This window comes from Equus quagga, chromosome 10 (assembly GCF_021613505.1).
Source record: "Equus quagga isolate Etosha38 chromosome 10, UCLA_HA_Equagga_1.0, whole genome shotgun sequence".
NCBI classification, from domain to species: domain Eukaryota; kingdom Metazoa; phylum Chordata; class Mammalia; order Perissodactyla; family Equidae; genus Equus; species Equus quagga.
The window spans coordinates 81244669-81316757 of NC_060276.1; the positions used below are offsets into that span (position 1 = coordinate 81244669).

The 72089-nt window shown below is 39.2% G+C and overlaps 1 protein-coding gene across 6 annotated transcripts; it reads right to left on the reverse strand.

Annotated features, from left to right (window-relative positions):
• Window positions 1-291: 291 nt before the first annotated feature.
• On the reverse strand, window positions 292-58481 carry LOC124245612 (melanoma-associated antigen D1). Of its 6 annotated transcripts, none has more exons than XM_046673097.1 (14): window positions 58397-58481; window positions 40989-41070; window positions 6297-6370; window positions 4858-5580; window positions 3555-4223; window positions 3369-3432; window positions 3064-3143; window positions 2801-2892; window positions 2494-2573; window positions 2350-2392; window positions 2032-2094; window positions 1341-1455; window positions 711-1096; window positions 292-502 (listed from the first exon to the last, which is right to left on the reverse strand). In XM_046673097.1, the coding sequence occupies exons 3-13, from the start codon at window positions 6339-6341 to the stop codon at window positions 719-721; spliced, it is 2352 nt and encodes a 783-aa protein (XP_046529053.1). In that variant the 5' UTR covers window positions 6342-6370; window positions 40989-41070; window positions 58397-58481; the 3' UTR covers window positions 292-502; window positions 711-718. The 6 variants fall into 6 exon arrangements, with proteins under 6 accessions (XP_046529053.1, XP_046529054.1, XP_046529055.1 ...); XM_046673098.1 differs by lacking the exon at window positions 58397-58481 and adding an exon at window positions 51910-51927; XM_046673099.1 differs by lacking the exon at window positions 40989-41070 and having other exon boundaries at window positions 58397-58477.
• Between the last annotated feature and the right edge of the window lie 13608 nt (window positions 58482-72089).

Here is a 72089-nt window from a genome sequence, read left to right on the forward strand (position 1 = left end):
CTACAGCCTCTGTCATTACTTCTTCTCTTTCAATGTCACTTCAGGACACCTAGCAGCATATCTATCACATGAGTCACTTAAGTGATATTTATTAAATAACAAGTTTTGGACCTCATTAACACTCGTGCTAATCAGTCCCTCCTTTGTTTCCCAATTCCTTAGCTGGATCTACCCACATTTCCACCTGTTGAAAGCTGATCTGCCCCTCAGGCTAAAATCGAGACCCTGTCTCTCCCATATAAAACATGTTGATCTCTCCCTAAATCTAGAAAAAACTGGGAGCACATCGAATTCACTTTGCAGTTTCAACGTTTATTTCTGATACCAAAACTCGACAGCACACAAGGGGGAAAAAAAGCAACAGACAAGGAACAGCAAATAAATTTATCTTGCATGCCACTTTCAGTCAACAGGATGTGGCTCTCTAGATAACTGTGTTTAGAAGGAATCTGAGACTTCAGCCTCACTCAGGGGAAAGACTATTGCAACTGATTAGCAATATCTGTGAACATAAGAAAGAAAAAAATGTAAACATCAATGATATATATCAAATAGTAAGGAACAACAATACCAAATAGCGCTTCTCTATTCTTCCCTCATCTCCCCACCGTGGGTTTCCTAGAACTCCCAACTCGTGCACATAATTACATTCCCATGGGCTCTATACCTCCCAGTGACCCTAACTGCCAAATCCAAAGTGACATACCTACCCAACATCTCACTCAACCCAGAAGAAACCAATGGCACCAAAGTTGGCAGCAAAGTTGGCACTGGCTGTGCCACCAGGTCCAATAATGGGGCCAGTGAAGGTCTGAGGAAATCTGGAGCGGGCATTCTGGTGGTATCTGGCCCAGAAGGTAAATGGGATTCTGGACCAGGGATCTCCAAAATCTCCTTCCTCATCCCAGGTCAGCAGCTCAAACTCAATGTCATCCCAGCTCCAGGGCCCAGATACGGCCTCATCTCCAATCCCCATGCGGGTCCTCGCCTCAGCCCGGGCCTCGGCCTCAGCTGCAGCAGCATCCAGAGCATCCAAGGCCTCATCTGCAGCTTCCATGAACTGTGCAGTCCAGTCGCGAGGGTCTCTCTTCTGAACCTGAGATAAGGAATAGAAAATAAAAGAAACCTCATAATAGTATTGGTTAATATTTATGAAGCACCTGCTGTATATTTAATGCCCCACTTTGTCCTATTGTTTACATAATAACAACAACAAATACCAACAGTACGGTGGCACCTATCATGTGCGATACCTAAGATCTCATTCCTGCTCTGGACTTTTCCCAGCCAGTCATACCTCATCCCTTGACCCGTCAAGTCTAGAGCAGTTCTTTTATTACCTCTGCAATGAATCTCAGCACTTTCATCTTGCTAGTCTCATGGTAGGAACGGAGGCCCCAGAGGAACTCATACTCAGGAGGGTTGCTGTTGGGCACTCGTCTGTAGTCCAGGTATCTCAGAAAGAACAAAAATGTCTTTATTTCTACCCAGAATGCAGAATAATCCTAGATTTTTACACCCCAGATTTCAGGTAGCAACTCCTCCCAGACTGATTCCTAAACATAGATTATTTACTCTCTAATAATCAGGTCTTCAAATTCCTATGTGAGTGCTTCTAGACTAAGCAGTCACCTACAGCTGCAGGGTGGCTTGTGTAGGGTTATAGAAAGGACAACGCTTAATCTCACCCCCCCGTCATAGCTCTAGCTCCAGGTTCTTGTAACCTTGTCACTGAGCCACAGATAGGCCCACTGCAATGATTACACTGCAGTGCCAAAGTCACAGCCAGGTCCAACCTTGGAAATGTCTACTGTTGGGATAGCAGACAGGCTTCACCTGCAAGATAACTAGACTGCAGAAAAATCCAACCACAAGGAGTATGCTCAATTAATACTCCTGAGTACATATGTATTTCTGAATATATATGCATAGATATAGTCAGTGTAAGAAATGAGCATGGGAAGGGCTTTCTGAGGCTAACCAGCACACAGAACTCATGAGGACCACACAAAGCCCCTAGACATCACTTACTTTTGCTTTACAAACTCATAAGTGAGAAGTTTCCTCAGATCTCCAAGGAGGGGGTGTCTCACCCTGAAAGTAAAGAAAGGAACCCATAATCAGAGGCTATGACATTCCCCAAAGAAAAGAGCTTTCCAGGACAGAGGTCAGAGACAAGAGAACAGGCAGAGTTCAGGACTATTTCCCCATCAACCCAGGTCATATCCTTGGGCTCTGTACCTCCCCAAACTAATCCCCCTAGACCACCAGGTTGATGCAGTCCTGGGACCATCTTCTGTTGCCAAAAGATGATATAAACAGTCAAGAGATGAGAGAGCCCAATCATACCCAGGACGCAGTCCCATCTTGCGTAGTGCCTCCCAGAGGACAGCTGCGAGGGGAGGCAAGGGGAGACAAGGGACGGAAAATGAGCATGGAAATCAGCCTGTAGGTCCGGCTGTAGGTCCCCTAGCTGTAGGTCCGGCCACTCACCTTCACTAGCACGGTTGCCATTCATGAAGATGACACCCAAAATCACTAAGAGGAGACCCAGCTTGGGTGTGTCTTTGGTCCTAAAGGAGCACAAAAAGAATATATTTTCAGCAGCCATTTGCATGAGACACCCCAGGCAGCTTACCTATCCAGCTTTCTCAGTATTCCTCAGCTATGGGATAATTCTAACCCAGCTCTGCATATGACCTGCTATGTGACCCTGAATCTTGGACTCTGACCTACTTGAAACTCCCAGAAAAAAAGCACCACTCAGAAAAGCATGTTCCACCTCCTTTTCCCATCTTACGTTCCCAGTATGCCAGCCAGGGACTCGGGGGTACTGATGAGAATGTACAGGTGTTCTTCCTTGTCAATTTCCTTCAGTTGAATCCCAAATTTCTACAGGAAAAAGAATACAGACTATGAAATTACAAAATCTCGCACGACCTACCCATACTCAGTTGCTCACCTCCCTGTGAGAGTTGCCCCTAAACGCCCAGTAGGAATGCCATGAAACTTTGAAATCAAGACTTTCCCCATCATTCCTGTCCCTCAGGCATGCCTTCTCACCTTCTCCAGGACAAAGCATGCACGTTCAATGATTTCTGGATAAACATCAGTGTATTCACGTATGATATCCCTCAACATTTCTGTAGGAGAAAGGGAGCACCTGAGCTGAGCAGGGGCCACAGAGCCCCAACTCCTTTGCCAGCCCTGCTGAGGGGTGCACAGTCAGGGTCCTCAAGGGTGGAAAAGGAAGAATCAGTCACAGAAGGAGAGGATTGAAGGGGAGGGGACATATAAGCAGAGGGATGTCCACAGAGCATGGGGTGAGGGGAAGGGCAGAAAACCGGGAGAGGGCACTAGACGCCTACCTGAGCGCTTGATGGGCACCTTTGTGTAATCTTTAAGCATCAGGTACTTGACCAACTTATTCGCCTGGGAGGGGAAAATAAAATTATTAAAGTTGCAAGTTATTTACAGAAAACTTGGTTCAATTACAGTTGGAAGGATGACAAAAAGAGCAAGAGGACAAGTGACTGGAGAGTTACAGTTCTTACTCTTTCCTGAAGAAGGGCCACATCCCGGGTCTGTGAGGCACCCAGGTTATGTGAGGCACGCGAGTTGGGAGAGGGGCGCAGGTTTGGTGAGGGTCGCAGGTTCTGCCAGTCAGGTGGAACGGGCCAATCAGTGGGGATCCAGTCAGGTGGGAGCGGCCAGTCAGTGGGAAGTGGCCAATCGGGTGGCAGCGGCCAGTCAGGTGGTAGCGGCCACTCAGGAGGGCCTTGCCAATCTGGAGGACCCTGCCATCCAGGTGAGGTCTGCCATCCAGGTGGGGTCTGCCATCCAGGTGGATTCTGCCAGGCCAGTGGGTTCGGCCAGACAACTGGACCAGGCCAGACAATGGGGTTCGGCCAGATCACTGGGTTCTGCCAGATCACTGGATTTGGCCAGATGACTGGGTTCTGCCAAGCAACTGGGTTTTGCCAGGCTGGTGGGGTCTGCCTAGCTGGGGGGCTTTGATGTGCTGGTGGGGTCTGCCTGGTTGGCTGGTTTTGCCAGCCTGATGGGTTCTGCCAGGCCAATGGGGTCTGCCAGAGCACATTGGGGGGTGCGCCAGGTGGGTTCTGAGTGGTAACTGGAACCGGTGCAGACCTCCAGGTCCCCGCAGCCAGTGAGGCCCGCCTCTGATCCCCACTGCTGTTGTCGTCCACATTCAAGTTATTAATCTGCATCATCAGAGAGAAGGAAGTTCCAGGGTCACCAGTTGTTTCTGTGTCCTCACCCTATCTACTCCAGGAAGGCCCCCTAAAACCCTCACCTGTAGTGACAGCCTGACCCACTAGCCAATGGTCACCCTGAGTCCTGGGCTTGTCTTTCACTGTCTTCCAGGCAGGAGTTTCATCTCTGAATCAGGCCAGGAGCAACCCAAGGGTGGGGCCTGAAGCTTCTCCTCTTCCTATGTCCACCACTGGCTCTGCTTGTACCACCCTGGACAAATCACTCAAGTCACTTCACTTCTCTGGGACTCAGCTTCCTTCTCTATAAACTGGATTACTTTCAGGATTTAATGAGATAACCTCTGTGAATGTGCCTAGCCTAAGACCTAACGTATGGTGGCTACTATCAAAATGTAAAGTGAATCACATACAGATTGTATACATTATGTGTCCATGTCTCATCTCCCCATTGGTCTGTGGATACTCAGAGGGCAGGAATGATCATATTCACCTTATTATCCCCCACAACCTAGCTGAATACAGGCGGTTTTACATATATAATTTGTTTTGTTTTGTTTAGAACAAATGAACAACCTCAGAGAAGAGAGAGCCCAAAGCAAAGTGGAGCTAGCAGGGATCTCACCTTGCGGGTCCTCTTGCCCCGAATTATAGTCCTTGACTCCAGATTCTGAGCCTGGGAACCATCTGCTGATGTCTGTGCAGCTGCACCATCAGATTCAGAGATACCTGGGTTGGCCTCTATGTCAGCCTGCAAAATGGCCACCTTGGCCTGGTTAACATTCTGGGTCTGGGTATCAGCTGTTGGGGCCTTAATGGTGTCATTCCAAGCCTTGAAAGCTGTCTTAGGCTGAGTGTTGGCCATCTCACTGGCATTGAGAGACTGAGAGAAATTGTAGGTGGCATTTGCTCCCCCCTTAATAGTGGCATTCCGGGCCTTAAAGGCCATCTCGGACTTGTTGGCAGTTAACTCACTGGTGGTTGCTGCCTGGGAAAAATCATAGGCAGCATTTGGGCCCTTAAGGGTGGTATTCTGGGACTTAAAGGCTGCCTTAGGTGGCGTGTTGGGCATCTCCTTGGCATGAAGAGACTGAGAGAAATCATAGGCACCATTTGAGCCTTTTGTGGTGGCATTCTGGGCCTTAAAAGCTGTGTTAGGCCTAGTGGCAGCTGCTAAAACCTGAATATCAACCATCTCACTAGCGGTTGGGGGCTGTGAACTCTGAGGACTAGAATTCTGCCCACTGGCGGCTGCTGTGGCCTGGCTGGTAGGGGGAGCCTCCGAGATCTGGATGGCTTCCATCAGGGTCTGCATAAGCAAGGTGCTGTCTTCTACGGAGGCTTCAGCCTGCAAATACAGGAGGAAAAATTAAATCTCTGCTCCTCTGAAGCGGGAGCGGGAGAGTAGGGGGAGCAACACAGGGGAGGCACAGGCGGGCAATTGTTGCAAAATGAGAAGGGCTGAAGCAGAGATCTAGACGGGCGAAGGGAGGGAGGTGGAGTGGTAACAAAATGTGTGGTAGTGGTGGAGTGGGGCAGGGGCTAAACGAGGGGTGGGGCGGAATGAAGAGTGGGGGTAAAGTGGAATGAAGAGGTGGGGGTGCTGACCCAGGGGTGACGTTAGAGTAGAGCGGTGCGGCGCGCGGTAGGAACTCAGCACGCGAGACGCAGCGAGGGTGCCGCCTCCAGGAGTTGAAGAGAATAAGTGGGCGGGGGGGGGGGGGGGGGGACAACAGGGGGGGGGGGGTGGAGGGGGGGGGGGGGGGGAGGGGGCGGCAGAATGCTCTACAAGCATCAGGACTATGGAAAAAAACGGTTCCTTACCCAACCCGCATTCTCTGGGCAGACTGCCCTAACTACTAACAGGGTCTCCCCTTTCTCTGAGCAGGGACTGATGGCTGAAAAGGGACGCCCCTCCCCCCTTCAATAAACCATGGGAATCTGAAAGACGACGGAGTCTAGGCATGAAGAGGGCAAAATCAGGTCCAGGCGTATGGCGGGCAAAGGGGTCCGGGGGGGACCTGTCGGCTAGGGAAATGCTGGGGTGGGGAGTGGAGATCTCACCTGAAAGCCGAGGAGGCCCGCACCACAGTCCATTTTCTGAGCCATGGCTCCTGTCCCTCTGGCAAGAGCAGAGCCTGGGGGGTGTGGGGGAGGAGCTGAGCGTTATACTTCAGAGGGCAAATATGAAGGACCGAATGGGGGGTGGTGGTGTTTAGGGTTTGATTGTGGGGGCAGATGAGGTGCTGAATGTGAAGGGAATGGGCCGGATCGGAGTGGGAAAAGTGAATGAGTGTCCGGATGGCGGTTCTGAATCGCGAGAAGCTGCTGACAGGGAGAACCTTCAAATCGTGGTTCCGAAAGCCGATAAGAGTTCTGAATCCAGGGGGACTGGGTTGGGATTCGCATTTGGGAAATTGAATGGAGGTTTCGAATCAAGAGGAATCGTATAACAGTACAGATCGAGGTCGAGAAATCTGTGGAGATTTTGAACGATGGGAGGGGTTCAGAGAGAGAACAGGGGTTCTGAATAAGGGAGGATCGGGTGAGGGGTGTGAATCGAGGTTTGGGGAGTGGAAGGGGGATCAGAATCCAGGGTAAAGGGATCGGGATGAAAAATGGGGGGCCCGCACCAGGGGGCAAATGCCCTGTCTGGGGGCTAATTCTCACCTTGCCTCAGGCCCCAACCCCAACCCCCTCGTTGCCTCCCTTCTTCACGACTCAGAAGATCAGGATTGCAGTGCTCGGCTCTCAGCAGCCGCACCCTCTCCTTGTCCAGGAGAAAATGCCAGCGCGGCAGCTAGGACGACCCCGCCTCTTCACCTAATATACCACCCACCGCTTCAGATGGTTTTGCGCATGCGCAAGAACTGGCCGACCAAATAAGAGTCCCGTCCGCGTCCCCAACAAAAGCTTCGTCCTGTAGACTGCGGCGCGCATGTGCAGTGGGAGGCAGTCCCGCCCCTTTGCCAACACACCACCCGACCACCAACCAAGTCGACAGTATACAATGGTCCCTCCCCTTGTTCTGTATCCCCTCCCCCAACAGATGCGCTGTACCTCTAAATCCCACCCCTTGCCCCACACACCGGCCCCGTACCTTTTGCGCAGTGCGTCTCTGTTCAATCCCTCCCCTCTCGCGGCCCCTCCTCTCAGGTCGGCATGCATCTCCGCCCCCTTGCCTAGCAGCACTTAGCTCGCTATTAAGGAGGTCTCTGTGTGGGGTCTCTAATTGCAACAAGTGTTAGGCTCCTCCTAAGCTCATCTACTTTTGGACCAAGGAAAAGGTATGGCCAGAGAGGATATACTATTGAAGGTAGAAAGAGTCCGTGCCTGCCACGTGAATACACGATCCCCCTCCACAGCTCCCACTCATCAACATTAGGTTTTTTCCTGCCCTTTGTGCAGCTGCAGCCATGGACTATTTTGTATGTGGAGGTGAGGGGGAGGGGAGGGGAGGGGAGGGGAGGGAAGGGTACGGTACAGCTTGTACATCACAGCAGGATCTGTTCCTCTCACAGCAGCCCCGGGCGGTGGATGTCAGCATCTCCATTTTACAGATCAAGATGCCGAGGCAATGCACACTGCGTGAACTAGACACAGCCAAAGAGCCAGTAAACAGAAAATGCAAAATGTGAGCCTGGGTATTCCTGACTCCAAAACCCATGTTGCATTAGTGCTGGCCTAGGGACTGGTGGTCCTCCACCCCCTTCAGTTTGAACAACAGTTCCACCCCACCTCTCCTGCCCTGTCAATATCTGTCCCAAATGAGCAAGGTTTGTGTTCTCTGAGACCTAAGCTCATGCTCTGCATCAGGGAGGACACAGGTAGAGGGCCCCTGGCCCCACTCCCTGCCTACTCTACACCGGTCCATCCACATGTGGGAATTGCTCCTTGAGGTCCACTCCCTGCTCCAGCTGTCAGATCTCTTTGCCATGAGTGGCACAAATACGCTGACCATGAGGCCTTCCTGGTGGCCGCTGGAGCAGCCATGACAATCAGGCACTTGTGTGTCTGAACCATGGCAAGCCCTGATTCAGAGTAAATGTTTGCCCGGGTTTCCTTCCAGGGCTGGGCCTCAATTCCTGGGAGGGAGTGCCGGGCCAGTCTGTCACTAGCTGTGTGAACCCCCTCAAGTCACACCACTTCTCTGAGCCCAGCTTCTCAATATGCAACATGGGAAGCACAAGTAGCACTTACTGGGGTCCTACCCAAGGACACACATGCTGCTGTAATTCCAGAGACTCAAAAGGGTACGAAACGAAATACAGATGTGAAATGACTCAAACTGAACTGATACTTTCCAAAAACCCAAGGCAGATCTTCGTGCATTTCACATTTGCTCTGGCATCAGCTCCTGCCAGGAGTCTGCGTATGAAAGGAAGCTAATGCTAGGACAGACCGCAGCATTTGGTCCCCAAAGGCCAACATCAATTCTGCCTGGCTGGATGACTTTCCTCATCTGTTGCATAGCAACCTCCCCTGTCAGCTGCCTGTTTTTCCTCAGCACTTCCTCTGTAAAGTGTCTGCAGTGGTACGTGATCAGACTCAGAAAAGGAGGTCTGAAACACCATTTTATATGCTATCTGCTTCCATATCTTACCTCCAGTCTTGACTTGGCCTATGAATTCTAGATCCATAATCCAACTGCATACCTCACTTTGGCAACTCGATATGTCTCGGTATTTTCAAAATTAACAGGTCCCAAACTGATTCTTTTGTGTATATCCCCTTGCTCACCAACACTGTGTTTCTCTTTTAGTCATGCCCTTCTCTTTCCATTAGAATAAAAATGGATTTTTGTTTTATTCATTGCTACAACCCCAGCACCTAGAATGATGCCTGGCATATTTTATATGCTCAAAAAATATTTGTTTAATGAATTAATGAATCCCATCATCCCACCCTGTTGCTCAAGCAAGAAACCTGAAAGGTATTCTTTTTTCTTTCCTGTGATGAATTCACTTACTTTTCCTCATTATACAAATAATGCATATTCATCATTAAAAATTCAAACATTACCTACATATTTTAATGTGTGTGTGTGTGTGGGATTCACCCTGAGCTAACATCTCTTCCTCTTTTTGCTTGAGGAAGACTGTTGCTGAGCTAACATCTGTGCCAATCTTCCTCCATTTTATGTGGAATGCTGCCACAGCACAGCCTGGCAAGCGGTGCTAGGTCTGCGCCTGGGATCCGAACCTGCGAACCCCAAGCCACCAAAACAGAGCATGCAAACTTAACCACTATGCCACTGGGCCTGCCGCATTACCTAAATATTTTAGAAATTAAATAAACATCATTCTAAATCTTACCACCTTGAGATAACTGCTATTAAGATTTTGATACTACCTTTTCATATCACATTTTGTACATATATATTCTTATATAAATGGGATATTATATATGCCATAAATATTTTAAATTGCATTCTTTTGCTTACTGCCTCCCACTCCTTTCTTTCACTTGAACCGTCTTCCCGACATGCATTTTTAACAACCATTTTTATACCCTTCCATGTTCAAAAAGTCATGTGTTTTCTATTGTATTACAACATTAACATCATATTATACACACTTGAATGCGTCTGATTTCTTAGCTAATGCTATCTATCTCTGATTCATTCTTTTACACTACTGTATAGTATTCCATGGTAGAGATGTATCATAATGTATTCAACCACTTCCCCACTGATGGTCATTCACTTTTGGGTTTTTTGCATATCCATGGAATACATATTTATATGTTAATGGATCTATTAGATCTCTTTTGTAAAGTACTTGTGCAAGTCTTTTACGTATTTTTCTTGTGTTGTCTGTCTGTCTTATTGAATTTTAGGACTTCTTTATACAGTCCTACAGATGCTTCTTGAAAATTCTTAGGGATAGATGTATTTCAATTTTTTTTCAAGTTTTAGTAAGGTAATACAGTGTGTATATTCTATATTACGCAATAGTTCCAACTGCAAAAGCCCCAAAGGCCAGATTTTCACTTTTTCACATTCCTTTAGCAATTAGGAGAAGATTTACCCGTGTGGCAGGGTCCTGAAGACTACCCTTCAGTTCAATGATTCGCTAGCAGGATTCACAGAACTCAGAAAAGGTGTTATGCTCATGGCTATGGTTTATTACAGTGAAAGGATACTGACTTAAATCAGCAAAGCTAAAAGGCGCACAGGACGGAGTCCAGGAGAGACCAGGCCTGAGCTTTCAGTTGTCCTCTCTCAGTGGAGCTGTACAGCCAGTGCTTAATTTTCCCAGCAAGATGTGTGACAACCAGGGAAGCTTGCCCGAGCCTTGGTTCCCCAGGATTTTACTGGGGGTCAGGTCAGGTAGACATGGAACATCTGCATGGCTGACCTTAGTTACTCGGTCTCCAGCCTGTGCAGAGGTCAAACTAATACTACAAGACCCTAGGCCCCCACTAGATATCACACTATTAACATAAAGTGGTGTAACACAAAGCCCCAGGTGAACAAAGACAGAATATTCTAAGGTCTGGGAGGTTATCTCCCAAGAGCTTGTCAAGAACTGGACCTTTCTTTGGGATGCATAGGTTTTTGGAACGCACAGGGTTGAACATCCCAGACCTGCCAAGTCAACTCTTTTACTGCACAAACAGTCACAACTCCAACTTAACACTTGGTCTGAAAGGAGTGATTCAAATATGCAATAATGGAACTCAATGCCATATCTGTGGTAGTGAGAGGAGCAGCCACAAGAAAATCCAGTTTCTAGGACCAGCATTATTGGTAGCAGGGCCAAGGGCAGCAGCCAGTATCCAGTGTTCAGTGGTGGCAGTAATGGTATCTAACCAGCTAATAATGGCATAATTCTTGAAATACAGCTGGGCCTGCTCCTCTTAGCAAATTATTTTATAAATTCTACTACTTAAAAAAATTTGAAACCTTTTTATTTTGAAATAATTATAGATACACAGGAAATTACAAAGATAGTACAGAGAAGTCCTATGTTACCCCTTTAGCTGCTTCCCTCAATAAGTACATCTATATAACTATAATGTAATATAAAAACCAAGAAATTGACATTGGGATGACAAAGGTGTATAGTTCTATGGCACTTTATCACATGTGGAAGTTTCTATAGTAATCACCAGAGCAACCAAAATACAGAACTACTCCACCATCACAAAGATTTCCCTGTACTACCCTTTTATAGTCACACTCATCTCCTTTCCCTCCACTGTCCCTAACCCTTGGCAGCCATTAATGTGTTCTCCATCTCTATAATTTCAACATTTCAAGAAGGTTATAAAATTGGAACCATACAATATGTAACATTTTGAGTGACTTTTTTTTTTTAACTCAGCATAATGCTTGTGAGATACACCCAAGTCATTGTGTGTAGCAATGGTTTGTTCCTTTTTTATTGCTAAGTATTATTCTGTGGTATAGATGTGCCACAGTTGGTTTAACCATTCACCCACTGAAGGACATCTGGATGGTTTCCAGTTTGGGGTTATTAGGAATAAAGCAACTATAAACATTTGTGTAAATTTCTGCCTGTGAACCTAAGTTCTCATTTCTCTGGGATAAATGCACAAGAGTGCAATTGCTGGGTTGTATAAGAGCATGCTAGTTTTATAAAAAACTGCCAAATTTTCCCAGAGTGGCTGTATCGTTTCTCCCACTTTGAAGCTTTTTTTTTTCATCTTAACAGAGTCACAATGCAAAATTTTGAGGAAGTTCAATTTATTGACTTGTTTCCTTTTACAGATTGTGTTTTTTGTGCCATTTCTAAGAACTCTTCAACAAGCCCTAGGACCTGAGGATTTTATTCTATGTTATATTCTAAAAGTTTTAAAGTTTTAACTTTTATATGGAAGTCTATCATCTATTTCAATTTAAATTTTGAATGAGATGTGAGGTTTAGGTCGAGGTGCATTTGGGAGGACGAGAGGCAGAGCTATGGATATCCATCAGATCATTCCAGCACAAATTGTTTAAAAGACAATCCTTCTATTTAATTATTTTTGCACCTTTATCAAAAATCAGTTGGTCGTACCTGTGTGAGGCTATTTCTAAGTTCTCTATTCTATTACATTGATCTATGTGTCTGTTCATCCACCAATACCACAGTCTTGATTACTGTAGCTATACAATAGTCTTCAAACTGGGTAGAATTTTATTCTTTTTCACAATTATTTTAACTACTATTCTAGTTCTTTTGTTTTTCCATATATTTTGGAATAATCTATATCTAGAAAACATCTTGCTCTGATTTGTGTGTGTGTGTGTGAGGAAGATTGGCCCTGAGCTAACATCTGTTGCCAATCTTCCTTTTTTTTTTTTTCCCTCCCCAAAGCCCCAGTACATAGTTGTATATCCTAGTTGTAGGTCATTCTAGTTCTACTATGTGGGATGCCACCACAGCATGGCTTGATGAGCAGTGTGTAGGTCCACGCCCAGGTTCTGAATCAGTGAACCCTAGGCCACCGAAGCGGAGTACACAAACTTAACCACTAGGCCACCGGGATGGCCCCTTGCTGTGATTTTGACAGCGAATGCATTCAACCTGTATGTCAATTTGGGGAGAATTAATATCTTTTTTATGTTGATTCTTCTAATCCATGAATATAATATGTCTCTCTTTTTATTTTGATCATCTTTGATTTCTTCATCAGAGATTTGTGTATTCTGCTGTTGTTGGGTAGAGTGTTCTATAAATATCAATTAGATGCTGTCAGTTGATGATGTCGAATTCTTCTATATCCTTGCTGGTTTTCTCTCTAGTTGTTCTATCCATTGTTGAGGAATGGGTGTTGAAGTCTCCAACTATAAATGTAAATTTGTCTATATGTACTGTCATTTCTATCAGTTTTTCTTTCAGATATTTTGCATTCTCTGCTGTTTGCTGTATACACATTTAGGATTGCTGTGTCTTCTTGGTAAATCAATCCTTTGTCTCCCTCTGTCCATGGTAAATGTCTTTGCTCTGAAGTCTATATTGTTGTTAATAACACCCACTCTTGCTTTCTTTTGATTACTATTTGCATGGTATATATTTTAACATTCTTTTACTTTCAACCTACTTTTATTATTATATATGAACTGAGTTTCTTGTACACAGTATATAATTGGGTAAGGTTTGTTTATTCACTCTGTCAATCTCTGCCTTTTAATTGATGTATTTAGACCATTTACATAGAATTTAATTGTTGATATATTAGGGCTTGGGCCTGCCTTTTTATTTTTTGTTTTATGTTTTTCTTTCTTTTTCATTTCTCTGTTTTCTTTTTCTTGCTTTCCTGTGAGTTAAACCTGTTTATAGAATTCTGCTATGATCTGAATGTTTGTGTCCCTCCAAAATGTATATGTTGAAATCCTAACCCACAAAGACAACAGTATTTAGGAGGCAGGCCTTTGAGAGGTGCTTAGGTTATGAGGGTAGAGCCCTTATGAATGGGATTAGTGCCTTAAAAGCTCTAGAGAGATCTCTAGCCCCTTCTACCACATGAAGACACAGTGAATCAGGAAGAGAGCTCTCTGAATCAGGAAGAAGCCTCTTACCAAATGCAACCATGTTGGTGCCTTGATCTTGGACTTCTCAGACTCCAGAACCATGAGAAATAAATTTCTGTTGTTTATAAGCTACCCAGTCTGTGGTATTTTGTTATAGCAGCCCAAATCGACTAAGACAAATTCTATTTTGATTTATCTATAATGTTTTTGAGTGTAGACCTTTGAATAGCCTTTTGTAGTGGGTGCTATAGGTATCACATTATATATATGTAATGTATCACAGTTAACATTTTACCAGTTTAGTGAAGTATAGAAACCTTACCTCTGTTTACATGCTTTTACCATCACTTATAATTTATATATTAAATTTACATATATAATTGTCTTAAATATTTCCTCTACATACATTGAGAACTACAGACAGTGTTATAATTCTTGCTTCAATCATCAAACATAATTTAGAGAACTCAAAAGGAAAAGGAAAGTCTGTTACATTTACCCATATTTTACTCTTTTTGTTGTTCTTACTGATAGTCTAAGATTCTTTGATTTCTCACTTCCTTTCTTTCTCGAGAACTTTCTTTAGCTATACTTTTAGGATAGGTAGGCTGGTGACAAGTTCTCCTAGTTTTCCTTCTTCGGAAAATGTCTTGATTTCCTCTCCATTACTGAAGAATGTTTTCATTGGTTATATAATTCCAAGTTGGCTGGTCTTTTCTTGCAGCATGTGAAAAATGTCATGGCTTCATGGTTTCTAATGACAAATCTGCTGTCACCAATTTGGTGTTCTCCTATAGGTAAAGTGTCATTTCTCTCTCTGGTGGCTTTCAAGGTTTTTAATTCTGTCTTTAGCTTTCAAAATTTTGAAAATGAAGTGTCTTGGTGTGAATTTGACAGTATTCTGTTCGGAGTTTGCTCAGCTTCTTGAAATCTATGGGATTATGCTTTTCTCCAAATTTGGTAAATTTTCAGCCACTTTTTTAGCCTTTCTTCTTTCTCTTTTCTTCTGTGACTATGATGACACCTATGTTAAATCTTTTGTACTGGTCCAACAAGTGCCTGAGGCTCTCTTATTTTTTGTCTTCTCCAGTCTATGTTTTCTATGTTGGTCAGATTGGATCATTTCTATTGTTCCATCTTCAAGTTTACTGCTTCATTTTTCTGTCATCTTATTCTGCTGTTGAACTCATCCATTGAAGGTTTTTTTTAAGTTCAGTTATTAGATTTTTCAGTTCTTAAATTTCTTTTTGATTTTTCTTTATATCTTATATTTCTTTAGAGATTTTCTATTTCTTTGTTGAGACTTTCTATTTTTCCATTTGTTCTAAGAATGCTCACAACTGCTCACCGAAACATTTTTATGATGGCTGTTTAAAAAATCCTTGTTAGATGATTCTAATATCTGTGTCATCTTGGTGTTGGTGTGCGCTAACTGTCTTTTCTCATTCAAGTGGTGATTATCATAGTTCTTGATATGACAAGTGACTTTCAATTGAATCCTGGATATTTTGAATATTATGTTATGAGGATCTGAAGCTTACTTAAATTTTCTATTTTATCACATGTGGGTAGAAGTCCGCATTCCCACTCAGTCTCCATTGACAACTGGGAGAGAGGAGCTCCTTGTTACGGAGGGCTAAGTGAGAGTTCCAGCTCCGTATTAAGCTTTTACTGATACCACCCTAACTGGGAGTGACCTGGGTGCTTAATTATATGAGGAATGTGTATCACCATTAGTGCTGAGTGGTGATAAAAATCTTGACTCTCCACTAAGCCTTCTTTTGACAGGACCCCAATGGTTAGGAGGAGGAGCATCTCATTATCATACATTAGGGATGGAGATCCAGGCTCCCCATATGGTCTCTGACATTGTGGGGATTGGGTTGTTGCCACATTCCATTCACCCTTCTCTGACACTCTGTCAGGAGACTGGAAACCTCATTACAGCCTGGAAAGGCTGGAACTGCAGGGTCTCTAGCTGATTTTTCCGGGTATGGGTGGGGCCACAGTCTGTCCTCTGGGATTTAGCTAGAATAGAGAAGTTATTGTCTAATAATTTTTTTTGTATTGCTATGCTGTCTTTGGTTTTTGGACATAGAGCAGACTTATGTTGGGGATTTTATTTTGGTCTGTGCCTTTTGGCGTTTTCAGTTTGCCAGCTCCTCTAGCATATGGTCTGGGATATCCGTGGCAAAAACAAAACCTAGAGAACTCACCACCATGTTGTTGCTTGGGCTCCAAGTTCCCTATAGAATATGTCATCTTATCTCCAACTTTCAGGGTCTTCTCATGTCTAGTTTATATATAATGCCCAGGATGAATATGGAAAAGTACATCTATACCATTTACCCTTCCTGCTGGAAGCAGAAGTAAAAATTACAACTATTTGGATTGCTAATGTACAATCAGACTATAAGAAAAAGAAATAATTTAATCACTTGTTTTATAAGACATATAGCACTTATGTTGTCTTATATGATTTCCTGAAACATCAAGAACAATATTGGGTAATAATCTCAATAAGTAACATCTCTTTCATTTTCCTGAAATGACCTTACCATTTTACCATTTAGAATGCTGCTATTTTATAAGTAGGTTTTGAAAATCATATTTAGTTTATTTCTCTTTCTATTTTACCTAGAGTTATTCATAATGTCTCTCTCTCCCTTATTCTCAAATCTAATTCATCACATATTCCTGTTGATTCTACCATTTTAAGTACACTTGATTTCATTCTATTCTCTCACTTTTCAACACCTTGTTAGAAGGGAGCATGAAAAGAGGGAGAAATGGGGAGAGAAAAATCAACAAGAGAAGGGTTGAAGTAGAAGAGAAGGAGGAAGTAAAGAAGAAAGAAGAAAATAGGGATAAGAGAAAGGATGAAGAAAATAGGGATAAGAGAAAGGATGAAGAAAATAGCAGTTGCAAGTAAAGGGAATTATTACGATAAGGAGAAATAAGAGAGTGGAGAAAGAATAGATACTAATTTGATACAGAAAAAGCCGGAGAAAAGTGAATAAGGAAGAAGAATGCAGAAGGGAGAAGAGATGTAGGATAGAAGAGTGTGAGAGAGAAGTGGAAAGAGAGAGAGAGTTTAAGGAGTGATGAAGAAAAAGAGGAAGGAGGGAAGAGTGGAAATAACAGGGAGAAAAGAGAAGTGTTTGAAGTAAGAAGGACAGGAACAGGAAGGAATGATGTGGACTCACACCTTACTAATAGGAGATTTCATTCTGCAGAGAGGAGAATGTTGAATGTTAGAAGTTCCTGCTTTTTTCTCCTCAAATATCCAGCTCCCTTTACATTTGGTATCCATCAAAATGCCAGAGGTCATTTCTCACATGATGTTGCTCTTGCCCCTTTGGTTTTCAACTAGTAAGAGTCGTATGCCCCACGTTTTGCACAGATAAACTTTGGGGGGATACTCAGCACTTATCACATACTTTTTGCTGGTAGTTGTTCCTTAGGTATGGATATTATCTGACAAATTTAGGTATGCAGGAAATGTAAGTTTTCTTTTTTCTGCAATTCAACTTACATTCTAGGTCGAGTTCCCAATCTATTGAGTGGTTGAAACTCAGTCTCTAGCAGTATGGAGTTCCCCTCATCCTTTTGTTTAGAATTGTGTCTAAGTTATGAGACACATAACTTTGTATCAAAACATCAGGATGGGTAATGTCTGTTGAGTATCATATATCCATGCTGACATTCATGTCATATCTGGTTCACTAATGTCTCTCCAAGCAGGTAGCTGTTGAGCTGAGCCTCATTCTATCCCAAAGCCCCGTTGGGGTCTGACTCTCTCTGAGGGTGTCATACATCATTCACATACATGGGAAATATTCTGCTGCTCCTATCATACGCTGGGGCCTGGTCATCTCTGTGAGGCTGTCTTTGCCGATCATATTTTTCTTATCCTCCCATGATACCCCGAGCTGAGGGAAACTATGTGAAGAGGCGTAAGACTCAGAATGCCTGCAGACACCACATAGCCATTTCTATTTTGTTGTCTTGTCTGCTCCTGGCCTTACCCAGGAAGTGAGGTACATGCCACATTGCTAGAGGATCTTATAAACCTATCTGGGGTTTCTTCCCATCCTTGGAATATAGGGCTTAGGTTTCTCTTTTTGTTAGGAACCCACAATATCTACTGACTCCTTGCTTCCCTTCTGCTTTTCTTCTCAACAGAATCAATGTGTAGCTGGAGGCAAAGCCTTCAAAAAGAAGCACTAACAACAACAAAAAGCTGGACAAACTAAAAATGAATGACTTTTCTTGGACCCAACAGAGAAATGAGATTTCAGAGCAAATTATCATCCTGAAATCTTGAGGGACAGGCAAATCCAGAGTCACAGATGAGATCTGCTTTCCTGAATCACAAGCCACTAGAGCCATAAACTTGTAGAAACACCTAAAAAATAATTTTGACAAATTGCTGGAGGCTGAGTGTGGACTAGAGTGAGAGTGAGAAACTCCCAGGAATGGTAGTCTTGTGGGGAGGCACACTTTTGTGGGCTTTACTTCCAGGAATCTCACCAGGTTCTCACAGTGAAGATCCAAGAAAGACATCCTTGTGGCCCTCGCAGGAAGGGAAGCGTCCTTGTGAACATCCTCGTGAAATATACCCAGAGCATTCTCCATAAGAAAGACTCACTTTCCAGGAGGAAAGACTACCAGAGCCTTGGACCAGAACCATGGAGGAAGGACATTGTCACTCCAGCTCCTTCTAGCATTCTTTTTTCATCTAAGGTGGGGGCAGGTAGAGGGTGACTATGCGAGAAGAAATACCTGTAAAAGTCACAGGCCAGAGTCACAGGCTCACTAAAACACTGAGATTTAACTGAAGTATTACAAAACACTCCCTTTCCCCCATATCACACCACTACATCAACAGGAGGCTCGAGGATAGTAACAGTGGTTTATAACTGAATGAACTGCAAGACAAAGACTCTCTAAGGAAGAGTGCTTAAAGAAGTTCAAAGTCAAGAGAGGAAACAAAATCAAGGACATTAGAGGAATATAAAGCCTCTGGCACCTATTGCCGAAGGAAACTTTAAACAAAGCCCAACTCCTAGCAAGATTAACATAAGTTTTCATACTAGAGACCTATCTATCTCAGTTCCTATTACCCAATACAACGCGTCCAGCTTTCAACAAAAAATTACGAGGCACATCAAAAGGTAAGCAGAAAAAGTCTGAAGAGACAAAGTAAGCATCAGACTCACATATGACAGAGCTGTTGAAATTATCAGACAGGGAACTTAACATACTATAATTAATATGTTAAAGGCTCTCATTAAAAAAGCAAACATGCAAGAACAGATGGGTAATGTAAGCAGAGAGATGGGAATTCTAAGAAAGAATCAAAAGAAAATGCTAGAAATAAAAACAAGTCATAACAGAAATACAGAAGGCCTTTGATGGACTCATTAGTAGACTGGACATGGCAGAAGAAAGAATCTGTGAGCTTGAAGACAGGTCGAAAGATACTGCCCAAACTGAAGTATAAACAGGAAAAGGAATAAAACCACCAGAACATTCAAGAACTGTGGGACAATTTCAAAAGATGCAACATACGCTTAACTGGAACACCAGAAAGAGAAGAAAGAGAGAACGGAATAGAGGCAACATTGCAAATAATAATGGCTCAGATTTTTCCAAAATTAATGAAGACAACAAATCACAGATCCAGGAAGCTCAGAGAATACCAAACAGGCAAATACTAAAAAATTTACAATGAAGGACATCATATTGAAACTGCATAAAACCAAAGACAAACAGAAAATCTAGAAAGGAGCCAAAGGAAAAAAATATCTCACTTATAGTAGAATAAGGATAAGAATTACAGAAGATTTCTCTTCAGAAACCTTGCAAACAAGAACAGTGGAGCAAAATATTTAAAACGTTAAAAGAAAAAACCCACTAACCTAGATTTCTGTATCTAGAAAAGTAGCCTTTAAAAGTGAAGAAGAAATACAGACTTTCTCAGACAAAGAAACACCGAAGGAATTCATCGCCAGTAATCCGCCCTACAAGAAGTGTTAAAAGATTCTCTTCAGGTAGAAGAAAAATGATATGGGGAATAAACTTATAAAGACAGGAAGAGCATTAGAGAAAGAATAAATGAAGCTTTCTTTCAAAGGGGAAATCAAGACTGTAATTGTAGGTATTTTGAGATGCATTAATCAAAGGAAATTTATGTATACGTTTTTCCCTTGTTAACTGACTACATGCAATTCACAAGAAATATCTCAGACATAAACATATGGCAAGAATAAAAATGAAAAGATGGAACAAGTTATGGCACACAATAAACAAAAGAAGATGTATTAATATCAGACCTAGTACTTTAAGGCAAAACATTATTTTAGACAAAAATTTCAGTGCATAAATGTAAATAAGACAACATAGAAATCATAATTTTGTGTAGATGTGCAAGAAGAAATAATAAAATCAAAATCACAGCATGAGATTATACTACTACTTTCTAAGTGAATGAAGAACATTCAAATGAAACAATAGGTCCTTCTTGAAACTCCTACATGGATAATATACATTGAGACTCAGAGATAAAACATTATGGTGCTTCAAAATGAGCACCACAGAATTCTTAAATCCCTCTTCCATGTTTTTTGGACCGAAGCTAACTTGATTTTATCTTTTATTTACATATGTCTAAGAATTTTAAAAGAAATTTTAAAGTATGCCTAATAGGTGCTACATATTGTGATAAGTGCTGGGGAAATAACGATGAGCAAAAACACAACGTATTACCTGCTTTCAAAGACTAATGGATCTCAGTCTACTGTAAACAAAACTGAATCCAGTCAGACTTGCACAATTTTAAGAAATTTTACTGAGTTTTTGATGCCAATTTGCATCATGAGACCATCAAACTGACGTCTCAAGACTACATCAAATGATTTTGGCATAAACTTAAATAGATTACACCTTCCTTCATACTGTACAATCCCCTTCCAGTTAATTCCTCACTCCCATCACCATAGCACCTAACATTCCATCAATAAGTAGAAGGTTATCAGAAGAGACAAGAGGAGGAAGCCTGCAAGTAGCACTGCCAAGCACAGTTTGAGGATGTTTGTTTGCTATCTCATCAGATGCTCTTACGATATGGGTTCTTGGTGTCTTGTGACATAGAAGCCCTCTGTCATTTGCACTGGGAAATCCAGAGGTACATCCAAGTGTTCTCAGAAACCTGGGATATGCTTTAGCTCCATATGTGTCCTCGGTGTTCAGCATCAATATAAAACTTATAAACCACCTAATTTGACAACCATGAAGCATTAACAACTATAACATATATGGAGCTGGACTTAGACAAGTGATCACATGCTTCAGCTTATGGCATTTCCTGTTTTCATTTTATGAAACGGTCTATACTGGGAAATGGTCTATACCAACTTCAGCATCACACACATACCCACAGGCACCATGGTAATTAATACACTCCATCTGAGACTATTTTTAGCACATAATGTTACATCACAATTATTTTGACATAACATTTTCCATGACATTAAGAAGCCTTTGCAAATTTCTTTATAACTATGTAATATTCCATGATATAAATTTACCTACTCGACTAATGAACAAAAGTGTTGTTTCCATTTATTTTTGTTCATTAGATTATCATTGTGGTGATTTTTTTCCCCACATTATCTCCAATTAATTCCTTACGGTACATTATTAGAAATGGAATTACTAGGTCAAAGGGGTATGAACATTATTCAATAATACAAAAATGCTTTCCAGAAAGATTTTTATCAGTGTTAGTAATGTAGAAGAGTTCTCATGTACCCTTGATAATATTGAGCATTTGCTTTAAAAATATCTTCCCCAGGGGCTGGCCCCGTGGCCGAGTGGTTGAGTTCGCGCGCTCCGCTGCAGGCGGCCCAGTGTTTCGTCAGTTCGAATCCTGGGCGCGGACATGGCACTGCTCATCAGACCACGCTGAGGCAGCATCCCACATGCCACAACTAGAAGAACCCACAACGAAGAATACACAACTATGTACAGGGGGGCTTTGGGGAGAAAAAGGAAAAAATAAAATCTTTAAAAAAAAATATCTTTCCCAATTTGATAGACAAAATGATATTTAATTGATTTAAGTTGTATTTCTTTTATGATTAATGAAGGGTAACACACTTTCTGTGTTTATTAGTCATCTGTACTTCTTCTGTGAGAGTTCTTTAAATATTAAGGATATTAACCTCATGTCTATCTAACATTGTTGCAAATGTATTTTTTAGTTTGAGCTTGCCTCTTAGCTTTGTTTACGAATTCTTTTAAAGACTGGCACCTGAGCTAACATCTGTTGTCAATCTCCTTTTATTTATTTATTTATTGTTTGCTGCTTCTTCTCCCCAAAGCCCCCCAGTACATAGTTGTATACTCTAGTTGTAGGTCCTTCTGGCTGTGCTATGTGGGATGCTGCCTCAGCATGGCTGGAGGAGCAGTGCCATGTCCGTGCCCAGGATCCGAATCAGTGAAACCCAGGGCCGCCGAAGCAGAGCGCGTGAACTTAACCACTCGGCCATGGGGCCGGACCCTATGAATTCTTGATCTAGGAAAAAATGTAAACCATTACTTTGTTTTCCATTGTCATTTCCTCCATTTTTATTTTTAATACCAGGGATGTCCTTCCCTATCCAAAAGTCAAATAAACTCAGAATTTCAGTTAAAACCACATAGCTGAAAAAAAACGGATGCCAAATAGCCCCATATTCTAAAGAGAACCACCAAGGAGTTCTGAACACAATCCTATAGAGTTTATGCAGGGACAGCAGACTAGTCATGCTAGTTTTTTATTTACTTTACTTATTTTATTCCATCTCAGCCCAAATGTACTTAGAGACTAGAGAGAATCAGAGAAGAATTTACAGTGTTATGAGTCCTTGGCTTGGGAAAGAGTGTTTTCCCCTCCTTTGAGGAAGAGGGACATGCGACGCCCTTGCCAAAGCCGTGTGAGGAAGGAGCCAAAGAATCACTTACAGAGACTGGGGAAGTCTGCATGGGATAAGAACAGAAGGAAGTATTTGATCACATTTTGGATATTCAACATTTTCTCTCCAAATTGAAATTTCTGATGATTACTCAAGTTTGACTTGCTCCTCAAGGCTTTTCTACATTGACTGCATTCCTTCCTATGGCTTCTCTTCACTATGTATTCAACTACACTGAATAACATTCGAACTCCAGTTGAAGGATCACCCATGATCACTACATTCATAGGGTTTATCTCTGCTGATGAATTTTCTGATGTTAACAAGATTTGAAGCCTGGCTAAAAGTTCTTCAATGCTCTTTACGTATATTGTAATCATGAGCTTCTTTGTGACTTATGATCTCTGAAATTGGGCTGAAGCTGTGATCACATGACCTACACCATGGGCTGCCTATCCCATGTATGGGTTCATCCTCATGTAGGACAGTGTCTGAGATTAAAGCACAGTTACTCTAATACTTGCTATAGTCTTGGAAGCTCCCTGCCTGGAAGCCACTCCTGAGAGAATCTATCCCAAACCTTAAACATTTATCCTTTGAAGGGAGGTTAATGTGCTCCTTTAACTTGTCTTTTATACTCAGAAGTTTCTTAAATTCGGAGTCATCAAGAATTACCCTTGAGGCCAGCCCTGCGGCTGAGTGGTTAAATTCGCATGCTCTGCTTAGGTGGCCCAGTGTTCAGATCCTGGGCGTGGACCTACACACTTCCCAACCCGCCATGCTGTAGTGGCATCTCACACAGAAGAACTAGAAGGAGTTACAACTAGGATATACAACTATGTACTGGAGCTTTGGGGAGGAAAAAAAGAGGAAGATTGGCAACAGATGTTAGCTCAGGGCCAATCTTCCTCACAAAAAAAAAGAAAAAAGGAGTTACCCTTGGAATATGTGGCCACATTCTATGTGATTCAAATTATTCCTCAAATCCATAATTCTGAATACATTTCTTGTTCTTGTTTAAGCTCTTTCTCTTCACTTCATAACAAAAATTTAAAAAATACATCTGTCACTTACACCTGATACTTGGCAGTAGTAAGGGAACCAACCAACTCAAAGGAGAAGAGAGACGGAGAGAAAAGGAAAGGAAAAGAAAGAATTATCTAAAAAGTCTCCACCATACAGCTTCCTAAGAGGCAAGCCAGGGACTGGATTTACTCTACAACCTGACAATAACACTAAAAAGGGGGGACAAAAATATGAAATAATTGTTTTCAAGATAACTGGACATCAGACAATAAAAAACAGTGATCCCTGAGAGATAGGGGAAAAATTAGGTGAGCCTTTACAACTTGGAAGAGTTTCCAGTTCATGGTGCAACGAGGGAGAATGCGGCCAGAACCCAGAGGATTTTCTTAGTTACGGTGACAGAGAAGAGATCAGAAAGACCAAGGTGGCTAGAGTTCAGAGAACAGAATACCAAAAAGGAGACAACTGCACTTAGGGAGAACTCTGGAGATCTTTGAAGGATTGCCATAAAGTATTCAGCAGAGTACTGATCAGTGAATGCATACAAGGAAATTACCCAAGGCTGGGGAAAGAACCACCTGAAAAGACTAGAGGGAACGAGTGTCAGAAGTTCAAACTGGTCTGGGGATCATGCCCATTTCCACCAACCAGAGCAGAAAAACTCATAATTCACGAGACACAGGGTATTCAGATGGGCCTTGCCTTAGTAGTCTGGGGTAAGTAGCTTTATGCAAAACACTGCTGTGATCCACCCTAACAAATTTTGAAAGCAAGACTCAAAGAAAATTTAACTGCTTCCAAATGACTGCATCTCATAATAAAGCTCAAGAAGATATTATTTAATAATACAAAAATATTTAGCACTAAAAGGTAAACATTTATGAAAATTTTCCCAAAAGGTAAAGTTCATAATGCCTGGCATCCAATAAAAAACAACCAGGCATGTGAAGAAGCAAAAACAATGTGACGCATCATGAGGAGAAAAATCAACCAATTCATACCGACCCAGTAATTACAAAGATGTTATATTTAGCAGACAAGTACATTTTAAAAAGTTGTTATAACTGTGTTCCATATGCCCAAAAAGCCAAAAAAAGAATGATCACATTAAGTAGAGAAATGAGATATATTTAATAAGGTGCAAATCATACATCTAGTGATAGAGACCATAATATTTGAAAACTACACTGGATGGAATTAAATGATAAAGGTTAGTGAACTTGAAGACATACAATAGCAAATATTCTAAATAAAATAAATTTTAAAAACAGAGCCTCAGTGCCTTTGCTCATGCTGTTTCCTCTTCTGGGAACACTTTTCCCCCATCCCAATCATCCATCCATCCTTCAATCAGTGAATTCTGAATCCGCCTTCTGGTCTCAGCTCAATCACCACTTCCCCCTTCCTTGACCTTCCTGAGGAGGTCAAACCCTCTTTAAACTTTTTCATAGAACCACGTACTTTCCCTCCACAGCACTTGTTGCAGTGTCAACTTCACAAATATTTGGGTCTGTGATTAATGTCTGTCTTCTTCACAAGACAGTAAGCTCCATGAGGACAGAGAAAACACGTCTATTTTTGCTTACCATGATATCCCCAGCATCTCAAACTGCACCAGTCATACAGTACCCCTGCACCCTGAATCCTGTCTCTATCTGTCACCTCTGGGATTTTGATCTATTAATTACACCCTCTCTTCCATATCTTCAACCTCTCCTCCTCTGCTACCTGTATCCTATCCAATATTCTTTCTTCCTTACTAAATAAACCTTGATTTTTATTATGGGTGACAATGATCCCAGCTGTACGCTTACATTTCCCAGACACCCTTGCAGATAGTGGTGGCCACGTGTCACATTTCTGAGCAAAGGATGTAGGTGGAAACCATTATGTAGAACCTTTGGGAAAGTTCTGTATAAAGGAGACTAGTTCTATTGATAAGGTATTTTGCCCTTTCCCCTTCCTCATCTTCCTACCTGGAACATAGAAATGATGGCTAGAGTTGCAGCAGGCATACTGCAACCACTCATAGCACCTGGAAGATAGGAGACACATGCTAAGGATTGTGGAACAATATATATATATACATATGAGGGGCCTGAGACATTGATGAAATTGTGGAGGTCCTGGACTTCATACCATCGGATTTGTTTTAATAAGATAAAGATATCCTCTAATCATTTTAAGCACCTCATTTTCAGATCTGTTACTCATATCCAAATGCAATTCCAAATGTCCAACACAAAGCACAAAATCCCTCTCTCTCTCTGTCTCACACACACACTATCTCCTTCTGTAACACACTATCTCATTCACAAATGATTCCCTCTACGACTTAAAGATATGTCTTATAGATAATAATATATGACTTATAGATATAATAACTATGATTTATGACATACGATCTCTACACACTGTCTCGTTTCTCCACACTATCCAACTAACATGCACACCGTCTCTATTATTCCCATTTCTGCCCATCTACTGCCCTATCGTAAACTATAATACACACAATGTCCATACGGTACCATGACATCCACTGTCAATACAACTAGCTGTAATCAACCCCTATTATCACCCACACCATCTCCATCACTCACAGACACATCTACAATTACTCAATCCCTACACTATCACAGTGTCTAACCACACCCACTATTATATGTACAGTCCACATCCCCACCATAAAACCTTCATCATCCTCCAAAACTCCTTTTCCATATGTTCACACCATCTCCATATCATACACACTCACAACCAATATCCACATCACCTCCACTCTCACACACATGCTTTTCCCATTCCTCATCAACACTCAGAAACTCTTTGTATTTTCCCATCATACACTTTATTCAACAACCCCACTCAGATACTCCTGATTTCCATACTCCAATCATGCACTTTTCCATTCTCCGTTATCACACGTGCTCACTGTACCTACCTGCCCCCACAAATAGACACATTTCTCATTTCCTTCAGCATCACACACACACAAACACACTAACTCTATCACTGCCACCATTTACCTATCTTCTACCATCACATTACGCTTTCCTCATTCCACCCACTATCTATATGCTCCTATTATTACTCAAAATGCCCCATCTACATTTTCACACACATGATGATCCCAGTGTCTCGTTATCATTGTGTCCTTTCCCACTATTATCTCTCCCTTCCCACTCTCTCACACAACCATACACATGCACATGCACAATTCTCATCTTCCACAGTAGGAAATACACGTTGTCCATAGCCACCATTATAACATACATTCTGACCTTGTCCTTTCACTATCATTTGCATTGCTCTTGCCTTCATTTTCAGAGTGATTTCATACCATCCTCCACCATTACTCACACTGTCCCTATTGTCACCATTATCACACATACCTTGCTCACATCACCCCCACTATGCCACTGTCACTCAATACTCTCTCGATCTCTGCATCAAACACACAGCCCAGATCATCTACAATTTTACACATGGTACCCATCTTCTGCAACTCCTTCTCATTTTCTCCCTTCCCTCTCCGCTTCCCTGGACTCACACTCTTTCCCAATATGTGGCTAATACACGAACCCAGACATAATGGAGAAATTTCTTACTTGAAGCCTCATTTCAGAGTTTTAGCAAGAGGAAGAACACATCGTGCTCAAGAGGTATAATATTTAGTGTTCCCATTTGTTGTGACTGGATTTCTTTTGGTACATTTGTCTTTAAGAAGCATTTCTTCATGTCTTCTTGCAGCATTTAGATAGGGTTTTTAAATATTCCATTGATATATCTTTAATATGATACTATGCAGTTAAGCTCTTTGTACTATACTTAAGTCTTCCTAAAATATCCTGACAGCTTTTTTGTTACAGCAAAACTGTGATATTTTTGGTCCTGAAGAGAGACAGGTTCAAGCAAACGGCAATACTGAATATATCAATGAGCTGTGTTAGAGGGTACACTAAATCTTTACTTCTCAAGTTTCCATGAGGAAGAACATCAACTAGACTAACACTCCTGCTTTTCTGCCCAAGGAAGAGAAATCAGTTATATGAGTAGTATGTTTGGGAGAAATATCTAAGTGTTTGGCTCAGGCCCTTGCTCTCTGCTTTTCTCTCAGGGGTCTGTATGCCTCTAGAAAACATGCATCCTGACCGGCTCCTTGCCATGCAATAAGGGGCCTACTATCGGCCTGGAGTCTTGCAGCTTTTCAGCATTGCTTGCAATTGTCTGGGTAAGTCTGCCTAATTCTGAGGTCTAGTATTAGGAAATCCACACTAAAACCATCTTCTCCAATCAGCTTTATTAATAATGAAAATGATGTTTTGATCTCCATTTATCTGATTCCTAAATTTTATTTCAATTGGTTCTGAATCTAGGCAGGCAAGATAAGTGTTATTTATTAATCCCTTACAGCTCCCACACAATGTGGACCATTGAAATCACATAAATTCTCTTTACTGGCTCTATCCATGTTTTAACTCAGACAAGTTTCTAGGTGGAGTTTGTTTTTTTACTAGCACTTAAGACAAACACTTCACAGCAATTAAGATTAGATCTAAACAAGGAAATTGTTATGTCCACCAGCCTCAGACTCCTGATTCCCCTGGATTAGGAAGTTCACATTCTGAAGGGGTAGAGCTACCATAGTATAGTAGGTGCTACTTAATTAACCAGGATGGTGGGGAGCAGGCACCAAGTGGATCTATCTTCTTTGGCCATACTAATAAGTCCTAGGAGGGCATAACCAAGAGAGCTCTTTCATGGGATGAGGTGGCAAATCTTTACAGGGACTATCAGACAGGAATTTAGATATTCATTCAGATGTACGGAAGGCTTATTAAAGAAGTCAGATAAGTGAACCATTTCTTAGGGGGTAAGAAACTTTTTAATAAAAAACTAGAATTTAGTCCGATATGATCTTCTTGTTAACAAGTTCTCTGGAAATTTAGATCTAACAGTCATTTTACCTCTTTCTTTTTGCTAACTAGCTTTGTGCTAGCTTTTGAGTCCTTACATATGAACCTAAACACTGTGCTTCTGTGCTCTCAGTGAAAGAACACCATTTCAGGCTACAATGTGTCCAAGGTGACTAGGTCCAAATATTGGAATTTTCCATTTCACCCAAGGACAATGAGTGTTGTAAAGAAATGCCAATTATTCTCTGGAAATAAAGCAGTGTGAAGACTGGAATTCACATGGGACCTCTTTCACATAGGAACACTTTTCATACATACACACAGTTGGTATTTTAGAGTACTGGCCCAAATACATCTTTTCCAATCTCTGTCAGGGCTCACAAAGTGATCATTCATGAAAACAAACATACAAAGAAAATATGTTTGAGCAGTCAAAGAGAAATGAAACAAAACTTTTAGACAAGATATGTGAAAACCTGACTAAAGAGTAACAGGAACACCCAAGGAAAGTCAAGTACAGCACACATACACCAAAACTTTCTGAAGCTCAAAGTTTAAAAAAAAATCCAATCAAATAATAAAATGAAAAATGATGGTTACTGATAAGCCTAAACTAATGGATTATAAAATCAAGTGCAAGATTTATATCAAAGCCCTGAGCAAATGATAATAATAACAATTAATAAAGCAACAGGTTCAATGAGGAACAAGTTAAGACATTTAGATAGTTCCAAGACATCTACTATGGGACTACGGGTGGGTGGATGGGGAGTTAAAGGGGAAAACACAGAGGGAAGAGAGGCAATACTTAAATAAATGATAGAAGAAAATTTCCCTGAGCCAAAAAAAGAGCCCTCTGAATTCCAGACAACATTGATTCATTTATCCATTTACCCATCCATTCATTAATTTATGCCTCCATACGTTAATTTAATTGCTACATCTCATAAGGATTTATTACGTGTCTGGCACTGTTTAGGCATTTGTGATATATCAGTGAACAAAACGGATAAAAATCCTGCTTTCACGGAGCTTACATACCAAGACACCCTTAGGCATGCCCTGATCAAATTCCTGAACTCAAAGAATAAAGAACACATCTTACAAGCTTACAAATAGAAAGAAAAAGTTACTTACAATAGAAAAATTAAACTAGACAGACATAGGACTTTCATCAGTAACACCAAACTTCGTGATCTCATTCACTTATTTTCCCAGAAATGGCTTTACTCAATTTTCAGGGAAGCTGAAGTCAGTCTTTGACCTAGAACCTGTTTTCCTGGGGGACTTTATCTAACAGGGGTAATACTACCTTTTTCTCAAGCAACTAGATTTGTGCTTGCTTTCAATTTTTTCAAAACTAAACAATAAATTGTTTAGGGACACACATATAGGTGATAAAACTATAAGAAAACCAACCAGACTGCTAAAACAAAAGTGCAGGGTAGTGTTATCTCTAGGTGGAGGCAGACAGCAGGGCGTGACTGGAGAAGGGCACTTAGGAGGCACTAAGATGCGCTAATATTCTACTTCTTGTCCTGGCTGGTGGGTTTACTGGCATTATTTTATTTGTATTATTATAAATGTAAATACTAATTAGTTCATTCAACAAATAATAAGTGCCTATCATGCATCAGGCATTATTCTAGGCACTGGGGGCACAAAAATAAATAAATCAGATAAAAATCCCTGTCCTTACAGAGCTTGCAAATTATCACAGAGATAATAAGACTTTCCAGAACCTATATAAATACAAGAACATACAAACTGAAAGAGTCCACCAAGTTACAATAGATACACAAATAGCCACACATCTTCATGAAATTCCCGAATATCAGGAATAAAGTGGAAAGTCTAAAAACTTCCAAGAGTTGGGGGTAAAAATAGTCCAGATTGCAGCAGGACAGAAGGGTCTAGAAAGGAGATTTCCAGAAAATAAATTTTCTGGATAATCTGACTTACTTGAATATGTTCCAGAAAAAGACAAATGACAGATCTGGTGAAAAGGATAGGAATATACAAAAATACGCAGGTGAAAAGCAATTATTAACTTAAATGATAAAAATGTGTACAAGAAATGTAATCACAATTCACTACTTGTCTCTTTAGTGAAAAATGTTTGCATAATCATAATAAGGTAAACATTATCATTAACCAAAATGTATGCTATAATTATATTAAAAGGATAGAGAAGGGAAGTGGGAGAGAAAAAGTCAGAGTTTAATCTTCATCTCTCATGATGGGAAACGAATAGCTAATATCTAAAATAAGTAACTCAAGAAATAATAGTATAGCCATATATACTAATGGCCACATAGTTTAGAATTATTGAGATAAAAACCGAAAGAAATAGCTAATATATTTTAAAGTTGGTTACTTCAGGTATTTGAGTCTGGTGGGTGAGAAGGGGTAAATCTAAATACTGCTAATTTTTGTTACTATCTGGTTTTCAAGCCAGGTCTTAGTGTAATATAGAATATATCTAAACATTAGATATATTATACTTGCTATAATAAAAATACAAAATAAAATATTTTAATTACAAAGGGAGTTACTTAAATATAAAGAAAAGGAATACGATAAGAACTGGAATTTACTGAAATTAATATGGCTAATAGAATAGATCAAAAGAGGTGGGGAGCACATAAATGCAGAAACTGAAGGACCCTCAATGTTTGCTTTTTATCCTTTTGCAACTTTCGGGGGAGTTTTCCAAATTGCTCTTAAGTTGTAGCAATAATCAAAGGGGAGTTTTAAACTTGAGAAGAACAGGTAGAGTGGGACCGGTAACATGGGTCCCAAATAGTCAGGGACGGGCAACTGGAGACTGAAGACGGGAGGGGAAATTCATTCTAGGAAGGAAACTCAGGCTGCCACAAGAGGGCAGAACTAGAACGCAGTATTTCCTCTAGTTCTCCTATTTTCCCTGTTGCTCATTCTCAGATTTCTTTGCCCTCCTTTAAAATGTCTATATTTCTGAGATTCTGCCCCACCCTCCTTTTTTTTTGCCTCACTCCACACACTCTTCTGGAGCAATCTCATTCATACCTTAATTAAAACTACCAACTCTGTGCTTGATGACTTCCAAATCTATGGGTAATCCTACTTGCTTCATAGCAGCAGAATAAATTCCTGACTGCCTACTAGATAATTCCTCTTGGACATTCCAAAGATGCTTCAGACTTTGCATGTTCAAAACTTAACTCATCATTTTTCCCCCTCAAACCTGCTCCTTATTCTGAGTTCTCCAGCTCATGGAGTGGCTTTTACATCTTATCAACCATTTAAGGCAGAAAGAAAACTGAGGATCATCCTGGATTCCTTTTTCTCCATCAGCCCCCTATATATAGTCAGCAACTGAGTTCTTTTTTTTTTTTTTAAAGATTTTATTTTTCCTTTTTCTCCCCAAAGCCCCCCGGTACGTAGTTGTATATTCTTCGTTGTGGGTCCTTCTAGTTGTGGCATGTGGGACACTGCCTCAGCATGGTTTGATGAGCAGTGCCATGTCCGCGCCCAGGATTCGAACCAACGAAACACTGGGCCGCCTGCAGCGGAGCGCGCGAACTTAACCACTCGGCCACGGGGCCAGCCCCGCGACTGAGTTCTTAATTTCTCACATATATGTATTCTTATTTCATTCCCACTGCCTTAACTCAGGCTTCAACATCTCTCCTCTTTTGTAATAGCCTCAAATTGGTCTTCCTGTACCCAGTTCTGTTTTCTCCAGTCTATCTATCTATCATACTCTCGTCCACTGGATATTTCTGAAACGCAAATCTAATCCTGTTAATCCCTTGATTAAAATCCCCAAATATCTCCCCATTGTTCTTAGTACAGCATTCAAGGCTCTCCACGATCTGGCCACTATCTCCTTCTCATTACATCCTCTCTCACTCTCAAGTTCCAACTACACTAAACTTCTTGAACATACCATAAACAAACTGTAAACACTGAGTTATTTCATATAACGTGTCTTTGCTCCTACCACCACTGCATGAAGTGACTCTTCTATTCCTCAGCCCCCACAGTTAACACTGACAACATCTATATACCTTTCAAGACTTAACTTAAGCATTAATTTCTTTCTGGAACTCTCCCCCATGCAGTAGAATTAACTATTTCCTCCTTTGTGTCACTAATGTACTCTTATATAGACTTTTATCAAGTACTCATATTTTGCAGTGCATATTTGTTTACATGTCTCTTCTACTAAAATCGGCTCCCCTGGAACCAGGAGCATGTCTTACTCATATTTCTACTCAAAATATCTATCACAGTGCCGTATAGAAAAGACGCTCAACAAATATTTCCGAATGAATAAAAGAGTCATCATGAGGGGGGCTGGCCCCGTGGCCGAGTGGTTAAGTTCGCGCGCTCCGCTGCAGGCGGCCCAGTGTTTCGTTGGTTCGAATCCTGGGCGCGGACATGGCACTGCTCATCAAACCATGCTGAGGCAGCGTCCCACATGCCACAACTAGAAGGACCCACAACGAAGAATATACAAGTATGTACTGGGGGGCTTTGGGGAGAAAAAGGAAAAAAATAAAATCTTTAAAAATAAAAGAGTCATCATGAGAATGTAAGATATGAGGCCAGCCTGAGACCAATCTCCTATCCATGGTAGACATCAGTAATCAACCACAGTATTGTCCCCTGCACCTCAGAATCATTCTCAAGACAGCATACTATGAAAATCTATTTCAATCAGTAGGAACTGGAACAAGATATAAAATTTATTTCTCACCCTGGAATGTAGGCTGCCACAATGGAGTGCCTCAATAATAATCAGAGTCGATTTAAGAGAATTAACATGGGATTAGGCAGAGCATCTCTGAAACACTCTTTGCAACACTATGACTATAGCAACGGCACATATAACAAAACAATGTTTTAGCAAAAATTGGTGTTGGGCAGTAAATTCGGTCCCTGCGCATCCAGCACTGCCTACTGAAGAGACATCTTGTCATTGGAGGAGAAAAAACCCCATATATTGGCATTCTGATTTATACTTCAGTTTTGTCTCAATTCATTCAGAAAATGTTCATCTCTGACTAAGGATCAGACTGGAAATCTGCTAACAAGCCAAGTGCTGCACCTGAGGAACCAGGTAACAGGCGCATCACACGGAGAAATGACGGATCAACTTATCTTCTTCATTCCTTCCACATCCAGATGCTCTGGGAAAGTATGGAGAAGTCTAAAAACTCCTTTCTCAAATGGAACAACAATCTACTGGAGTATTGTTTCCAAATCTTATTAACACCATAACACATATGTAAAATGAAAATATATGTACAGTACATGGAGGTACACTGGACAAGACTGTTCACGGCCAGAAGCCTGGAGGCTCCAACCAAACTCAGCTGCCTGTGCAGTGTATTAGTTTCCTCCTATCGCCACAACAAATTACCCCAAATTTAGTGGCTTAAACTAACATAAGTTTGTTCTCTTACAGTTCTGGAAGTCAGAAATCTAAAATGGGTTCATAAGGCTCATTCCTTCTGGAAGCCCTAGGGGAGAATCCATTTCATTGCTTTTTCTAGCTTCTAGAGAGTGCCTACATTTCTTGATTCATCGTCCCTTTCTTCATCATCAAAGCCAGTAGCTTAGCATCTTCTTTCTTCTCTGACCCCTGCTTCTGCCCTCACATCTTCTCTCTGTAACTCTGACCCTCCTGTCTCTCTCTTATAGGGACTCTTGTGATTCTACTGGGCTCACTCTAATAATTCCGGATAATCTCCACATCTCAAAATCCTTAATCACATCTGCGAAGCCCCATTTACCATTTCAGGTAGCATATCAGGCTCATATTCAGGTTCTGGAGATTAAGACGCAGACATTTTTGCAGGTCCATTATTCAGCCTATCACATGCAGATGGTGCATCACATGATTCTACAGGATATCACTCACATTATGCATGTCACAGATATTTGTATTTATTCTGATAACTTTCCAGCAGGTAGTAATAAAGCATTTAGAGGAAGAGGTACCATTTTCCAATTCATAAAAAGGTACCCTATGAATTAGCAGAAGCCCCATGGTCTAAAGTGATTAATATCTCAACACAGCTGTAAAACACTGGGAGCTCTGTATTATACAGGGTTGAGGCCCTGACAGAACTAACAACAATAATAGCAAACATTCATTAAGTGTGTCTTCTGGGCCAGGCACTGTACTAGATACTTCACATCCCTCAAATCTTTACAACTTGGTACCGTATTAATATCCTGATCTAAAAAATGAACAATGTGAGACCAGAGAGATTTATTAACACAACCAAGGTCACACAGCTAGAAGGTGGTTAAGCTGGCAAATAAGCTGGTTCTAGAACCTGAATATTTTCTGCTGTACTATGCTGACTCCTTAAAGTAAGAGGGTATAAAATTTAATTTATTAGTATTTCTTATACCTTGAGTTTCTGGAAGTCACATTGACTGAGTGCCACAGCACTGAATATTTCTGTGGCAATTTCAAGTAGTAGCTCCTCCGAATACTGGGTGATAGACAAGCAAGCTATATCTATACCCATCCAGGGAGAAAATCATATCCTAGTCTCTCCACTTTTTGTGGGCTAGATTCTCTCTGTTTATTTTGGCTTGTCTGGTTATAATTCCTAAGACGACCCGCCTCTGTTTCTGAAGCTCCTAGCACATCTGTCGTTCCTCCATTCCTACTCAATCTTTTTAGAACTGGACAACTCTCCCTTAGCTCTTGATGATGAAAGTGTCCAAGCCGAGCCCAGAGCCTGTGCTCTCTATACTAGACCAAATTGCCTACACCATGAGAAGTGATTAGGGTGAACATTTGAGAATAGAATTTTGTTATTAACGAAATCCTTCAAGATTGGATTATTCAAAGGGAGTTACAAGATAAACTCTTTATAACCTTACTCCATTTTATGGAGCCCAATGTGGAGTTTCTGGGAGTATCTATCCATTTCCAAAACTGACTGAGCTCCCAAAACTCACTGCACTGAAAGGGTAATTCTGATTTCTGGAATGAAATCCTTAATGATGAATAAAGGTTAATACATTTCTGACAATTTACATATTGCCACTATAAACCTAGAACAATTAAATTGTCTGGGATTCAAATCCTGGATCTTCCAGGGATAGCTATATGACCTTGGAAAAATTCTTCCATCTCATTTCTTCACATCTAAAACAATGATGAGAGTTCTTATATATATTATATGATTGTTGCAAGAGTCAAATTATTAAACAAAGTATGTGAAGTTCTTACAGTGCTTGGCACGTGGTAGGTGTACAATTACATGCAATAAGGAGAAAGTATGTTAATTAACTTTTATTATGAATCTTTTTTCACTTCTACCAAGATCTGATTTTCTCACAAAGACCTTCTCTCATCATTACATTCATAAGATTCCCGTACTGTCCAACACTGAATAAGATTACATGCCAAATTGAAGGTCTTTCCACATTCACTGCACCTAAAAGATTTTTCTCCACTACGGACTCACTGATGTCAAATAAAGCTAATTCCTGCTGAAAGCATACTCATACTTTTTATATATACATAGAGGGTCTTGCCTTTATGAATCATTTGATGGTAGATAAGACGTAGCCTCTAATTGAAGGCTTATTCATTAGAGGGAGAGTTTCTCTCCACTATGAATTTGCAGATCATAAACAAGGATCTCATTCCATCTCCACTATGAATTATCTGATGTTCTACGAGGATTGATATCACCAAAATGCCTTTTCCACATTCATTACATCCATAAGCTTTCCTTGCACTGTGAATTCTTTCATGCTTAGCAAAGTCTGAGCTGGATCTGAAAGCCTTCCCACAGGCATTTGCAAGCATAAAGTTTTTCTCCCTTATGAACTCTCTCATGTTTAAAAAAATGTCCAAGCTTGTCCTGAAGTCTTTCCCATAGTCAATACATTCATAAGGTTTCTCTCCACTATGTATTTTCATAAGATTAAAAAGCTTGATTACCCACTGCAATTTCTCTCACATTGGGAAAGTTTTCATACCCTGTGAAATCCCTGGTGATGAAAGAGAGTTGAGTCCTGCCTGAAGGCCTTCCTACATTTTTACAGCCATACGAATTAACGAAGTCTCAAGTGTGATTTCTCAGATGTCAAATAAGGCAGGTGTTGTGACTAAAACTTTCCTTATATTCATTACCTTCATAGTTTCTCTCTATTATGAGTACTCTGAGGCATCAACCTTGAATGCTAACAAAAGGCTTTTAGACATTAATCATACATGCAGGGCTCCTCCTCATCAGAAAATTTCCAGTGTCTCACAAATTCTAAACCCTTTACAGAGTTATAGTCCTATGAACTATATCTCCATGCTCTCATTCTTGGGGGTTTTCCTCATAAAACAGACAACTAGCTCAACCTTTTCTCAGTCAATGCACTCACAGCCTCTTTGTTTAGTAGGATTATTTTCCTAAGTGGCAGAACTGTGCCTGCAACAGATTTCCCTGGAAAAAGAAATGTATTAGAGACTTCCCTGACAAGCTTTCCTGCAGCCTATGTCGCCACATGCCAAGTCTTCTCCACAGTAGAGACTCTGATCAAATGGCCTTGGCTTCTGGATCCATAACACTCCTTGGATTTTACTTTTTCTGAAATTTCCCTCTTTGAAGTAGATCCTACTCTGAGTGATAATCTTATCACCTAAAAGGATACACCCACATAAAGAAATAAGCAAAGAACATGAGTAAACTATTTCCAAAAAAAGAAAATGCAAACAGATAATAAATACATAAAATATTCCAATTTATTAGTTGTCAATGAATGTAAACTGAAACAACCATGAGATAATTATTCCTCTCTCATTTTCACCAGCAGTTTATGTGAGTGCCCATTTGTTCTCCTTGCTGGTATGAATGTAGATTGGTATAAATTTTCTGAAAAACAACTTTGCACCACGTAATTATGAGCCAGAAAATCACCTTTTTGAGCCAGAAATTACTCTTCAAGCAATCTATCCAACAAAATAGTCAGATATGCAAATAAAGATTCAGGTACAAAATGATTCATTGAAGAAATATATTAGTGAAAAAAATGGAAACACACAAAATATCCAAAAACATGGAATTGGTTAAATAAATTGTGGTATACTCTTACGATGGAATATTATGCAGTCATCAAAAATGTTGCCAAAAATTGTTATTGACAAGGGAGATTCTCACAAGATAATTTTTAGAGAAGAAAGCAAGTATTATAGGCTGAACTGTGTCCCTTCAAAATTAATATGTTGAGGGGTCGGCCCAGTGGCATAGTGGTTAAGTTTGCATGCTCCACTTCAGGTGACCTAGGGTTAGCCAGTTCAGATCCCAGGCCTGGACCTATACACTGCTTATCAAGCCATGCTGTGGAAGGCATCCCAAATATAAAATAGAGGAAGATAGGCACAGATGTTAGCTCAGGGCTATTCTTCCTCAGCAAAAAGAGGAGGATTGGTGGCGGATGTTACTCACAGCTAATCGTCCTTAAAAAAACACATAAATTAAATAAAATAAAATTAATATGTTGAAGTAATAACCCTCAGTATCTCAGAATATGACCGTATTTGGAGATAGGGTCTTCAAAGAGGTAAGTTACTTGAAATGAGGTCATTGGAGTGGGCCCTAATCTGATACAACTGATTCCTTATAAAAAATTAGGTCACAGAGATACATAGAGGGAAGACCATGGGAAGACAGAGGGAGGAAAAGATAGCCACCCACAAGCCAAGGAGAGAGGCCTGAGAAGAAACCAACCCTCTAAACACCTTGGTCGTAGACTTCTAGTCCCCTGAATTGTGAGAAAATAAATTTCTACTGTTTAAGCTGCTCAGTCTGTGGTACATCATTATGGCAGTCCTAGCAAACTAATACAGCAAGATACAAGACTGCATATACTGGAAAAAAAATATATCAATTAGTTAATAGGATTTATAACTGGGTAATGAAATGGATGACTTTTACTTATTTCCTTATAAAGTTTTGTTGTTCTCCAAAATTTTCATGATGAGCACGTCTCACCTTCATAATATAAAATACATAAAAAAGATAAAGATACCCATAAGCAAACAGTTAAAAAAAAGATACAAAAAATATGTGAGTTTTACTTGATGAAAAGAAGCTGCCAAAATGAGGTAGAAAGAAAATTAATCAGGAAATTAAAGCCTGCTAAGACCCAGTGATTTCATGGCTTTGTCTCATTTTTAGATGGCCTCCCAACTTAGGGAGAGAGGGACTTGGAGAAACAAAGTAACGTGAGGATGAATGGTTTGTTTGGAGGGCAATATAGAGACAATGAAAGAGATTCAACTGACTAGAGAAATGGGAAAATTATCTGAACAAAGGAGGTGTTGAATGTGTAGAACTAAGAGAGAAAAGAAAAGATTTGGAAGAAGGTAGATAGCAAGAGATTCATTTTCAGGGTACTGAAGAAGGGGAAGTAATGGACAAGGGAGAAGTAACTGGGCATGCAAACAAAGGTAACCACAAAGAAAATAGGAAAAGAAGAAATTCTCTCTTTTGCTTGGTCTTATGGGATCCACCAGATGAAGAGTTTGAGAGGGGTATAAGGGTCCAGCATGTCATCCCAAAATATGCCACACTGGCATATTGATTATTTTGAATTAAACGTACCTAAGAAACAGCCAGTGCAAGAACAACACACCAACCCTCCTTTGTGACCCTGAAAGCAGGAGATAAATTCCCCATGTCAAAGATATTCTCCCTGTACCAGGTGGGTAGAAAGCATCCTTATCATCAAAGACAGGGAATTTAGGGCCAAGAAGGCTGTATAAACAAACCTTGTTAATTCTTCAACATTTACTGCTCCTAGCCCAAACTCTTCTGCCTTGCTAATTCTTCACAAATTTATTGTTTCTTTATCTAAAAGGTATAAAAGCTGCTTGCTCTGGTCACTTCCTTGAGTCTCATATTTTTATGGGGCTCCCGTACATATGAAACTAAATTTGTTTTTCTCCTGTTAATCTGTCTTATGTCAATTTAATTATTAGACCAGCCAAAGAACCTAGAAGGGAAGAAGGAAAATTCTTCTGCCCCTAAGGTCGCCATGATAATGATAACAACTACTATAACTATGTACCACACACACTTTGCTGAAATACGTTATCTGTATTTCACATGGAAATCTTGAGAGAGGTATTATTATTCCAATTGTATAGATGAAGAAACTGATGGTCAGAGAAGGGAACTGACTTGCCCAATATTTTAGAGTTAGTAAGTAGTGGAACTGAGAGTCAACTCAAGTGTGTTTGGCTTGAAAGTTCCTGTGGTTTCCACCATGTCAAGGCGCCTATGTGGGCATTTACTGACTAAAATTCCAAAATTATCCTAACACTATCTAACAAAGCTGTAAGTTCTCAAGTCTCTACCAGTCTCATTCTCCCTCCTTTGCTCACGTAACAGGATTTCTTCCTGGATCCCTTTGTCCTTAGTTCTTTCCAAATTTGGCTAGGAATTCACTTTGATCTTTTGAGGTGGAAGATCCTATAGTTGAAAACGAAATAAAAATTTGTGGTTAAAGCTGGGGTAATGTATGTCCCTAAATTCAGTTCTGAAAGGTACAGGGGGAGTCGTGGAAGAAGGTCTCTTATTTATTAGGATGTCTTAGAAACAGGCAAGGGCCTTGTGAAAGAGGCATAGAAGTGCATGTGTTCCTGAGATCTAGGAAGAGGGTGTTGATCTTGAGGGAAAAAAAAACCTGACAAGAAAAACACAATGAGTCATTTACTCTCCTCCTAGAAGAAAGATGTCCCATAATTCAGAAACAAAAAACACTGGAATCCAAAGAATGCAGTGCACTGAATTGGTTAAGCACATGGGCTTTAGGGTTGGACAGAGCTAGGCTCAAATCTCAAAATATTACTACTGACTTGCTAGGCGACCTTGGGCGAGCATCTTTATTTTTCAGAGCATTGGATGTTTCCTCTACAAAATAAATAGAAACTAAAACCTAATGAGAAGTTCTGAACCTAAACTTAATCTCAAAGAAAATGTAGGAAAGAGTCATATGAAATTTTCCTAGTTCTGGTAATTGACCACCAGGTTGTTTGGACAAACCCTCATGCTGAAAGCTACTAAAAAAATCTTGATGAAAAAGAAGTAACATCTACTTAAAAACAATAGAAAGACAGGACAATAAAAATATGGAAACATCAGGGTAACACCATGGGAAAAGGGGAACCTAGAGAAGTAAATAAGCAGTGAGGCAATTTCTGCCCTGAGGGCATTTTTCCTTCCCCCAAAATTTTAACTTTTATTTCAGTTGCTTTGAAAGGCAAAGGAGACAGAGGTTAAGGCCCAGAACTTCGCGGAGTAGGGAAACTAACAGGAGACTCTTCCTACAGTAAGCTGGGACCCCAAACGGTTACCTTCTCAGGGGGAAGATGAATGGTAAGCAGGTCATTTTGCAGCTCAGGTTGAATTACATGACTTGCCCTGGGATCCTTGAGCCTTGAATTAGAAAAAGAAAGAAATCAGCAGGATCAGCTGGTAACAGAAAAGACTTCAAACACTGGGGTTAGTAAACACAAACTATAAGATTACTTTACTATGAATAAAGAAATAAATATGCCTGAAGATATTTCCAAGCAACAGGAAACTATAACAAATGGTATATCATAATTAAACCTAATGTAACCACAGGCCCTCCAAGACTAATTAATCTGTCTCCGTCTCTTATTAACAGAGTGACTAAGAATTGTCTTTCAGAAAAACTGCAAAGTCACATAGCGAGGGCTACGCAAAAGAAAATCATGACCTGAAATGACCCCAGAACCAAAGATTCTCCTTCCCACGGAACCCAAGGACCAGGACAAGACCAGAACTCGAAAGTCGGACTCTTATCAGAAGTAAAGGGTCCCTTATTCAGGAAGATCCGGTGTTCCCTACCTCATCATAAATGTTGAGAACTCTGTCATAAATGTTTAAAACCTTACCATAAATGCTTGAAGCCCACGAATCAAAGCCTGTCCCACCAGCATTTCCTCATGCCAACCTGTTCTCCCTAACTTCTTAAATTTCACCCCAGATCTTGAATCAGAAAGACAGATCTGAGGGCACATGCCCCCTGTCTCCCTGCAGATGGATCTCGCAGAATAAATGCTGATTTTTCCCCACAAAGGCTGATGCCATAATTAATTGACTTGTTTACATGCATTGGGCAGAGAACCCCAATTTTGTGCGGTAAGACTAATCAAACTTTTAGAAAAAATAAAAAAACAAAACAGCACCCCAAATGAAAAACTCAAGGGATAGCTTTAATTGGCAGATTAAGAAAATAATTTGTGAATATTTAAGACAGGTCAGAGGAAATTATTAGAGCATAGTACAAAGAGACAAAAGCATAGAAAGTACAGAAAAGAATGTAAGAAACTCAGATTGCTCTCACTCATCAAGCAGGTGCCAGGGCCTTATAAAAGTGATTGCATCAAATCTTAAGAATTACTTTACAAGGCACAAAATATAGAATTCCACTGATAATAAATAAAATCCTTTGCAGCCCTTTCTTGATTTCTACAAGCAAAATTGGGCTCCAGACCTGCTTTTTCTTTAAAACTAGCTAATGAAATTCCAGAGCCGAACTTTACAAGTGCAAATCTTCACAATCAACAAAACAAAACTTAAAAAGTGAGGAAGACTCTGTACTCTCTTCCCTGCAGCTGTGGAGCGGTGGAAACCATTTTGCTTCACAATTATTTCAAATAATCTAAATTTAAAAGATGTTAAATTGAGAATTTTACAAAGCATGTCAATCTTGTTCTCTTTTACAATGTGGATACATAAATATTCATAACATGTTCATATATTCATGAATATTCATAACTGTTACCAACCAGTTCTATTCTCTGTTAATATAACTCTGTCTTTGGAAGTATTATTTAAAGGCATTTTATAAGACTCCTACAACTTTAGAAATTGATGTTTGTTGTATGAAAATAACCTACAAAAGAAATGTGTAATTCTAATTAGGTATCTTACTTGGTAATTCATTAACCTGGTTTGGTGGATAGAATAATGGCCCTCCCAAGACGTCCATGCCCTGACCCTGTGAATATGTTACTTTACGTGGCAAACAGGATTTTGCATATGTGATTAAGGATCTTGAAATGGAGAGATTATCCTGGATTATCCTGGTGGGCTCAATGTAATTACAAGAGTCATTATAAAAAGGAAGCAGGAGGATCAGAGTCAGAGAAGAAGATATGACAAAGAAAGAGGTCAGGGTCAGAGAGCTGAAGATGCTATACTGTTGGATCTGAAGATGGAGAAAAGGACCATGAACCAAGGAATGCAGGAAGCCTCTAGAAACCGGAAAAAGCAAAGAAACAGTTAATCCCCCAGAGCCTCTGGAGGGAGCTCAGCCTGCCAAAACCCTGATTTTTGAACTGCTGACCTCCAGAATTGTAAGATGTAAATTTGGGTTTATTATCTATGTTTGTCCTAACTTACTACAGCAGCAATAGGAAACTAACATGTCTGCTGATAAAGCTGTAACTGACATCTCTATATTTGGAAACAGATTGATACTTCTAAGAACATTCAGAAAAATTAGGAAAGGATCGTTGGCACTTTCCTTTTCACCCACAGGCATGGATAAACAAATACAAACCCACGATTCTGCTGGATTTACTATATAACAAATACTTGAAGAGCATATATTTCTTTTAAATTAACAGCGTCATGATTTCTATTTCACCAGTGAGAAGCACGAGACTGAGAAGTAACTTGCCTAAGATCCGTACACAAGAGCTAGGATTCCAATCCCTGCCAACTGGCTACAAGGTCCAGTATTTTCCCACTACATCTTGCTGCCTCTCAAACTGCTTGGGGTGTGATGAAGAAAGGCTGGAGAATCTAAATGTATTCCTCAAATGACCCACAGCTGCACAGAGACTCCGCGTTTGTGAGACGCTCTACCTTCTTTGCTTTAATTCCACACTCACAGTAAGCAACATGCTGTTCTCCTAGTTTGACTTCCCAAGAATCCCAACACTGGAACTGACATGCCCTGGAAAGAGGATCTGAGAGTTTTGGCCACTAGAAAGACAATTAGTGTAGAATGTGTGTGCTTCTCTCTCTATATCTATCTTAGTCTCAGGAAATTAATTTGTATTTGTTTATCATCAAGTTTTATTTTAGCATTTAACAAATGCTGAAGACCAAATCCTGTACTGTGCTCAATTAACTGAAATGTCACCACCCAGGAAGGTTCTTCTACAAGTTCTGCTGGAATTTCCAAATAAAGGTAATTTCCTGTCTTTGATAACTTCAAAAGTATTTACACATCAAACACAGCTAATTAGAGCTTGAGGCCTCAGAAATGCTTAAGTGAAATTGTTCCAGAAAAGAAATTCTGCTTTATTTTTACAGAATGATATCTGTTTATGGTGGCATAAGAACTGAAAGGGAAAAAAATTACAATTATTCATGAATTACATTAACAGACCAAAAACACTTTGTGATAATTCATTGAGCTGTATAGCTATGATACTTTAAAGTATGTTTTACATAAAGTTTAAATAAAAATTCAATAAAATCTATAAACAAACAATTGGACCTACAGAAAGAAGCCAGCAAAGTGAACAGATCTAAAAACAATACACCGAAGTCAAGCATTCTCATACACCAGTCACAATAAATTACAAAACGTAATTTAAAAGTATTAGTGAGAGCAACAAGAACCGTCAGGTACACAGAAATACGTCTAACAAAATATGCAAGAAACCCTTACGGAGAAAATTACAAAAATTTTCCAAAAACATTAAAAATACCTAGACAAAAGGAGAGAATAACTAACTTCACTGTTGTAAAGACACAATTTCTCTTTCTATAATCTATAAATAAAATGCAGTTCTAATCAAAATTTCAATGTTTCTTACAGACCAGGTTAAACTTATCTTAAAATTCATATGGAAAAGTAAAAGGCAAAGAATATAGTTTTGAGGGAGAAAAATAGGAAAGGGTCTTTCCCTACCAAATATTAAGATGCATACAAAGCTATAGTAAACAGTGTAGTACTAGTATAGAAATAGTCAGACCAATGGAACAGAATAGCAGCAGACACATACACATGTTACAACTTGGTATACTACAGAGACAACATTATAAATCTGTGGAGAAAGAACAGACTATTCAGTAAATAGTTCTGAAACCACTGATTAATCATTCAGAAAAAAAATTAAGATCTCTACATCATACAATAAACAAAAATAAATTCCAAGTGGATCATAAACCCAATTGTGAAAAGAAAATTATAAAAGGTTTACAAGAGGGGCCAGCCCCATTACCAAGTGGTTAGAGGTCTGCGTGCTCTGCTTCAGCAGCCCAGGATTCTTGGGTTTGAATCCCAAGTTGCGACCTACTCCACTCATCAGCCATGCTGTGGAGGCATCCCACATACAAAGCAGAGGAAGACTGGCAGAGGTGTTAGCCCAGGGCAAATCTTCTTCATACGCAAAATAATAATAATAATAAAACAAACTCTTTAAAAAAAGTTCTACAGGACAATATAGCAGAATACCTTTATGAAATCAAGGTAAGAAAGCACTCAAACAAGATGAAAAAACATGGCATATATAGAAAATGATGATAATTTCATGGCATATAGGGGGAAATGGAAGAGGCTACCTCTCCATGAGGGCTAAGGTGTCAATATTATAGCATAAACTTGACCATTTATGAAACTATTTCTTTCTTTCTTTTTTTTGAAGATTAGCCCTGAGCTAACTGCTGCCAATCCTCCTCTTTTCGCTGAGGAAGACTGGCCCTGAGCTAACATCCATGCCCATCTTCCTCTACTTTATATGTGGGACGCCTACCACAGCATGGCTTTTGCCAAGCAGTGCCATGTCCACACCTGGGATCCGAACTGGCGAACCCCGGGCCGCCGAGAAGCAGAACATGCGCACTTAACTGCTGCGCCACCCGGCTGGCCCCAAAACTATTTCTTTCTACTTGCCCCTTTTCCTTAACTCTACTAGACCACAGAGTGGCCTCTCAACAGACCATTTCTTCAGGTATTCCTCAAACTCAAGGCTAGATGGCATACTCAGACACCTACTATACATGGTCTAAATGACCAGTTGCTCTCTGGTCCTCACACTCAGAGGATTCTCATCCACTGTCAGATTAACTGCTACTTCCATGCAAAATTAAGTTCTTAACATGGTGCCTTCCAGGAAGCCTTCCCTAAGCCCCTAGGATGGATTAGAGATACCCTCCTCCATGTTTCTATTGACAACACCACACCCTGGTCTCTCCTTCATCATAGTGCTCCCTGTTGCAATGTCCGTGTCTATCTCAGCCACCACATTCAGTAGAAAATACACTTAATTCAACTATATGTCCTCATTATGCAGCAAGTAGTTTAGATCACTACATTTTTACTTATTTAATTGATTAATTAATGGTTTACCTAACTTTTCTAAGGCTTCCAATCAATCCATCATCCCTACTGGTGTCCTAGGATTTCTGACATTCTTAGACTGTGTACTTTTTCCTCTCTCACCTTCTATGACTTCCCCTTTTGTTCACTCACATTTCTTGCCTGCCAGAGCCCTGGGAAAATATTTTCCTACTAACCAAGAAGACAAATAGAGAGAATGAAAAGTAGAAAGCCACGCCCATTTCCCCCTTGAATCTATGAGTTCACTGTTCTTCCCACCTGAGATCTTTCCTTTGTGACCTCTAGAATCCCCTCCTTGAAAAATAAGGTTATCCACCCTCTTCAGTGATTTATAGAATACCCCCTTCACCTCCTAGCCATAACAACGTAGTTCTTTCCTAAGCCTGCTGATTTCCCCACACCCCTGGTCCTAAAATTCCCAACTGGCAAACCACGGCACCCAGGTATGCTGCACCTCTGTGTAACATACTATTAAAGCAATATCTGTCAGATGGACATCCTCAGGGGGGTTTCCACATGATATAGAACAGAGTACAACATGCTGTAAAAGGTAACAGGCTTAGTGTATTGTCCAATTGGTAATAAACAAAGATGACATGTTTTCTAGAATAACTTTGCCTTGTGAGTATGTAAGGGACTGCAGTCAGGGCATTAAACACCTTGACACTAAAAATGAAAGGATATCAAGTGAAGAGCCACAATAAATATGCCACTGTTTTCAATGGCATATTTTCAAAATTAAATTCTCAACATGCATAGAGAAAGCAAAAATAATAACAATAGCAAAAACTAAAGAAACAGTGAACTAAAACATGAAATAAACATCTCCTAATTGTAAGTAATATTAGTGAAATAACTAAAAAATATAGGCAGGTCCATGAAGTACATTAAATACTAATTTCAATTAAAGTTTAGAATTACTTATTATTTCATAATTAGTATTAAAATTTCAAAAATCAATAACACAGATGTATAATATTTCACATCTTCCTATAGAACATTTTGTCAATTTTCTGAAAGTTGATAAACTCATACTTTTTTTTTTTTTTTGGTGAGGAAGATTGGCCTTGACCTAACATCTTTTGCCAATCTTCCTCTTTTTTGGCTTGAGGAAGATTGCCCCCAAGCTAACATCCATGCCAATCTTCCTCCACTTCATATGTGAGACACCACCACAGCATGGCTTGATGAGTGCTGTGTAGGTCCAAACCCACATACCCTGCACCACTGAGGCTGAGCACGTGAATTTAACCACTATGCCACTGGGCCGGTCTCCACATATAGTTTTTAATTGCTACAAATGTACTTCTACAAAATTCAGGTAATTAATAGTGTGCCATAAACAAGCAAACATAAGAGCAGACTCTAGGAGGCAATCCAGATGCTAACGCAGCTATCCTCACTTCTAGCTGGCCACAGAAATAAACCAATCAAGGTTCTCAGTCTTTGAGACGCTCAGAAAGAAATAAACAAGCCAGGGCCCTCACTAGCAAAAGACTCCCTAAGGGATAGCTTCTGGGAAAGAAATGAACAAGCCAGTTCTCTCCTTGGAGTTGGCTAAAGACAGTTGTTCAATGACTCTCCAAAGACACAGGGTCATCTAAGCCACTATCCTAGTCTTCATACTCTGCCGTCCACAGATGCTGGGTCTAGTCCTTGATGCTTGAGTCTCAGGAAGAGATAACTGAGTCAGAGCCCATCTACAGAACCCCTGGCTAATTGGTAAGATCAACTGGCCCTTCCAAGAAAGAGGAGCATTTTAGGATGCTAATCCAGCATCCCTCATTTTCAAATGGCCTCAGAGGCTGGACAACCACACTCAATTCTGGGGCCCAATTCTTGGGCCTTGAGATTATGGGAAAGATAAGACGAAACTAAAGCTCTCCTATGAAAGCCCCTTAAAGTGGCAAAGGGAAATTGTTGCAGGAGAAATGTAAAACAGTAACCAAATCCTTCATATCCACAGCAAATCACAGGTCCTGGCTACCCCAGAAAACTCCAAGCCATAGTTTTCTGACCTCAAGACTGTAGGCAAGAAAGAACCAAGGCATGAATCCTCATGCACTTTTAGTGGTAGTTAAAATTGGTGCAATTCTTTTGGAGATCAATTTTCCATTATCTAGTAAAGTTGAAGATATGCATTAACTATTACCAAGTAATCCCTCTCCCAGATATCTGTATTAGAGAAACTCATAAACATGTGCAACACGAGACATGTACTTTAGCAGCACTGTTCACAATAGCCAAAAACTGAAAGCAATCCAAATGTTATAAACAGAATGTATAAATAGGTGTATATGTGCCCATGTGTCAGTATACATAGGCAAAGAAGTAATACCATAAAAGCCAAGTCAGGATAAATGGTTACCTTTGGCAGAGAGATAAGGGTAAAACTACAGGCTTCTGGATAACTTGCAATGTTCTATTTTTGGTCCTGGAAGGTTCTTTTATGGGTGTTCACTTTACAATTACTCATTTTAGTGTACATTTGCATTTTATGCAACTTTGGTATTTTTATTATAACATACAATTTTAAAAATATTTTTAAAAAAAGAACTCCCTTAAAGCACTCCCAAAGAACATGTGTTCTCAACCTTTCTGAAATAAGAGATGATGTAATGTAGAAAGTATCCACTTCTTTCTGTAAAAGCTATAGGGACTGGCTATCCACATTCACTTGTAATAGGATTCTTGGAAAGGGATGTGTGGGCAAGCCAGGGTCCTCCCAGCAGTACCATTTCCATTCAAGTTGCTAAGGGCAGTTGTCAAAATCCCTCCAAGTAAAGGAATCAATATAGAATGCTATCTTAGCTCCCCCTACATTAAAGATTTTCACGGCTCTGGTTATTGGCAAAAGAAAAAAAAAAGCCTGTGAAGCAAACACAAAGTTAGAACGAAACTAGGGCCATCCAGGACATCTGCTGCAAAGCCGGATAAGGGCAATCATTCGTGCTGGCAGTTGTTGGCCATCCTCTAAATCTTCCTCCCTGCTGTAATCATCCAGAACTACTTTTCTTCTGAATTCATAAGCTCCAATATCCTACCCTGACCACAATTTCTTGTCTGCCATTCGACCTTTTTAACCTCTACTGCGAGCTTTGAAATCTCCATACAACTTCCCCTGCATCCACCCACATATTTGCACAGCTTCTCTTTCTCTGGTTTCATAGAATCCTCCTGAGAATACACATTCCCTGATGAGACTATATCCCATGGTCTATAACCTGAACAAATCTCAACAGTTACCTCAACAATCCACTTAGCCCCTCAAACTTTCCACCACCCACAGTCATCACTACCGTATTCACAAGTCTAAAACCAAACCCAATGTCTGCCTTCCTTGCTCCCATTTCTTGGCACCTGAGCACACTTGAAAAAAAGAGAAACTAAAATCACTTTATTTCCAACTCAGATAGGTGTTTATTACTGCCCATCAATTTTCTCTCATTTTCTAAAGAAGGATGCAACCCTCCTCCTTTCCTCTGGACCCTGGCCATTCCCTCTCACACTCCAGAATGCCCTTACTACCTTATTCACAGAGAATATAGGGGCACCAAGAAAGAAACTCCTTCAATCTCTTGCCTCTCCAAAACCTCAAAAACATGCCTTTCTGACCCTCAACTCTGATGTCAGAAGTGATACCTTTTCTCTTGTTCATGGTCAGTCCTTCCACATGTTCTCTACACCACATTTTTTCCACATATTGCTTCTCCAGTTATCCCTTTCTCTCCTATATCTTCAACCTCTGTTTTTATCAGCTCCTCCCCTGTAGAACATATAAACTTTTCAAATCTTTCATCCTGAAAATATACATGTACCACTTGTTATCGATTCTACTTTTCACAGACAAGCCCCTTAACATGATAGTCTACACTCATTTCATCAACACTTTCACCAATGACATTATTGGCCCCCTGCACTTTAAAATTCACCAACACTGATCCATACACACTCACTGCCCTGGTTTCCCCTAAATCCCTAATCTACCCGCACCCTCTCAGTCCACATCTTATATAATCATGTAGAGAAATTTCATACTTTATATTAAACAAAGTTTAAGACAGTAGTTTCAAAAGACAAATGCAATAGATGTTCATTAGTATACAACAGTGCCTGGCACAGAGAAACACATAAAAGGAGATATGCGTCTTCAATCATCATTACACCCTCCCAGAGATAACCGTTACAGCTACATTCTAACCTCTGGAAGAAGCTAAGCAATTGTCGTACTCTTGCTCATACTCAAATCATAAGAGGAAGCGGAATTCTCAGATTATTCAAGGATATACAGCTAGGCATCAGTGCCAACTGGTGGAGCTTTGAAAAGGAAGATCACAATAAGCAAAAGTTTTAGTGTGGCCTGTTAAAGAAAAAATTATTCTAACACTTATTAAAATGGTAAGAAAGACTATATTAAGGACTATTGTGACAGGTGTCAAGACTACTGCAATAGAGGAGAGAGACTGGACTCAACTCTGAATACAGTAAAGACAGCTAGGGATCTACAGCCAAGAGCAGATTTGGGAGGAGAGTTACGGATAGAAAATTACTAAAAGGAGACATCAAGGATAGGGGGATTCTTGCTAAACCGACTTAGGATTTTTATTGAAGGCAAGGGTGATCAGATATCAAAGGTGGGGGGATTCTTGCTAAAGTGACTTAGCAGGAGTCTTTCTAAAACTGTGCTGTGCGAGCCAAAGACAATGCCCAAGGACACGGTCTAGTTGAAAAGAGGACTCAGAGGAGAATGACTAAAGTTTGGTCAAGGAAAGAGTCTTTGTTAGCCCTTTCTGGCTCTTCAGCTTTCCTTGGAGAATGTTTCTCCACTGAAATATTCTCTATTTTAGACCTGTGGCAATGAGACGACCCCTGGGCATATATGCACATATAGAATTATAGACATGCAACACTATGTACATGTGTATGTACAGAATCTATTTTATATATATATTATATATATTATACAGTCATGTGTCGCTTAACGATGGGTATACATTCTGAGAAATGTGATGTTAGGCAATTGCATTGTTGTGCGAACATCACAGTGTACTTACACAAACCTAGATGGTATAGCCTACTATACACGTAGGCTATATGGTACTAATCTTATGGGACCACCATTGTATATGCAGTCTGCTGCTGACTGAAACGTCATTATCCGGTGCATGACTATTATTATATATATGTATATGTGTGTGTGTATATACACACACACGCATATCTATATATATAAAATGTTATCTTACACTGTACCCTATATGTGTGTGGTGTATATGAGAGAGTTGTGTGTGTGTGTGCACATATATATAAAATAGATTAGAACATATGTAAATATATATGTATATATATGCGTGCACACACACACATATAACTCTCCAATACATATCTCTCCTGGATAGCTACACTTCTCTCCTTACTGGTCTCCTACTGCCCCACTCCCATCCAGTCACCCAGTACATCACAGAAGGGATTATGTATCTTATTTGCTTAAGACAATTACATTACTTCTCCCTCAGAGCCTGAAAGTGAAATTCCAGTTCTCTGACCTGACCTTTGGGGCTCTCAACATCCTGGCCCCTATCCACATCTCCAGTTTCGTCTCTCCTCCCCTACATAAAACTTCTATTTCAGTTTTAACTAACTACATATATGCTTTTCCTTCAGTGCATCAAGATCCCCCCACCTCTTCCAGTTTCCTCTGACTGAAACACCCTTCATAGCTCCTCTACTTTCATACCTCCTCCGCTCATCCAATATCAAGCATTCTCTCTCCTTTCCAAAGCATTTTCAGATGCCGCCTCTGTGCTCCCACAGCCTGTCACCCCCACTTGCCTATGCCCACCATAGTACTGATCATACTCTTTAGACATTGCCTATTTACTCACTCATATTCCCACCATCATGAATCTTCATCAAGAACAGGAACCAGTCAGGTTTACCTTCACATCTCCTGTACCCAGAATAAGACCAGATACATGGTAGTTAAGAATTCTATAAATTTTTGCTGAATGAATGACTACATAAACAAATGAAAGCCATGCTTAGCCAATTTTCAGTGGAATGCTGCTGGAGTCATTCAAACGTATTCAAAATAATGAGGAAAAGGGCACAACAAAAAGTCAGGGAGTATGACTAAAAAAGTAATAATAATGCCCTGAGCACTCACATCTTGGTTTCTAAGTACCCCTCCCTACTAAAATGATACATGATTGCTCGCAAAATGATTGATTCCAGGGCTGACGCAGGAAGCGTACATGAAGAACCTGAAATATCTCGTGTCAGAAAGCAAGGAAGCCAAGATCTAATGAGACCATGTGAAGAGGATACAGGAGCCAAACAGGAAGGGTTCCTAATTTCTAAGATGACACAGTTTGAGTATCAAAAAAAAAGGATCAAAAAAGATACATATAGAATACATAAAAACCCATGAATTCCTAAAAATACCTGACTTTCTCTTTGTGAAATGTATTTCAGGATAAAAAAAGTAGCTGATAAGGTAAAGCTCTTCTTTATAAAATAATTCCAGTTAATAAATGCAGAAGGTGATAGAAATAGACCACAATCTGTCAACTAGTATTGAAATAATGAATTTAGACAATTATCTTCAACAGCTGCTAAAAGCAACAGGAAGAAGACAGGCAGGAGACACTACAATGGAAGGAGCAGGTTGCCAACATCTGAAAACACAAATCAGTCCTAGCATCAGCCAGAAAGATATCAGACATGATGAAATGCAAGAGAAAGTGCCTATCGCTGCCTGGAATGATTCTTTCTCTTAAAAAACAACTGAAACTGAATCTAATCAAGCCCCAAGCTGTAAATATCAGTGAATAGGAAACATGGGAATAGGAAAACAAAATAAATGCCACCTCAAAGAAGCAGTCATCCAAATCCATTTGTCAATAAGACAAATGACTTAGTTTCTCTAATAAATCAATAGTCTTTAAAATGGGGGGGCAAAAGAGGGTTTTACAGGAAAAGAGACAAGAGAAAAATACATAGTGGTAATAAACTGCCCTTGTTTGGCTATAGATTTAACAAAGCTACTGTAAAAAGATATCTTTAAGACAATGATGGAAATCTGAATATGGACTGAGTATTAGATGGCACAAGGAATTATTGTTAATCTTAAGATATATATTGTCCAGTTTGGAAAGGGGCAGTTGGAGCCCTATATTGTTAATCTTATTAAGAATAATGGCTTAGTGGTTACTTAATATAATGCACTTACGAGTTAGGGATGCATAATGAGTTATTTACCTGTGTAATGACAATGTCTGGGATTGCCTTAAAATACCTCAGTGAAAAAAGTGGGTGAGGAGAAAAGATCAAGCAAAACTGGCAAAATGGTATTAATTGTGGAAGCTAGGGAATGGATACGTGCATGTTTATTTTACTATTTTCTACTTTAAATACATTTGAAAATTTTCAGTAATAGAAGAAAAGACAGAAGCCAGTGTGAAGGGGCTCCAACTGACCCCTTCCAAACTGGAAAGTTTGAGCAACAGAAGAAATAATGACTGCAATGAATTGAAAAGTACTAAATATATAAATATCCATCAGTTCAACAAAATAGAGAAAGTGACAACAATAAAATCTCAATAAATATACAAATAAATTAATCTCGGTTTGAAGATGGTTTTAAATAGCAGCTATAAAAGGCTTGTGGGGGGAAAAAAGAAATTTGAAAATGAATTAGGTATTAGATGATATTAGGGAATTATTGTGAATTTTTCTTGGTAAGTAATGGTAATTAAATTATTAACAAAATGTTCCTAACATTAGATGAATGTTGAGATATTTAGGGGTGAAATGTCGTGATATGTGCTCCTCAAATTGATCTATTAAGTGGTATCTCAATTAAAATGCCAAGAAGAATTTTTGTGGAAATTGACAAGCTGATTCTAAAACATACATAGAAATTCAAAAGACCAAGAATAACCAAGGCATTATTGAAGGAAAAGAACAAAACTGTAGGACTTAATGACCATATATAAGATATATTATAAAGTTACATCAATTATGGCAGTGATACTCATACAAAGAGAGAAAAATAAACCAAAGTGAACAGAATCCAGAAACAAATCTGTATATATAACCTAATCATTTGATTTATAAAAAAGATGACACCATAGAAGAGAAAGAACAATCTTATCAATAAGTGGTATTGGGTTGACTGGATATCCATTTTGACCAAAAGAACATAGCCCTCTACCTATATCCATAACTCATACTGGCAACATACACAAAAATCAATTACAAATGAACTGTAAATATAAATGAGATTTTAAACAAAAACATAACATAAAAACTATCTTCATGACCTTGAGAAAGGTAAAGATTTTTTAACTAGGACAAACAAGGAGTAGCCACAAAGGGGAAAAGTCACGAATTGAGCAATATTAAAATTGAAATATTCAGTTCATCGAAAGACACTATTAAGAGATCAAACTCTAACTGAGATTTGTAATAAATATACCTAACAAACTATTTACATTCTTATTATACAGAAAACTCTCCTACAAATCAATAAGAACAAGTTAGTCCGAGAGAAAAAGTGGTCAAAAGACTTAACAGGTACCTCATAAAAAGATATCCAGGCCAACAAACATATGGAAAGATGCACATTTATCATCAGAGATAGGCAAATTAAAACCACAATCAGATACCATTCATAACCACTAGAATGCTTACTTTTTTTTTTCTTAAAAAGAAAAGACAATGACAAGTGTTGGCAATATTCTCGAGCAATTGGAACTCTCAAAAATTTTTACTGGGAGTTCTTTAGTACAACCACTCTAGGAAACTGGCTGGCGGTATCTCCTAAAGCTAGTCATATACATAACCTATGATTCAGCAATTCTACTCTCAGGTATATGCTCAACAGAAACATGTGCATATATCACCAAAAGAGATGTACTAGAATGTTCACAGTACTATTTACATGCCAAAAAATGGAAACAAGAAAAATGCCTATCTCTTGTGATATATTCACATAATGGAATACATAGCAATGAGAATGAAGGAATTATCACAACATCTAAACAAAATCTTAAGCCAAAGAAGTCAGACTCCAAAAAATACATACTATTCTACTGTATTTTTACAAAGCCCAAAAACAGGCAAAATGATAGCAGTAATAGAAGCAGGATCGTGATTAATTTGGAGTCGAGCTGTGACTGGTAGGGGATACATTCAAGGGCTCTCAGGCGCTGATCATGTTGTTTCTTAACCTCATTGCTGGTTTACAGAGGTGTGTTTACAGAGTGAAAATGCTTTGAGGTGTACACTTATGTGCCCCTTTCTGCATGTATATAAGTTTACTTAAAAACAATGCCTGCAAATCTAAAATGGTTCAGCCAAAATATAGATCAAAAAGTAGATAAAAAATCATACCTCAATAAAAAAAAAAATGGATGGCTGGATAGACAGACAGTGAGCAAGCGAGTCAACAAGTGAGCTAGTATGGCAAAAGTTAACCACTCTTGAAGCTAGGTTCAGAGTATAAAAGCATTCATTGTAACTCTACTTTAAATTTATACTTGTTTAGGGCTGGCCCGGTGGCGCAGCGGTTAAGTTCACACGTTCCGCTTCTCGGCAGCCCGGGGTTCGCCAGTTTGGGTCCCGGGTGTGGACATGGCACCGCTCAGAAAGCCATGCTGTGGTAGGCGTCCCACGTATAAAATAGAGGAAGACAGGCACAGACGTTAGCTCGGGGCCAGTCTTCCTCAGCAAAAAGAGGAAGATTGGCAGTAGTTAGCTCAAGGCTAATCCTCCTCAAAATAAATAAATAAATAAAATAAATTTATACTTGTTTAAATTTTTTATTAAAAAATGTTCAAGTAAAAAGAGTCATCATGCCTCTCAGCTCTTAATATTTATAACTAGGAAGTAATTCAAGCACCTGATATAATCTGACTTGTGAAAGGAAACTTTAAAAAATGAAATTTCTATACCCAGATTATGTCTTATAAAATAATAAAATAAAATATTCTGTATATTTTCTATTTATCATTAGTAAACAGAGAGAAACAGACAGGCAAACAGAAAGAAAGAGAGAACCACGCCACGGCTGAGTGCCTGACAGACCTTAATTCCATGAACTCCACCACCATTTAGCAAGTTACTATCCACTTCCGAGCCTTGGTTTTATCATCAGTAAGATGACCTTAGAGGGTAGTTTTTAACATTAGGGGGCAAACTATATTTAAAAGCTTATCTGTTACAGACAAGCACTGAATTCATTTCAATTTACCATACCAAATATTTACAGGCAACATATTATGAACACACAGTGATAAGAGCAGTGAGAGAGGTAAGCAAATATGCTGTAGGATAACACACAGTGCAACACAAACAGACTGAGGAAGAGCTGAAGATGGAGATCGAGATATGTCTTCCTATAGGGGCTGGCAGCTGACAATTCACCTAAATGGTAGCAAGAAGCTAGCCAGGAAGAAGAGATATAGGAAATTTATGTGGATGGATTAGACTGAGTAAGCAGAGTGCTGCATTAATACTATGAAGAAAAGTGACTGGGGGGGGGGGGGAGTGTGGGAGGGTGTAGAAAGCAGAGTGAACAAAAAATGCAGAGAGTGACATGGATTATCCTGTTTTCCCACTAATATCTGTAGTTTGTGCCCTCACTTCCTTTAGGTTTCTGCTCAAATGTCACCTTACCAGGGAGGCCTTGTTGATCATCCTTTCTAAAATAGTACAACCCCTCCCCATCACCACCTTACTCTAAATTTATTATATATACATTTATTGTCTGTCTCTCTAGTTCAAAAGACTTTGCTTTTGTTTTTATCTTCCACTGTTGTATCCTCAGTGCTTAGAACACTGGCACATAAAAGTTATTCAATAAAAAATTCTTTAATAATTGGATGGATGGATGCACAGTGAGTTGAAGCCAGGATGATGATGTTTAAATGCTGTGTAATTATGATTTGAATAGAGAATAAAGAGACATCAGCAATACCCTTCGAAAAAGTTCCTAAGTGTTTTGGTGTTATGAAATCTGCCTCATTGTTTATTCTAAAACAACTGAAAATTAAACCAGGCCTAGAAAAAAGAATCACCTCTTATTTGGGCAAGCATAACACACTAGTTACAGGAGAAGGAGGGAATAAATTGTTTGTTCAAGGAGATCCTTGGTTAAATTTTTCTTTAGAGCCTGAAAAACCCTCACCCTTATTATCAATTTAATGATTATTTTCCCTCACTTGGGTAAAGAATTGAAATAATAAATTGTGATTATAAACTAATATTCTCATAAGATAAATTACACATGACAAATGGAACAGAAAAACATATTTCACATCGCAAAAAACAGGAGAAAAAAGACAAAGTTTACATTACACCAAACAGGTAATACTTGAGAAGCTACTAGGAAAAATCTTTGTCTGAAAAATCTGCCAGCTTGCCGTTCCGTGTTACCAGAGATCAAAAAAAGATTTGCATAATAAATCCAACTCGAATGAAATAAGAAATTTGTGATTGGATGTCCTATCTGTCAAGCATTTCTGCTCTATGAGAAGTTCTAAAGGGGATTAGAAAGGTTCCACCCTCTAAAGCTGACACCAGGTTACAAGCAAAACCCATTATGTTTGCTCCTCTAAAAATGTCAAGATTCAGTTCTATGCCAATTTTTTTTAATGTCATGAGTAGAGGACTGAAACCAGTGCAATATCTGATGTGTAATTTTGTTTAGAGTAAAAAAATAAAATAAAAGTACATAATAATTTGAACGAGTCCCTATGTCTCTTAGGGCCCTAAAATTTCTGCTTTTTTGTGTATTTTTAAAAAGAACAAAAACAGCCTTGGCCTTGAAATTGAAGTCACACCCGATTTTGGAAAGTATCTAATTCACTGGGCTCTGCAGGACGGGGACAGGAGCGATCAGAAGCCTTCAGGGGGAGTAAAATACTGAGGTTTGAAGGGAATAGAAGGAAGAATGTGGGTTCAGAGTGTGGGAAGGGAGTTGCGAAAGTTCTGAGGCTACAAGGGGGCGGGGTGAAGGATGGGAGTAGAGGTAGGAAGGAAATCTGTGGTAGAGGGAATGATTCAAGCTCAGAAAGATCATGAAGAGGATCGGGGATAATGAGGAGAGTTGAACGACCAAAGATAAAAGGACCACAAGAGTCAGAAGGGGGAGGGGATGACGGCCTGCCATCTCCGGAGGAGTAGGAGGGCGGAAAGCACAAGCATCAGTGAGACTACCGGAACCACAAGCATCAGAAACATCCTTCATACTATGTACTCTAGGGATGAATTCTTCTTTCCACTCCACGTTAGAGCAAAGAGGAAAGCTTCCCTGGAGTGTTTCGGCGTTCACTTGCGAGAATTACCAGTCCCTTTCTTTACACTCACCTTGATGAAACAGACGGCAACACGACGACGGCGTGACCGGAAGTGCTATCGTCTTTTGTTTGGCAGAAGGTTAAGCTTCTGCGCCACACAATCCCGCCAGCTCAACTTCCCTCCAGGCAACTTCCTGTGCCTCTCTAGCAAGCTCTTGCAATCCTTTAACTCGCTGGCTCTCTCGCCAGATCAGAACCCGGATAGTGATGTAAACTAGGCTAGGAGAGGGAATCGGTGACTTTTTGCAAATCCTAGCTCTAGTCTTCCCAGGAACTGCAGCGTCTCTGACAAACCCCATGTATTCAATTTGTCACCTCGCCTTGTTGATTCAGCCTTTGAAATACCTCCCTTACCCTTAGTCCCTTAACTTTTGGATGTCAATAGTTACATGTTTACTATACTGGTTTACTGTTTTCTAGCTCACCATTTTGAAAAAAAGTTCATTTTTATTAGTGGCATACTTCGATTTCAGGATTTAAAAATCTTAAATCTAAATCATTTTTGTATTACGATGGTATCCAAAGAGTTACACATCCTACTCAAGTTTCCAAATAAATTAAGGTGAACTCATTTAGAAAGCATTCTTGTGTACTTATATACTCCCTGAGGAAATGACAACTGACAAAAACTTTCAATAATAAGAATAATCTTTACTCTGGTTAAAAGTTCAATATTGAATTACCTATTGCCACTATCTCCAGAAAGTTCTTCTGGGCCCGAAATCTATACCTCAGTTATCCTCTTTTGTGGTTATTTTCAGTCAATCCACAAGTATATACTGAGCGCCTATCATGTGCCAAACACTATGCTACACAGAAGGGCATTGCACCAGGAGCCTACAGGGGGTAAAAGTGACATTTAAACATGTAAAAGTCCAGCATAAAATACGTGATTATCAATGTTCGTTCAATGAATAAATGACCAAAATGTGGTCAACGTAATGATGGGAGCCAGCACAAGGTCCTTACATTGCTGGTATTTTTATACTTAATTTCAACATTTTGACTCATATTTTGTCATTCAACCAACAGATGTTGAACAACCCACTCAGTGTAAAGTTCTGTTCCTGATATTTCCTGTATAAAGAAGAATAAGGCATAGTCCTGGATTTCAAGACCCTCCAACCAGTGGGGGAAAAGAACGCATAAACAACTAGCAGCACTATAATGTGACAATAATAATCAGTAAAGAGGAGACAGCGTAGGAACTATGGCTATCCCATTGATGGGTGAATACTAAAAACCTAAAATAGACCTTATCTCCTAGAGGATGCTCAATACAGACTTGTTTAATGTTGAATAAATGATTAAATGGATGAATGAAAGGGAAGGATGGCAGTGGAGTTGAAGTATAATGTGAAAAGAGCAGTGGTGAGAGATGAGGCTGGATGTAAGAAGAGGCCAGAGAAGAAAGGATCTTACATGTCATGTTATGGAGTCTAGGCTTAATTATGAGGAAAACAGAAAGTCAAAGAAGAATTTTAAGGAAGAAAGTATATAGTAATATTTCAAACCAGAATATAGAAAATGGGTTGTACTGGTGCAATCTGGAGGCAGAGAGGTTGGTTTAGAGGATATTGTGGTAATCAATGAACAAATACAGAAAATTAGGGGCTTATGCTGTTAGGAATTAATTGTATTTGGGAATTGAGCTGAAAAAAATTAGCCAATGGATTATCAGAAATCCAGAGGTGTTGAAACTTGACTATTTTCCTTGACTCTGTTCACATTCAAAACTTTTGTTAGTTCATGCAACAAATATTTACTGAGCAGTTAATATGCACCAGGCTCTGAGGATAGAGCTGTGACTAAATGGAGAAAAATTTCTGCCCTCACAGGAGTTACATTCTTGTGTCAGATAATAAAATTTTTAAGAAAATATATGCTAGAATGTGACAAGTAGGGGCTGGCCCCGTACCCTATGGTTAAGTTCCCAGGCTCCGCTTGGGCAACCCAGGGTTTCGCTGGTTCGAATCCTGGGCACGGACATGGCACCGCTCATCAGGCCACACTGAGGCAGCGTCCTACATGCCACAACTAGAAGGACCCACAACTAAAATATGCAACTATGTACTGGGGGGCTTTGGGGAGAAGAAGGAAAAATTTTTAAAAAATAAAAATCTTTAAAAAGTGATAAGTGCTATGAAGAAATAAAGCAGGTAAGTAGGATAGCAATGTATGTGAGAGGGGGTAGGGGTTGCCATTATAGAAGGGCTCACTGAAAAGGTGATGTATGAACAACATTTATAGACTTGATCCACTTCTCTCAGTCACCAGGATCACTATCTTAGTTCAGATTCTCCATATTTCTCCCTAAATCCCAACTCCTTATCATGGTATACAAAAGCATTGGTAGCCTAATTCTGTCTCTCTCTCTCTAGCTTCATCTCTCACCACTCAGCCTCTTCCACCCTAAGTCCAAGTCTCACACAACTGCTTATAGTTTGGAAAGTGCACTAGGATCTCAAATCTTTGTGCTGTCACACTCTAACTCGTATTCACCCTTCATATTTTATCTCTTTCAGGACATCTTGCTGACTCTTCCTTTTACTCCTTAACCAAAACCAGACATCTGCTCCTCTTCTCTGCTTTTGCCACGTATCCTATTCTTATCATTTTTTTTCATTCACTCAACATTTGTTGGTCAACTACTGTGTGGTTGTCACCGTTCAAGGCAGTAGAGATACATGCATAAACAAAGGAATGAAAAAATCCTTGCACTTTGGAACTTACATTTTAGTGAGGAAGACATGCAGTAAACAAAATAACAATAAATATGAAACTTATAAAGCAGTAGTTCTCAACTCTGGGCGCCCATTAGAATCACTAGGAGAGCTTTTGTCTTTCTTCTTCTTTTAATACCAATGCCTGATCCCCATCCCAACCAAAATTAATCTAAAGCCCTAGGGGTGCGGCCAGGCATTTATATATATTTTTAAAGCTCCTTAAAGTGTTTCTGATGCACAGAGGAGGTTGAAAACTATTACCCTACAGGCTGTGCCTCAGGAAAAAACAAATGATCCCGGAAGGACAGTCTGAAAAGCTAGAAGGAATGGAGAGTAAACAAAATGGTAAACTTGTATTTCAATCTAAAAACAAATATGGTATGTAAAAAAACATAATAATTATGACTGAGTTGTGGGGTTGAAGAAAATGGTGATTCAAAGATTATGAACAAAACTATTATATATCTCAAGAAGAGATGGACATAAGAATTAAATTGTTTGAGAGAGAAGTTAATATATTTTTAAAGTCCAGACATTAAGTTAAAAAATTGTAATAAATATTCAAGTGTTACTACTAAAATAGCAGAAGCACAGTGAGAGTAAAATATAGAAAAGGAAAAATGCATAAATTTAAATCCATAGAGAGATAAAATGGAATAGGATAAAAAATTTCAATCATTAAAAACAGGAAGCACAGACCTACATAAACAAAAAGACATATGGATTGATGGATAGTGTTTACCCCTGGGGTAGGTGATGAGAGGCAGGGGAGGATCTCATAGCCAGAGAAAATTTATTAATGTTTATCTTGCTCTTGGCTTGAGAAATGGTCAGAAGTGTTCATTATACCATTGCTTTTATAATTTACAAATATATCATGTATATTATTTTGTATATATCATATATTACAATAAAGATACAGAGAATAATTTAAAAAAATAATTAATTACCAAAAGATGAGATAAAATGATATACAATAAAAACTTTCCATCTTATATCTGGCCCTTAGCCACCCAGTGAGTTTCTTATTCTTTCAAAGATATTTTATACATATGCAAGCAAACAATTGTATATGTATTTTTTACATTTTTACCAAACGACAGCATATGATATAAACTATTTTGTACCATGATTTTTTTCACTTAACTATATATGTACCCCTTCATTTCACCTTGGTGTGTAAAGAGATTTGTCATTTTTAAAAATTGCATGCAGTAAATTACTTTTTTGGCATGTACAGTACTGTGAATATTAGCACATGCATAGATTCATGTAACCACACTACAGCCAGAATACAGAATGATGCCTAAACCCCTCAAAGTCCCTACGATGCCCTGTTTTAGTCACACAGTCCTCCCCGCTTCTCAAGCCTGGCAAAGACTTATCCGTTATGTTTCAATCTCGTTTCTTCTTTTCTAAAATGTCATATAAATGGAAGTATAGCATGTGTAACCTTTTGAGACAGACTTTCTTTACTTAGGATAACACTTTTGAGATTAACTTAGGTTGTTGTATGTATTGATCATTCATAAGTTTTTATCTCTGAATGGTATTTTGTTGTATGGATATATCATAAATTGTTTATCCATTCACCAATTGAAAGATATTTGGATGGTTTCCACTTTGGGAGATGATTAATTGAGCAGCTATAACATTCATAAGGAGACTTTTGTGTCAACGTAAGTTTTAATTTCTCAAAACAAATGCCTAGGAGTAAGATTGCTCATAAGTGGTTATGATATGTAGATGTTTAACTGAAAAAAAACTGTGAAAACATTTTCTAAAGTGGCTGTATCATTTTGCGTTCCCACCAGCAATGTGTGAAAGTTCTAATTGCTCCACATCCTTGCCAATACTTAGTACTCATCATACTTTTTATATGTTAGCCATTCTAACAGGTATGTAGCAGAATCTCTTTGTGGTTTTAGTATGCACACCGTTTGTTAAAAGGACTACCGTTTCTCCATTGAATCTGCACCTTTGTAAAAAATCAATTCACCGTTTTTGCATTGGTCTATTCCTGAACCCTCTGTTCTTTTTCACTAATCTATGTGTCATCCTTCACCAATACCACACTGTCTTGATAACTGCAGTTTTAAAGTAAATCTTAGTCTCAAGTGGTGTGATTCCTTGAAATTCGTTTTTCTTTTTCAAAATTGGTTTGGCGATTCTAATTCCTTTCAGTTTTGCTATAAATTATGGAATTAGCTTTTCTATAACTACAAAAAAATCCTGTTGTGATTTTTATTGAAATTATGTTAGACCTATAGATTAATTTGGGGATAACTGTCATCTTACTATGTAGACTCTACAAATCCTTGAACACTAGATGTTTTTTCATTTCTTTTGATCTTAAATTTCTTATTTTATAGTTTTCAACATGCAGATCCTGTTTATTTTTGTTGTCGTTGTTAAATTCACACCTAATTGCTTCCCATTTTTGGAAGGGAAGTTGTTTTCTTCAATTTTGTTTTCTGCAGCTATTGTAAATGTTTTTTTTTAAATTTAATTAGTATTTTATAGATATCTGATTGATTTTGTGTGTTGACTTATATCCTGAGTTTTTGTTAAATTCACTTGATATTTCTAGGGGTTTTTGTTTTGTAGATTCCTTAGGAATTTTTCCTAGACAATTATGTCATCTGCGAATAAGGAAAGCTTTTTTTCCCTCTTTCCAGTTAGTATGAATTTTATTTCTTTTTCATGCCTAATTGCACTGTTCAGGACTTCCACCACAATATTGAACAGGAGTGGTGAGAAGAACCTCTTTGCCTTGTTCCAGAAGTTAGGGGGAAAGCATTCAGTTTTTCAAACCCTGGCCGAGGGGTTAAGTTGGTGCGCTCCACTTCGGCCGCCGAGGGTTTCGCCAGTTTGGATCCTGGGCGCAGACACAGTGTTGCTCTTTAGGTCATGCTGAGGTGGCGTCCCACACGCCACAGCTCGAAGGACCCATAACTAAAACATACAACTATGTACTGGGGGGATTTGGGGAGAAAAAGCAGGAAAAATATCTTATTAGAACTGATAAATGTGCTTAGAAAGTTTGTAAAGTACAAGATCAATGCACAAAAATCAATTGTACTTTTATACATTAGCATTGAACAATCTGAAAATGAAATCAAGGAAACAATTCCGTTTACTACAGAATCAAAACACATAATTAGGAATAAATTTAACAAAAGAAGTTTAAAAGTTATATTCTTGGGTTACAAAACACTTAAAAGTAATTCAGGAAGACCTAAATAAATGGAAAGAAATCCCATGTTCATGACTCAGAAGACTCAGTATTGTTGAGATGACAATACTCTCCAAATTGATCTACAGATTCAAAGCAATCTCCATCAAATCATACGTGGATTGTTTTGCAGAAATTGACAACGTAGCCCTAAAGTTCATATGGAAGTTCACGGGATTCACAATGGCTAAAACAATATTTAAAATAAGAACAAAGATGAAGGACACAGAATTCCTGATTTTAAAACTTTCTAAAAGCTAGAGCAATCAAGACACTGTAGTATTGGTGTAAAAGTAGACATGTAGATAAATGGAATAGAATGGAGAGTCCAGAAATAAACTCTTGCAATTATGGTGTATTGATTTTCATTGAGTGTCAAGACAATTCAATAGTTGAAAGAATAGTCTTTTCGGTGGCCCTGAGCAACTGAATATCCACATGCAAAACAATGAAACTGGAACCATGCCTTATACTATATGCAAAAATTAGCAAAAAATGGATCATAGGTCTAAATATTGGGGCTAAAGCTATACAAATCTTAGAAGAAAATATAAGAGTAAATCTTTGTGACTTTGAGTTAGGCAAAGCCCTCATATATGACACAAATGCATAAACAACAAAATAAAAAATAATAGGTAAAGTTGTACTCATAAAAATTAAAACTTTTCACGCTTCAATGAATATCATCAAGAAAGTGAAAAAAAACTTTTTGGTTTCATGTAGTCCCATTCTTTATTTTTTCTTTTGTTTCCCTTGCCTGAGGAGACATGGTATTTGAAAAGTTTCTGCTAAGACCAATGTCAAAGAGCATACTGCCTATGTTTTCTTCTAGAAGTTTTATGGTTTCAGGTCTTACATTCAAGTCTTTAATCCATTTTGAGTTATTTTTTTGCGTATGGTATAAGATAACGGTCTACTTTCTTTTTGCATGTGACTGTCCAGTTTTCCTAACACCATTTATTGAAGAGACTTTCCTTTCTCCATTGTATGTTCTTGGCTCCTTTGTTGAAGATTAGCTGCCCATAGATGTGTGGTTTTATTTCTGGGCTCTCAATTGTGTTCCTTTGATCTGTTTGTCTGTTTTGTGCCAGTACCATGCTGTTTTGCTTTGTAGTATAGCTTTGTAGTATATTTTGAAATCAGAGAGAGTGATACCTCCAGTTTTGTTCTTTTTTTCTCAGAATTGCTTTGGCTGTTTGTGGTCTTTTATTGTTCCATATAAATTTTAGGATCCTTTGTTCTATTTCCATAAAAAATGTCAGAGAGCATGAAAACACTAATTCGAAAAGATATATGTACCCCTATGTTCATTGCAGCATTATTCACAATAGCCAAGACTTGGAAGCAACCAAAGTGCCCATCAACCAATGAATGGATAAAGAAAACATGGTATATATATATACAATGGAATACTACTCAACCATAAAAAAGACAGAATCACGCCATTTGCAACATGAATGGACCTTGAGGGTATTGTGCTAAGTGAAATAAGTCAGACAGAGAAAGACAAATATGGTATGATTTCACTCATATGTGGAAGATAAATGAATAAACACATAGATAAGAAGAACAGATTGGTGGTTACCAGAGGAGAAGGGGGTGGGGGAGGGCAAAAGGGGTAAAAGGGCACATATGTATGGTGATGGATGGAAACTAGACCTTTCATGGTGAACATGATGCAGTCTTTACAGAAGCTGAAATATAATAATGTACACTTGAAGTTTATACAATGTTACAAACCAATGTGACCTCAATAAAACAGTTATTTTAAAAAGTGGAAAGAAAACACTCTAAATGGGAAAAAAAAAGTTTGCAAATCATGTATCTGATAACAGACTTGTATATATAATACATAAAGAACTTGTAAAACTCAAAAATACAAAGAGAACCCAACTTAAAAAAATGAGCAATAGATCTAAATAGACATTCCTCTGAAGGAGATATACAAAAGGCCAGTAAGTACATGAAAAGATGCTCAGCATCATGAGCCATCAGGAAAATGCATCCCAAAACCATGAAGAGAGGAATTATGAATACAACCCAGCCAGTCATTCAGACTGTCCACCAGCTCATCCCCAGGGACCCAAAGACTGAGTTTTAGTGAAAGATTACAGTAACAAAAGAAGGATGCAAAACCAAAGGAAGCATAACAGTTCCCTGGGCATGGGGCCTGAGATAATTTTGGTGATGAGCAAGGTGAGAAAAACTGGGAGCAAAAGAAACCTCCCTGAGTTCTCTCAAAACCATTTAGGTGGAATTTGGCAAGGACTGTAGTTTCTGAAGACTAGGTGGGAGCAGAATCAAAGAAATATTCCTATTTAATTATTACTTTATTTCTTGGCTGCGGAGGTCTAGGAAACAGGAAAAATTGGTAATTGGCAGACAAAAAAATCATAAACTCAGGAAAGACTACCACTGATTTTTAAATAAAGTTTTTGGCTTGCTATCTAGAGAGGAAAGATGCAAAAGAGGAAGTAAGCCATTACTTTTTCCACAGCATCATGCTGCTTTTCTTGATCAGAGTCAGGGTCATAATTCCAGTAGCATAACTCACTTTCCCTAGCATCTATTGACGTTCTACCATGTGAATGATAAATAACTGGTAACAGTGCAATTGGGGTGGATTTTAGTGTCAATCTGGGAAAATCTGAATACTTAGGCCCAGTGTTGTTGGACAAAAAACATTGGCAATGATGTGGAGAAAAGGGAACCCTGGTGTGTTGTCATTGGGAATGTAAATTGGTGCAGCTACTATGAAAAACAGTATGGAGTTTCCTCAAAAAATTTAAAATAGAACTACCATATGATCCAGCAATTCCACTTCTGGGTATTTATCCAAAGAAAATAAAAACACTAATTTGAAAAGATATATGATCCTCAAGTTCATTGCAGCATTATTTACAATAGACAAGACATGCAAGCAACCTAAGTGTTTATTGATGATAAAGAAGATGGAGTACATATATATAATGGAATACTATTGAACCATAAAAACAAAGAAACTAGTGCCATTTGTGACAACATGGATGGAGCTTGAGGGCATTATGCCAAGTGAAATAAATCAGACAGAGAAAGACAAATACCATATGCTCTCACTTATATGTGGAATTTAAAAGAAAACAAAACAAACAGAAAACCAAGCTCATAAATACAGAGAACAGACTGGTAGTTGCCAGAGGCAGGGAGTAGGAGGTGGGCAAAATGGGCAAAGAGGTCAAAAGGCACAAATTTCTGATTATAAAATCAATAAGTCATGGGGATGTAATGTACAGCATAGTGACTATAGTTAATAATACTGTATTGTGTATTTGAAAGTTGCTAAGAGAGTAATCCTAAAAGTCCTCATTTCAAGAAAAAAATTTTTTTTGTAACTATGTATGGTGATGGATGTTAACTAGACTTATTGTGGTGATCATTTTGCAGTATATACAAATACTGAATCATTATGTTGTACACCTGAAATTAATATAATGTTATATGTCAATTATACCTCAATAAAAAAATAAAGTAAAAAAAATCCACTCTGTTCTGTAATAGCCACCTGTAAAAGAAAATCTGAAATGAGACTATTTCTAGAAAACAAGGATTAACAGCTGAAGTGTGACAGCAATAAAATTACATGGCTTTATCCTCAATCTACAGATTTACTGCAATCCCAATCAGAATGCCAATGACATTCTTCATGGAAACAGAGCAAAGAATCCTAAAATTAATACGGGGCAACCAAAGACCCCAAATGGCTAAGGTAGTCCTGAGAAAAAAGAACAAAGCTGAAGGTATCACAATCCCTGACTTCAAAATGTACCACAAAGCCAGAGTGATCAAAGCGGCATGGTATTGGTCCAAAAACAGACACACAGATCAATGGAACAGAATTGAAAGCCGAGAAATAAAACCGCACATCTATGGACAGCTAATCTTCGACAAAGGTGCCAAGAACATACAATGCGGAAAAGATAGTCTCTTCAATAAATGGTGTTGGGAAAACTGGACAGCCACATGCAAAAGAATGAAGGTAGACCATTATCTAACGCTATACACAAAAATAAACTCAAAATGGATCAATGACTTGAAGATAAGTCCTGAAACTATAAAACTCCTGGAAGATAATATAGGTAGCACACTATCTGACATCAAACTAAAAAGGATCTTTTTGAATACCATGTCTTCTCAGACAAGGGAAACAAAAGAAAAATAAACAAGTGGGAGTTCATCAGACTAAAGAGCTTCTGCAAGGAAAAGAAACTAGAATCAAAACAAAGAGACAACCCACAAATTGGGAGAAAATATTTGCAAATCATATATCTGACAAGGGGTTAATCTCCATAATATATAAGGAACTCACACAACTTAACAATAAAAAAACAAAGAACCCGATAAAAAAATGGGCAGTGGATATGAGCAGACATTTTTCCAAAGGGAGATATACAGATGGCCAATAAACACATGAAAAGATGTTCAACATCAGTAATCATCAGGGAAATGCATTAAAACTACATTAAGATACCACCTTACACCTTACACCTTACAGCCGTTAAAATGGCTATAATCTCTAAGACTAAAAATAACAAACGTTGGAGAGGATGTGGAGAAAAGGGAACCCTCATGCACTGCTGGTGGGAATGCAAACTGGTGCAGCCACTATGGAAAACAGTATGGAGATTCCTCAAAAAACTAAAAATTGAACTACCATACGAGCCAGCTATCCCACTATTGGGTATCTACCCAAACAACTTGAAATCAACAATTCAAAGTAGCATATGCACCCCTATGTTCATAGCAGCTCTATTCACAATAGCTAAGACATGGAAACAATCCAAGTGCCCATCGACTGGTGATTGGATAAAGAAGATGTGGTATATATATATATATACAATGGAATACTACTCAGCCATAAAAAAGACAAATTCATCCCATTTGCAATAACGTGGAATGACCTGGAGGAAATTATGCTAAGTGAAATAAGCCAGACTGAGAAAGACAAACACCAGATGATTTCACTTGTATGTGGAATATGAACAAACACATGGACAAAGAAAACAGTTCAGTGGTTACCAGGGGAAGGGGGGGTGGGGGGTGGGCACAGGGTGTGAAGGGAAGCACTTATGTGGTGACAGACAAGAAATAATGTACAACTGAAATCTCACATCAATGTAAACTATTATGAACTCAGTTTAAAAAAAAGAAAAAAAAATTACATGGCTTTATCCTGAGTATAGCATAAGTTTCCTCAAGGTCAAAATGAAAGAAAGACAAGGTAGCTAGCTTCCAATAAAACAGAGTAGTGGAGACAGATGAGGGAGCCTTCTAAGAGTGCTTGAAAATTATATATCTTGATTTGGGCAATGATTGTCCAGATATATAAGTGATTGAATCATACACATATGAGTAGTGCATATTATTGCATGTAAAGTACTTTAATTCAAGACAATAAGAAAAACCCAGATACTTTTGCTTATGGAAAATAGGGAGGAAAAAACACCAGATTTATCCTCATAGCTGAGACAACCCAAAAATGTGTCAAACTGTGTGAAACATCAGTTTTCCAGTCACTATAGATCCAGAAATCCAGCAACGGAAACAAATGAGGCAAGCTCAAAGATTTCCCAGTTTGTTGCCTTCAGAGATTTTTCTGGGCTATGGTGCAGGCAAGGAGTATTGAAGAGCAGACTGATGGACTCCCTGTATTGAGAAGATGGAGCTGAGTGTCCAGATGATGCGGGGTCGGTGAGCCGAGGAGTCGAAAGAAAGATTTCTTAGACTCTCAAGATCTGGCAGGAGTGCTCTTTTATTTAGAGAGTAGAATAGCATGGGGATAGGACCCATGGGCAGTCAGAGCTTCTGCTGCCCCCAGTTGAGGGTTAGAGCTAAATTTAAGGCATAGGTATATGATTCATCTCTTTACAAGACAAAGGAAAGAACATGAAAAAAAAGTTAAAATGGTATCAGTGCAGGTGGGGTCTGGTCATTGGGTGATCCCATGACTTTTAGACAAGAATCAAATCGGATTAAGTAAAGGTTAGAAAGGTTAGACACCACCACCCTAAACCAGTTACATGAGATTGCCAGACAGCAACCAACTTAAGTTCTTGCCTTCCCCATTAAGAGCTTCTAGAGATAAGACCATTCCCCCTTCTTCCTGGCACAGAGAGGGAGGCATCTTCACAGATAGAGGTTTCCCTTAGAAATGTAAATGTTTCCCATCAAAGGGGCAAAACAAATTCCACTCCTTGGAGCTTGAATTTCATCTGTAGTTTTAAAACTAACCAGCCTAAAAATCCTCATCATAAGCCATTTTAAAATTAAGCAGCCTAAAAATCCTCATCACAGAGAGACCTAAGTGGCTAGAATTTTCAGGAGAGAGTACTAAAGAGGACAAACTTCACAGAGGTAAAATTCCAGATATCTACAGAGATTCCCCTTCAGCATTTAGCTGAGGGCTGATTAGAACATGCATGTGAGGAAAGTACCCAGGGCCTGGTAGAGAATCACTCGAAAGAACTAGAGCTAACAGTGTCTGGGGTGAATGCAGGGTTAGAAATAATGCTTGCTCCTACCAGCCACATTAGAAAACCTCAAAATTCATGGGGCATTGGGTAGAGTACACAGAAGGGTAGCTTTAGTACTAGGGAATAATTAGGCCTAGATTGAGCACTATTCCAGTCCTGTAACAAAACTTAAAAGCATAACCCAAAAGGATCAAACAGTTTACAGGTACCTTAACCATGTCCTAAAACTATGTCAAGAATATTTATATGAATACAGACATGTTCAGCACTGAACAAGGTAAAATCTACATTGTCTAGCTAGTATTCAATTAAACATTACAAAGAATGCAAAAAGCATAAAAATATAAACTATATTTAGAAGAAAATTCAAACAATTGGAATTGATTCAGGACTGGTAGAGATGTTAGAATTAGCAGGCATAGACATTTAAATAGACATTATAACTGCATTCCATATGTCCAAAAAGTTAAGTAGAGACATGGAGTATATGAAAATAACCCAAATAGACATTCTGGAGATGAAAACTAGAATTTGTGTGATGGGAAATATGATAGATGAAATTAATGGCAGATTAGACATTGGAGAAAAAAAGATTAATGTGCTTGATGGCATAAACTATACAAAATGAAACACAGGGAGAAATACGAATTCTGAAAAATGACCAGAGTATCAGTGAGCTATGGGACAACTTCAAGTGACTAATGGATGAATAATTGGAGTCTCTGAAAGAGGAGAGAGGGGAAGGAGACAGAAAAAAAATAAAGAAATAATGGTTGAAATTTTAAAAATTTGTTGAAAACTGTAAACCCATAGAGCCAAGAAAAAAATAAATTCAGAGCACAAGAAAAATGAAGAAACTACACCTATGCAAATTATGATCAAATTGCTTAAAACCAGTGAAAAAGAGAAAATCATAAAAGTACCCAGAGATAAAAGACATCCAATGTATAGAATAACAAAGAGAATGATTACATCAGATTGTTCCTTGGAAACAATGCAAGCAAGAAGAGAGTGGGAAAATGTCTTTAACATTCTGAAAGAAAAAAATATCTAGGTAAAATTCTATATCTGGCAAGAATATCCTTCAAAAGTGAAGATAAAATAAAGACATCTTTTAGACATACAAAAGCTGAAATAATTTATTATCAGCAGACTTGTACTACAAGAAATGTTAAACTACTTCATGCAGAAGGAAAATGATATCAGATGGAAATATGTATCTATAGAAAGGAA

Coding starts and splice junctions, on each gene's coding strand:
- LOC124245612 (XM_046673095.1), bottom strand. CDS start 51,937: ATGAAGATTCATGATGGTGGGAATATGA. Junction 6,371..51,909: donor TCATGATGGTGGGAATATGA/GTGAGTAAATAG, acceptor CACACCCCCCAG/GCTCTGCTCTTGCCAGAGGG. Junction 1,456..2,031: donor TATGAGTTTGTAAAGCAAAA/GTAAGTGATGTC, acceptor GTTCTTTCTGAG/ATACCTGGACTACAGACGAG.